Raw genomic sequence first — 72,089 nt, forward strand, 5'->3', positions numbered from 1 at the left:
TTCTTTGTGAGTTTCCTGCACTGGGCAGAGGGTGGGACTAGATGACCCTGGAGGTCCCTTCCAACTCTATGATTCTATATTAGAAGAAGAAGAAGATGAAGATATTGGATTTATATCCCGCCCTCCACTCCGAAGAGTCTCAGAGCAGCTCACAATCTCCTTTACCTTCCTCCCCCACAACAGACACCCTGTGAGGTGGGTGGGGCTGGAGAGGGCTCTCACAGCAGCTGCCCTTTCAAGGACAACCTCTGCCAGAGCTATGGCTGACCCAAGGCCATCCCAGCAGCTGCAAGTGGAGGAGTGGGGAATCAAACCCGGTTCTCCCAGATAAGGGTCCGCACACTTAACCACTACACCAAACTGGCTAGAATATGTCCAAGTGGTTGGATTCCCACATGGTATCCAATAACCATAGATAATATCCTATATTTAATCTGAGCTTGACTCTTAGTGTGTGGATCAAAAATCTGCACACTGGAGCTAGTGACAGGTGGGAGAAATAGTTCCATAAACCTGGGTGAACTTGCAGGTTTGCAATAAATGAATAAATATCCCCAAACAGTAAGAAATATTATGGAGATTTAAAATCTCCCCAAAATCAAGAATGCCAAGTGAACTCTCAAGTAACCTAATGAGGCCTCGGCATTCTGAGGTTGCCTAGCAACCTGGGCAGGGAGAAGGAAGAGAAAGCAGTAATAGAGGGGACCATAGAAATGAAAGAAAGCAGTCAAGAGGATGGGAAAGGAAGAAAAGGAGGTGAGGGTGGAAAGGAAATGGGAGCGAAAGCAGTGGGGGCACTGAGAAATTGCACTCAGTGTGGAGAAGATGATATTTTTCTTTCTCTGTGCGAAACTCATAAAACCTGTTTTATTCTGAATGTGAGCACTGAGATCCCATCTATATTATGTTCAGAAACCTATGTTCTCCCCCTCCCCCAAGGCAGAGATAGAGTTCCACTCTTCCCTCTCAAAATCCTGTTGAATTGTACACTGCATACTCAGCTGACCTTCGGTGTAATCATCAGTCTTAATTTGCTTTAATCGATTGGCGCTGATTATTCTGATAGAGAACTACTTAATGGGTGAGTGCCTAGGGGAGCGTTACTGTGGTGGGACAGAGTAGCAATTGATAATGAAAGAGAGAATAGAATGCCATTGAATATTTGCCTCTGTCCGGGTGGGAATCATAAGAACGTAAGAGAACACTGGGTCAAGAAAATGGCCCATCCAGTCCAACACTCTCGGTGATAACAGATGGGCAGTTTGGAATGGTTGGGAGGTGTCCCGAATTGGGTCAGTTCAAAAAAGAGCCATCCCAAAATTTCCACACACTCCTCAGCAAAGCACCTGCATTCCATCTGCCAGGCGGCTGAGTGCCTGCAGACGCAGAGGTACCTCAGAAGCTGGACCGCTCTTTCTTCCCCCAACAAGTGCTCAAGTGCTCCCAACAGTTTTTAAGGGGGGAAAGGTGGATGTGGCTTGAGGAGGCTTGGTGCTTTCACACAGTCAAGTTGCCTCGCATCCCCCCCTGCCGCTGCCAGACACCGACTGGGTGATTTGCTGTTGGCCCAGAAATTTCCTACACTTTGACAGTGGTAGTTTTTTGAGCTGGCCTGTGGAGGCCGGAGGATGGGGTGAATACGGGACAGGGACGCGCGGCAGATGTTTGTGTGCGGAAGGATTTTTTGGTTCAGTTTCAGAGCCATCTCTGAGTTGGCCCAAAGTGCTGACCTGTAATCACCCTCTGAGTCACACAGTAATAAAACCCAGGTACCATTTGGAGATCTGCCATTTGGAGGGCAAGAATTCAAGAATCCCAGAAACCCTCCCATTGCGCCCCCAGGCATCAAGAATCACTGCTCCAGACAGAGAGTTCCATCTAAACCCTGTGGCTAATAGCCACTGATGGGCTTCTACGCCATACTTCTATCCAATTCCTTCTTGGAGCTGTCTGCACTTCTAGCTGCCACCACTTCTTGAGGCAGCAAATTCCACCTTGAATTACTCTTTGGGTGATGAACCAGGAAGCAGTGGAGCTCCATGGGTATCAACGTCAAGTCTATCTTCAGTATTAGCGACTCTCCTTGTTTCCAGGATTAGTATTTTGTTGTGTCTTGCCTTTCGGTCCCTGAAATTACAACACGGCATGGCTACACGAGCTGAGGTGACCAGCAGGAAACCGCGGGTCACCTGACTGTAAGGGACAAATGCTAACCACCTATGTCCTAAGAAGATCTGTGGCACAAAGTTTAACGGGTCAGGATTGGACCTGACTGGGAAGTGGGTTGTTCCGGGTGAATGTATATAATGGGGGACCCGGCTCCGTCATGTTGTCTTTGTGATGTACTATGCAATAAAGCATGTTTGCTGCTGAATGTCTCCGAACACAGTACATTGCATATTTCTTGCAAAATTGGGAGTGTGACACTGGACAGATCCAGTGTCAAAACTGGTATACAGGTTCAGGTGGGTTAGCTATATACTATCATAATGACCGTAGCATGTGTACCTTTTGGCTCAGGCACGAGATTAATTCAAAAGCAGTTGTTACAATTTTTTTTAAAAATTGGATTTATATCCCGCCCTCCCCACCGAAGCAGGCTCAGGGCGGCTCACAACAGTAAAACCATTTACAGATATTAAACCTTAACCATGGGCGTTTTCGCACTGACCTTAATCAGCAGCGACGCCCCTCTTCACCGCGCAGGATCTGCGCGGATTTCGCACCAATTGCCGCGGAGCACCCGGAAGAGCCGGAAACTCCCGTGGCTTTTGCGGCGCAAATGAAAACTGGTTTTTGGCGGTTTCCATTTGCGCCGCAAAAGCCGCGGGACTTTCCGGCTCTTCCGGGTGCTCCGCGGCAATTGGTGCGAAATCCGCGCAGATCCTGCGCGGTGAAGAGGGTCGTTGCTGCCGATTAAGGTCAGTGTGAAAACGCCCTAAGAAAAACCTTAAACAATATAACAATTAAAACATCTTTAAAACAATTTGGTGCTAATAATACCTTCCAGTAATTTCAGTCTTCTTGAGTATCCTCGTATGCGGCTATCGATTAAAAGCAAGTTGAAATAAAGCTATCTTGCAAGCCTTGCAGAACTGAACCAATTCCCGCAAGGCTCTTTCTTCTTCCAGCAGTTGGTTCCACCAATAGGGGGCCACTATAGAGAAGGCTGTCTCCCGAGTGATCTTCAATCTTGCCTCTCTCGGCCCAGGGACCAATAACAGGTTCCGTGTCTCTGATCGGAGTACCCTCTGGGGAACATATGGGAAGAGACGGTCCCTAAGGTAGACAGGTCCTCGGCCATATAGGGCTTTAAAGGTAATAACCAGTACCTTGTAGCAAATCTGGTACACTATCGGCAGCGTTCTCACACTACAAAGCGTTCAACAGCAAATTCAAGTGTTCTCGCACTACAAAGCATTCTATAAAACAGCAAGAGATAGCCATGGCCTTGTGTGCCAGGCTCTTTCTCAGAGACAAAGCTAAGCATACATTTCTTAGGCACACTGGAAACAAGAAAACAATGGTGAGGGGACTTAACAATCAATCAGTATTGGATGACATGGAACAGATGACAATGAGATAAAAATGCTATAGTGCTGTGTGCAAATGCTTATTCAACTTAAAATACAATTCTAGCACCCTTCCAGAAGCTCAAAGCTTGTCACTATTGCTGTTATAATATGGGTTCCAATTTAACTTGGATTTAATGGATTAAACTATAGAGTTTTTTTGCAAATCCTAGAACAAAGCTTCAATTGGCATGACATTCCTTCTTGTTTTCAATAGAAGAGGTGTTGCGTGCCACTGCAATGCTGGTGTATCAACTCCATTCCCCCCAACTGCCCCCCACCCAGCCTTCGAGGTCCCAGAAGGCAATGAACTGGGTTGCAGGAGGTCTCCTGTCACTGAAGAAGAAGAAGAATTGCAGATTTATGCCCTGCCCATTTCCCTGAATCGGAGACTCAGAGTGGCTTACAATCTCCTATGTCTTCTCCCCCCACAACAGACACCCTGTGAGGTAGGTGGGGCTGAGAGGGCTCTCACAGCAGCTGCCCTTTCAAGGACAAGTTCTGCGATAGCAATGGCTAACCCAAGGCCACTCCAGCAGCTGCAAGTGGAGGAGTGGGGAATCAAACCCGGTTCTCCCAGAGAAGAGTCCACACACTTAACCACTACACCAAATTGGGTCTCTTCTGCCAACTCTAGGACTAGTACTTTGAGATGGCAGCTCTTGTATTCTAACAAATATTACATTTCCACTTGCCAGGAAAGTATCTTCAAAAGTTATAAGAGTTAGAGTCCACATTTTACTGTAACATCAGTTTGGGGGTATGAGATGTAATATCCCAAACAGGCCTGACTTCACATGCTCCATAATGGCAACGGCCTGACTCTCTGCTTCTCAGCTCAGTATTGCAATGCAATTTTGGCCTCTGGGCCTAGATGGCAATTATTGCAATAAAACATGTAATATCTTAGATTTCCGTGGATGTTTTATTAATGGTGCTGATTTTTGCTTTTCTTGTTTCAGGACCTTGCACTCTTAGGTATATTAACTGACTGCAGACAGGATAACTTAATCCACACATTATTTAAACTGATGCTAATGGATCTAAGCCAATTTGCTTCCATTGAAATCAATAAGCCTCTAATTAGTATTGTGGGTTGGCACAGCATTTAAACAGATGCCAAATTTAATGGATTTAATATGTCTGTACAACAAAGTGATCTTTCTTTCTTTCTTTCTTTCTTTCTTTCTTTCTTTCTTTCTTTCTTTCTTTCTTTCTTTCTTTCTTTCTTTCTTTCTTTCTTTCTTTCTTTCTTTCTTTCTTTCTTTCTTTCTTTCTTTCCTTCCTTCCTTCCTTCCTTCCTTCCTTCCTTCCTTCCTTCCTTCCTTTCTTTCTTTCTTTCTTTCTTTCTTTCTTTCTTTCTTTCTTTCTTTCTTTCTTTAAATGAGAGAAATGAAATATTTCCAGCCTAATGAATGGAGCTTTGACTCCCAAAAGCATTATATCCTGGAATTCTTTTTGGACTTTAAGATGCTATGGGACTTGAACTTTGCTCATACCCAATCTAACAATTCAGTTAGGAATAGATCAAAAAAGAGCCTTGTAAGCTCCTAGAAAATTGGCTACATCAGGGATGTGTGGCCTAATATGCAAAGGAGCTCCTGCTAGAATTCCACCCCTGACTTGAACCGACATGACTTCTCTTATGTTCTTAGTCTGCCAGGTCTCCCACTCTGACAAGAATCCGGAGACTTCCTGTCAAGCAGCTTCGGTCCCTCATCATCAATTGGTAGGGTGAAGGGGTAAATGGGGGGCGGGATTGGTGGTGCTCTGGAGCCATGACATCACTTCCCTTACAAACCTGGAAGTGGTGTCAGTGTGTTGGGTTTTAGTCTAAGATTTCACTGAAACTCGATGGATATCATTTCCAAGTTCACACCAAAAGTGATACAGCGGCATTGGAGTGATGCCAATTGACTTGCCCTCACCCCCGAAATGCCCCCGCTGGGTGCCGGCACTGGACTGGCAGCTCTAGGTATTTTTTATAGAAATCTGCTGATGTTAAAGGCGGGGCCTTAGTTTCCCCAGCTATCAGAAACAACCCAGGTAGTGCTAATCCAATTTCTTTCTTTTTTTTGTCCACACTTTCTTGCCTCAATTGGCAAGAAGGTAGTTTGGCCTTTGGGCTACAATTATTTCCAAACCTCAAGCTGCTTAACTAGCAGTAACCCCACCGAAGTTAACTGCTCTTCATATTCTAGAGCAGGAAGTTTCAGAACTGTGTCCTGGTCCCTCCGCTGTGACTGTTGACATGCATTGCCAATTAATTTCCATGACTGTGATAGATCTACTGACAAAGGCAGACCTTCTCATCAGATTTCAAGGTCTTTCCGCAGGAGGTCAGGCTGCAAGCATCAATCATCTAACACATTTTTTTGAAGTTATAACAAAACCCTTCCGATGGTAGTGAAGAAATGCTTGAGAGTTATCATCGAGAAAAGAGAAAGGTTGAAATGCTCGTGCCCCCCCACCCCACCCCCCAAAAAGAAAAAGAAATGATACTGTCTGGATTTCCTTGCCAAGGTAAGATTTGCATCCTGCAATATACATCTCAAGAAAGAAACTATCAACTTCCCAATGCGTGTGACTGAGATGGAAAGCCCCATAAAAATGTTGGTGTGTACACTCCGCCAAGTTACATAAGAACATAAGAGAAGCCATGTTGGATCAGGCCAACGGCCCATCAAGTCCAACACTCTGTGTCACACAGTGGCAAAAAATTTTATATACACACATACACTGTGGCTAATAGCCACTGATGGACCTGTGCTGTAGCCTTACGAAGTGCCCACTTTCTTCGGTACTTGCATTTTTGAAAATGTAACGTAGGATTCAGCCCAGATTTTTCTGTTTTGAATTTGAATAATGATTTATTGTGCTTCTGCTCCATCAAAACTAAAGACTGGAGGCTTTTCTTTTTATAGTGTTGTTGTGTACTGCATTTTGGTCCCTGAACTTCCGACACAGCGCTGCCTAGCATGCACAGGGGAACCGCGGGAAATCGCAGGTCACCTGACTAGGGAAAGACTTAACTGACCGCCTATTAAGATCTGTGGTGCAAACTTTAACTGTACAGGATTGGACTGGACTTAGGAGGGGGTTGCATATAAGCCTATTAAGACCGCCTATTAAGATCTGTTGTGCAAACTTTAACTGTACAGGATTGGACTGGACTTAGGAGGGGGTTGCATATAAGCCTATTAAGACCGCCTATTAAGATCTGTGGTGCAAACCTTAACTGTACAGGATTGGACTGGACTTAGGAGGGGGTTGCATATAAGCCTATTAAGACCGCCTATTAAGATCTGTGGTGCAAACTTTAACTGTACAGGATTGGACTGGACTTAGGAGGGGGTTGCATATAAGCCTATTAAGACCGCCTATTAAGATCTGTGGTGCAAACCTTAACTGTACAGGATTGGACTGGACTTAGGAGGGGGTTGCATATAAGTGGGGACCCGGCGCCGCCATGTGGGGTAGTAGTAATAAAGTATGTTTGCTGTTGAACGTCTTGGCTTGTGTGTAGTAATAATCAAGTATGTTTGCTATTGGACGTCTCCAAACCCAGTACTTTACAAGTGTGCATGCAAAGGTTCATGCACACACACACACACACAGAGAAAGAAACATCTGTTTACATTGCAAAGCTATTGTGCAGATGGATAAGATGAGCAACATCAAGAACTTTGCCCACCAAAGAAGAGCTACTGAAATGCTTCATAATCATCCATCGTTCTTGTCCAATGACCCCTCTTCCAAGCTTCGCTTAGAGGCCACCAGTTGGCACTTACAGCGAGTGGATTTTAATATATAAATTAACTCCTCTCCGAGAAGCACGTCACTTCAAGCTCTTACTGCCGTTGATCGCAGCCACCTATTTGTTCCAAAGAACTCCAGTGGGAATTTGAACATTAGCTTTCTTGCAACCTTTGCACTGCAGTTGCGGTTCCTTGAAATATTTCAATTAAAGGAAAAACCATGAGTTGCCATTATTTACTCTTTAATTGCAGGTCTCGTTATTTCTGTGGGGCCTCAGAGGCTTGAAATAATGAGCCTTGGGAAGAAATAATAAGCTTAGCTTCCTTTGAAAAGGTGTGTGTGTGTGGGGGGGGGGGGGTTGTAATGTTCAATCCCTAAGTGAACTGAGAAAATATTAGAACAGGTATTCCAGTGTGAATTAAAAGACTGGTATGTTCGAAAAAGAAACACTAACATATAAATCACATGATCTGCAAGTCAGTCACATAATCTGAGCCTCCCGATGTCAACCTTTTCTGCATGAAAATTTGCATGAGTCCAGTAATGACATGTGCCTAAGGATGGGCACAAACCAGCTGTCAAACAAAAGTTCATCACAAACTTTGGGTGGTTCACGGTTCGTGAAGCTGTGTTGGTGAACTGAAGAATCACCTTGAACTTCCACAAATTCCAATGCAGTTTGTGGTGGTTTGTGAAAAGCAGAAAACAGAGGTGAAGGGCAGAAAGCTCAACCGTTTGGTTCAAATGATTCAGAGCCATTTAAGCCCCTGCTTTCTGCTCCCCCAAAAAGCGATGGGGAGCAGAAAGCAGGGGCTTAAACCTTAAATGGCTCACAAACCAATATGAACCCTTTCTTTCTTTCTTTCTTTCTTTCTTTCTTTCTTTCTTTCTTTCTTTCTTTCTTTCTTTCTTTCTTTCTTTCTTTCTTTCTTTCTTTCTTTCTAGTATGTGGCTGTTGTTCCAGGATTCTAGTTCTTGCTATATATTTTAAAGTACTCTAGCAGGTGTTTGTCATCAAGCAGAACAGTTTTATTTAAGCTAGTCTTGTATGTATTCACATTGAGGTTTTTTTCTCTCTGAAGAATATGAGTTTGTGATGTCTGTTGACTGTTTCTGAGTGGTGAGTGCAATATGCATTTTATACCTTGTAATTTTTGTAATTTTTGTAATTATATTACTGTCTGGTTTTTACAATATGTATTGTCCTTAAGCTTGGAACAATACAAATTTGCTGGATGATTATTAACCCCCCCCCCCTTGAAGAAGGTCATTGAAATAGACCAGAAAACTAGCAAGCTCTGTTGAGGTGGTTTTCGCAATGTCTTTCTGTTGATTCCATATTTGAACTTTGAAAACTTATGGGCAGGCCTTGGATTCAGTGGGAGCTCACAGGAGCATAGCTCCTGAACCGTTCTGAGAGTTCCACCTCCTCCTTCTGAGAGTTCCACCTCCTTGTTCATTGAATAGTAGGTGCAGCTGCATAACAATCCCTGGATGAGCTCCACCACCTATTTTTTCTACAAAATGACCCCTGCTTATTTATTTATTTTTTATATATATTCCACCCTCCCCACCAAAGGCAGGCTCCGGGCAGATCACAGGTTAGGGTCAAAAAATGACCAAACAAGATAAAAACATCAATAATACATAAACCATAAAAACAACATTAAAGTATCAGTTAAAATAATATAACAGCAGATGCAAGTACAATGATTCATGAGGCAATTAGGTTTCGATGCTAGCAGTGTGACTGGATAGTCAATGTTTGATGTTCCAAGGGACCCCAATTGCCATAGCATGGTAGGAAGTCCAGAATAATGTTAAGTTCCAGTTTATGGGCCTAGTCTGTTGCTGTAAGTTGTCCTTATGGAAAAGCAAGGTGGAAGAGTGCCGTTTTACAGGCCCTCCGGAACTGTGGGAGCTCTGGCAGGGCCCTAACGTCCTCTGGCAACTCATTCCACCAGCTAGGTGCAGCCGCGGAAAAGGCCCTGGCTCTAGTTGACCGAAGCCCAACTTCCCTGACACTGGGGACTGTCAACAGGTTTTGAGACCCAAACCGGAGTGCTCACTGAGGCATATACGGGGAAAGGCGGTCCCTCAGGTTTGCAAGACCCTGGCCATATGGGCAATATCCATACTTTTCACACGAGCACTTTAATATATTGGGGGAGGAATCACATCTAGCATTGTATTGAAATTTGATAAACTTTATTGAATTTTCCATTAAAATATTGTATGATTGATTTTTTGTGTTACGTTACTTAGTTAATCTATACACGCTTTATTTGGGTCTTCTTCTCACCCGGAGGTTGAGAGCCCTATGCAAATGTCATTCTGTCCTTAATGGTACAAAAACCTCTATAACTGACCCGATAATGAAACCACACCCATATGTTAAATTAAGGTCCACTAAAGCAATAGCTACAAATCTTTCTCTCATTTGATGTTGCTGCTGCTGCTGCTGAGGTGGTGGTGGTGGTGGCTGAACTTGTAGATTGCCCAAACCCTGCTACTGCACTGCTCTGGGCGATGTACAACAATGATAAAAACATCAAACACAGGATTATAAATAATCTTAGTATCACATATCTAAAGCAATCAGATGGCAAATTCCTGTTATTTCCTAATTTCGGATTGCCAACCACTTTGCAGGGGGGGAGAGAGGGGCAGGGCAAGTACAGAGAGCAAAGGAGGGTGCCAACCAGGATGGGGACTGTCGCTGCCCTTAACCAAAAGCCTGGCAGAACACCTCTGCCCTACAGGCCCAGCGGAATTGCATAAGATTCTGCAGGGCCCTGATGGTGCTTGGCAGAGAGTTCCACAAGCTTGGGGCCAAGACCAAAAAGGCCCTGGCCCTGATCAAGGACAGCCAGACGTCTTTGGGACCAGGTACCACCGGCAAATTGCTATCCAAAGAGCATAATGGTCTCCCAGGGATGTACTGGAGGAGACAGTTCCATAGATACGCTTACATAGCACTGTGTTGTAGCCAGTTTGGTGTAGTGTTTAAGTGCGCGGACTGTTATCTGGGAGAACCGGGTTTGATTCTGCACTCCTCCACTTGCACCTGCTGGCATGGCCTTGGGTCAGCCATAGCTCTGGCAGAGGTTGTCCTTGAAAGGGCAGCTGCTGTGAGAGCCCTCAGTCCCACCCACCTCACAGAGTGTTTGTTGTGCGGGAGGAAGATAAAGGAGATTGTGAGCCACTCTGAGTGAAGGGTGGAATATAAATCCAATGGCGTCTTCTTCTTCTTCTTCTCCTTCTTCTCCTTCTTCTTCTTGTAGTTAGCATTGCCAACCTAAAAATGGGTCTGGAGTTCTCCTGGAATTGCAGCTATTCTCTAGACTACAAGATGCCGATTCCACCGGAGGAAACAGCAGCAGTGCAGGAAGCCTCTGTGACATCACAGCCCCACTAAGCTCCCTGGGCTCCCCAGGCACGACCACCCCAACTCCCTGGAATTCCCCAAGCCTGAGCTGGCAACTCTCGTTGCAATCAGGCCTCGTATAAAACAAAACATTGAGGCCAATTTGCACGTTTCTGCTCAGGTAAATCACCTGTGTGATAGTCTAGCACAGGGGTGGCCAAACTGCGGCTCGGGAGCTACAAGTGGTTCTTTCACACATATTGTGTGGCTCTTGAATCCCACCCCCCCATCAGCCAGCTTGGAGAAGGCATTTCTCTCTTTAAATCACTTCTCCAAGTCAAGCCAGCCACTGGTTTGGAGAATGCGTTTAAAATTAAAGCAGCTTTCTTTCTACCATCCATCCATCCATGCACCTATCCACGCACCTACCCACCCAGATATCTATCTATCTATCTATCTATCTATCTATCTATCTATCTATCTATCTATCTATCTATCTATCTATCTATCTATCTATCTATCTATCTATCTATCTATCTATCTATCTATCTATCTATCATCTGTCTGTCATCCATCCATCCATCCACCCATCCATCTCTCTCTCTCTCTCTCTCTCTATCCATCCATCCATCCATCATCTATCATCTATCGTCCGTCCGTCTGTCTGTCTGTCTAGCTGTCTGTCTTCCTCCCTTTCTTGGGTCTCTCAGACATTTAATGTTCATATATTGTGGTTGTCAAACATATAATATTTATTCTCTGTGGCTGTTACGTTAAGCAAGTTTGGCCACTCCTGGTCTAGCCTCATTGCCGATATATTCACAGGTTATAGGAAAACCCATTCTTTTCTGATGCATGATGCAAAACCTCTTTGGAATCAGACATTCATGGCATCATTGACAAAGCCCCATCATTTTTTTCCCCCCAGAACCTTTGTGGAGAGCGGAAACCAGTCAGGCTAAAGTCAGCCCTTTTTTGAAAGCCATGATTGATTTAGCAGTCACTTTGACCTCTTAAACCAAGCAGTGTCAGTTAGAGTCTGATCTGGTACAGATGTATTACTGCATTAATGTCATATCTGATGCAGGCTGACATGTTTGCATTTCAGAAGTTAAACAGTGTGGCAATTTTGCTGAAGCAAAAACGATTGAAATTCAGAGTAGGCTGGGACAAATGAAAAAAAAATGATCTGGCTAGCATTATTTGGTTAAAAAGCTTTCAAGAAAGGCTGAATGCCGAGATGGAAAGCAAGATGGTACACAGAATGGGGGAATCATTCACATTTTCATGTGAATAAGCCAGTTTGGTGTAGTGGTTAAGTGTGCGGACTCTTATCTGGGAGAACCAGGTTTGATTCCCCACTCCTCCACTTGCACCTGCTAGCATGGCCTTGGGTCAGCCATAGCTCTGGCAGAGGTTGTCCTTGAAAGGGCAGCTGCTGTGAGAGCCCTCTCAGCCCCACCCACCTCACAGGGTGTCTGTTGTGGGGGAGGAAGGTAAAGGAGATTGTGAGCCGCTCTGAGACTCTTCAGAGTGGAGAGCGGGATATAAATCTAATATCTTCTTCTTCTTCTTTACAAGGAGAAAATTAACAGGAATTAATTTCTCGGTGGACTTTCTTATGTCTCCATTTGGCCTTGAGATTGGATTAACAAATGTCTTAGCTGATTTCTAATTAGAATAATTTAAATATGACTACTATAGCCATACTTATGGCCACACACCAGTTATGTGGATGTATTGCTTCTAAGAACATAAGAACAGACACTGGAAACAAGGGAAGCAGCCTCCCTACACTCAAAGCCACCTCCTCCCATCTCCAAAGGAAGGTTCTAGAGGACAGAAAGGCAGACATCCCCAGATCTTTGACAAGGGCTTCTGAAAGTAACCCCATGGCAGCTTGGCAGGCACCCTAGCCACTCTAAAGAAGCAAACCCCTACTGGTGGAATCAGTTACCAGTAGGCTTCCCAACCCCCCTGCCCTGCTGGGGGACATCTGGATTAGCAGCCTAATCCCCCGCTCCCTAAAAATCTGATAGCGGGGGTGGGGGTGGGGGAGGTGGAACGGCATCGTGTCTCTTTCCCTGCCTGGCTTCAGGCTTCTCCCTTCCTCCAAGTCACAAAGACCCGCCCACCGCCGGCCTGCTATTCGCTCCAGTCCGGCCTCCCTTCGCGAGGTGCATGCTGGGACTTGCAGTCCTTGCATCCTCTCACGTCTGCTGAGCATTATTCTCTATGTGGACATTGATTCTCATAGGGTATAATGGGGAATTGATCTGGAGGTTTCGGGGGCTCTGGGGGAGCTGTTTTTTGAGGTAGAGGCACCAAATTCTCAGTATAGTATCTAATGACTCCCCCCAAAGTATCTCCCAAGCTTCAAAACAATTGGACCAGGGGGTCCCATTCTATGAGCCCCCCCAAAAGGTGCCCCTATCCTTCATTATTTCCTATGGAAGGAAGACTAGATAGATAGATAGATAGATAGATAGATAGATAGATAGATAGATAGATAGATAGATAGATAGATAGATAGATAGATAGATAAAGATATATAAATTTATTGTCATTGTTCTCAACAAAAGAGAGCAACGAAATGAGGTGCTCTTCCATTTAAAAAGGTGTGCGGTTCCTTTAAATGTGATGGCCAGAACTCCCTTTGGAGTTCAATTATGCATGTGACAACCTTGCTCTTGGCTCCACCCCAATGTCTACTGCTCCACCTCCAAAGTCCCCAGATATTTCTTGAATTGGACTTGGCAACCCTAAGCCGCCGCCGCCTCCACCATACACACACACACACCGGGGCTAAAAAAGTCCAGAGCACACCCATCAACTGGGATGTCTTTTTCTATACAGCAGGGATGGTCAATGGTAGCTCTCCAGATGTTTTTTGCCTACAACTCCCATCACCCCCAGCCAGCATGGCCAATAGCTGGGGCTGATGGGAGTTGTAGGCAAAAAACATCTGGAGAGCTACCGTTGGCCACCCCTGCTATACAGCAAGGGAAGGGAAACACATGTTGAGCTGACAGGGCCACTTCCAAGTTTCCAAAAAGCAAGTTCTGAAGGACTGAAAGACAGGCATTCAAGATTTTGGGCAGGTGCTCCCCAAAGTAACCCCATGGCACCATGACCAAAGCCCTTTCTGCACTCAGATTTGATCCAGATTTGTTGAGCACTTAATCGGCCTGCTACACATCCGCATCATGTAGATCCACATCACTGATTCTGCTTTTTTAAAATTTGCTTTCGCCTTTTGCCCAGGTTTACTTCTGTATATGCCTCGTCGTTCTTTGCACCTACTTTCTCCCTTGTGGCATGCAGAGGTGTTCACAATCAGATAGGGTGGGAGGGTAAAAATCCGTATCCTCAGCTGAGTCACCCAGTAGCTAAACCCCTCTGCTTGGTGTGAGCAGAGAGATGGGGTGACCCAGAACCTTGAGTCCACCTAAAACCCCAACCCCGACAAGGGAGAGGTATTCAGAAACAGGAATACGTTAATGTGCTCTGCTTTTAACAAGTTCCCTGCCTCTTTAATTGCAAACACCTAACATTGCTGTCAATATAGTTCCAGACCAGATCACAATTCAATCTTATTTCAGCTGGGGGGGGGGGGGAGAGTTATGTTGAAAATGTTTAGAATATTCTCTTCCATTTAGCAAGTTCACTGAAAAGGTCAATTCCTGCAGACTTTGCCACCTCAAAAAAAAAAAAGTTGTGAAGTCAGTTTTAGGTTAAAAAACCCAACAAACTAGTAATTTCTTGACAGAAAACTCTGTTGTGTGAAGGAAACATTGCCTAAGGTTTACTCACACACTCGGAGAGAAGAAGGTACTATTCCTACTCGAAATCTTGATTATTCAACATGGTTATGGAGTTTAGTTCCAATGTATGTCTTTCTAAAATGTTATTGCATTTAAAATGTCAGACAAAAAAATGGACCAAGTGAGAGAAAACGTTATTCACACTTTATAAGCTGAATCACAAAAACACTGCTAATTTGGGAATAAGTGTACTCACCTATTATCACAAACACACAGGAAGTAATGATGAGTATGTAGACAGAAGCCAGGAGAGATTCCTTCCTATTAGAGCAGACAGTGTCAAAGAGAGGGGGGCCAGCCAATATAGACTTTTGTACCGGCTGGTGGTGATTACTGGAAAACTAATTCAAAAAAGAGAAGAATTTATCAATGAATGACTGAAGGAGGAAAAACGAGTGTTGTATCAGATCAATATATCTCATTTATTATGACAAGCAAAGTACCATGTGAATTATTTATAAAATACATTTCTAGGAAACATCCATTCATCTATTTATAAAACGCACTCCCCTGTCCCTAGGTATCTCTATGTAGGAAAACACACACGCTCAAACGTTGTCTCTAGGCCACAATGAGATGCATTGTCATCAAATAAAATGTCTGACTATTGTCCCAGACTCCAAACATTTAGAACCTTGTCCTTTTAAAATATCATCTGAAAGACTTTATTTTAAAAATGCTATCTTGCAGTACCAGAAATCAAGAGATCTTGTGAAGGTCAGAGTCTTTTTTTTAAAATGAAGTTTAAACAGTGGCAGCCTCATCAACCGTTGCTCCACAAAACTGACTCAACACAAGTGGCTTCTGAATAAAATAAGTTCAGCACCTCTGAGAGAAGCAGAAAAAGTGCAATAACCTTTATTTATTCCCAGGGATTGGGAAATAAGGTTATTCGGAAAAGAGAAATCGAAACTATTTACTGATGTAACGCAGTCTTACTGGGCCCGTTCATTTCTAAGGATGCAGTTGAATTTTGGAGACTATAGAACAGGACTGGCCAATGGTAGCTCTCCAGATGCTGGCTGGGGCTGATGGGAGTTGTAGGCAAAAAAACATCTGGAGAGCTACTGTTGGCCACCCCTGATATAGAAAAGATAGCCAAGTTTGTATCCTTGAGGTGAATACTGGCCTAGTCTCAGGATTCTTACAGTGTAAATGTGAGCTCCCCGCAGAAACTGCAAATCTTTCATTAGTTTCCTTCAGAAACTGGGGCTTTGAAACAGATAGGCTGAGAACAGGCGGGCATTCTGAGGTGGCTGAGAGGCGTTCCAAATTAGGACAGCTCAAAAAGAGCTGTCCTGGAGCATCCAGACGGACCCCACCAAAGCAGCCCCATGTGGTCTGTGAGGCGGCTGGGTGCCTCCACATGGGAAGGTGCCCTAGAAGCTGGATTCCCTGTTTTTTCCCAGGGCTCTGATTGGTTTCATTAAAAAAAACCCAAATGGAACAGCTTGGGGCGGCTTGGCAGCTCCAGACCGCCAAGTCGCCTCCCGCGCCCTTCCCCTTCCAGACGACGTTGAGACGCCTGGCAGCCGGCCCAAAAATTTGCTACCAATTCCAAAGTGGTAGCTTTTTGAGCTGTGTGCAGCAGTCCAAAGGACGGGGTGAGTGCGGGATGGGAACGGCCAGCAGATGTTGCTGTCTGCAGGGATTTTTTGGGCCAACTTCAGAGACATCTCTGAAGTTGGCCCAAAGTGCAGGTCTGTAATCAGCTATACAGTCTCTTTCTCAAGTTAGGTCGCTATATCACCAAAGACAGGTTCTGAGACTTCCAAAGTCTCCCAAGACAGTTTCTCTCACAACTAACACTCTGGAGACACAAACTTTACCTCCACACATACATTAGTTTGTCATGTTTACACATGAAGCAAAGTCTAAGACAGAACCTCTCCAGTCTCTCTTTCTCTAAAGGTTCAGACCCTATCTGCCTAGGGTTGCCAAGGACCCTCCTGGCAATCGGAGGGGGATGGGGAGACATGAGGAGAAAGACAAAGGTCTAGGCCTCATTGCTGGTGTCTCACAGGAAGTGATGTCGGGGAGACACTTTGGTATTCGGGCAAAAACCCTATGGTAAAACTGACTTCTACCATACAGTTTTGGACCAAATGCCAGAGTATCTCTTGGACATCACTGGTGTGATGACATCACTTCCTGTGTGACACCATCAATTAGGCCTAGACCTTCTCTTTTCTCCTGGTAAGTCCCCCTGACAGCCAGCTGACCCTATATCTGCTTGAAAATGATGGAGTAACTGTTTTGTTTTTCATTCCCCCCTCCCCTGGCTCCCTTAGCCTTTCTAGGGATTCTGCTTGGTTCCAAGTGGTTGTGATCTCACATCAAACCGGATTGGTGTTTTTCAGAAAGGGATAGGATCTTTTCCTGTTTCTCTCCCCTAGTTTTGCTAGTCCCGAGGTCCGGGCAGGGTCCCCACTGGTTTTGCAGGCTCCTCCCCACTGCTAGCCAGATGTAAAGTAGGGGAAGCCCCACCTCAATAGCCACCACGTGCCTTTATACAGTATCTCAGTAGGCTTAGAAACTGCTCTAGTGGGTTGGTTGGCAATTCATGCATCATTTCCTTTCCAGTTTACCATGCTTACCTAGTTTTACTGCATAAAATATATACTATCAGTCACAAAATCCAATATCTGGAGTTCTCTAATCTGGCTCTAACTTGACCCTCAACCTTAAACACTCCCCTCCCCATTACACACCTCATGTACTTTCTCTGGGGTATACAGAAGGACAGACAAATGGCCCTTTAGTCCCTACCAAGCAAGGTGGCTGAGGTCTGAGCAGAACCCTTTCTGATTATGGAAAGTTCTCTACTGTTTTCTTCCATACCAATCAAGATATTAAGGCCTCCTTACCCTCCTGCTCTCCAATACGAAGAGGAACAGAGTCTCATCACCATTTTATTTGCTTCAATTATCATTTTTCGTTTGCCTGGATCATACAGCAAACACCACCATCCCATTATAAATGGTCAGCACTATTGCTATTTACACGGGGGAGTTAACGAGGTCTTTGCTCAAACATGACCTCAGCGAAACATCAATACTTTAGCACTGCATTACTTGCCATTCATTATTTTATTTTCCATTGAAAGTATCCACGAAAAGAGAACATTGTAAGAAAAAGCTATTTTAAAAAATATATGCAAATGGCAGGAGTTTTACGTTTCAGTGTGACTGCTGAACAAATCTTCAGGTCCCATAGAACTGATGCTCTGGGGTTCTTCATTATTATTTCGTTTTTAAGTCTGAGTAGACTTTTCTTAGATAAACTGAGTGCAGATTCTTCCTAAGCCCTTCTCACATTAGATGTGAGAAAACTGGATGAAGAAGCAAAAGAACAAAGAAGCCCTATACTCAGTTTTCCTCCCCTATTCTGGCTACAAGTGTGAGGCCCTTTACTTAGAAGAAGATGATGATATTGGATTTATATCCCACCCTATACGCTGAATCTCAGAGTCTCAAAGCAGTCACAATGCCTTTTACCTTCCCCCTCCCCGCAACATACACTCTGTGAGGTAAGTGGTCACAATCTCTTTTACCTCCCCCCCCCCACAACAGACATCCTGTGAGGTAGGTGGGGCTGAGAGAGCTCTTACAGCAGCTGCCCTTTCAAGGACAACTCCTACGAGAGTTATGGCTGACCCAAGACCATTCCAGCAGCTGCAAGTGGAGAAGTGGGGAATCTAACCCGGTTCTCCCAGATAAGGGTCCGCATACTTAACCACTACACCAAACTGGTTCTCACATCAAACTGGCTCTCAGCTGTAACTTGATGGCACTTTCCACCAGATATCATGGAATATACAGGGCGAAAAGAGGGGAACTGGGTGAGATTGAGTGAAAAATCTAACTGAATCCAGCCCACTGTGGGGGTTTTTTTAAGTCACCATGCTTTGATCTTTCTCTTTTTGCTGTGCTACAACAGTAAATGTCCTGACAGATCACCCAAAGTTGATGTTGACCTTGCAAATCAATACACGGCAGTAGAGTATATTTGAAGTACCCTTCAGAATTTAAATGAATTAAAGGATTCTCTTAGTATGAATGCATTCAGTCATAGATGGATTCATTGGACAATGATCGGTATAGAGACACTATTTGTTTCCCTCACAAAGCGTATAAAGGAATAAGTTGCAAATAACATTCTATTGTTGCTTTCAGAGGAACCGTTGTGAGAATGTGACCTTAGCAGAAAGTAGGTGGCATTTTTTTTCCAATTACCATCATGAGCAGTTTATCATCCCTCCCCCCTCACTGAATTGTCAAAAAAGGGTTTTGTATATGCCACTTATCTTTTATTGCTATGATGTTGTGCTCCAAAGCAATGTCCTTATTAAATACAAAAGCCCAAAGCAAAATAGGGATGGATATGAAATGCACGTTGTTAAATGCTGGGTTCAAGATGGAGGAGTTCAACCAGGAACACGCTTTATTACAGAACTACACACTAAGGCAAAATGGTGGGGCTGTGACCCTGCTTATAAACATGCAAACGCAACACCCCCCCCCCCGGAGTCCCGCACCAAATCACGTTGATCAAGTTTTGAGCCAAGACTGCTCACTGGCTTCTGTTCAAAGTTCAAATCTATCAAGTATTTTAAGCATTCTCGCGGTTACCCAGATGTGGGCGAAAGTTGCTGCAAAACATTAAATTCAGTACACGGCACCTATCTTCAGCAAAGGAAACTGTGGTAAAGAGTTGCAAAGGATGATACAAAGAGTTAATGTTTTCAGGAGGGGCCATGTGTCTTGTGGCAGGGATGTGGGAAAAGAAACTGGGTGTGGTGGTAGAGATGGTTGTTAGGATTGCTGCAGTTAGGGTTTCTCAGGCCATGTTTATATGTAAAAAAAACCAAAACCCTGTTGAGTTATTTAATGAGCAGATGGAATCAGTTGTTTGGGGAATGCTGAAATCTTCCTGAGTGTCCATTATTACACAATGCCATGAGGCAAACATGAACCCTGTGTGACTTTCTTGAGAGTTCTGCGAGTATCTCTTCCTCTTGACAGCTTCACAGCAACCTCCTTCACTCAGGCCGTTTTCCCACTGACCTTACTCCGGAGCGACATCCCTCTTCACCGCGCAGCGTCTGCGCGGATTTCCCACCAACTGCTGTGCACAACCAGGAAGAGCCGCGGCTTTTGCATCGCAGATGTAAACTGGTTTTTAGTGGTTTACATCTGCGACGCAAAAGCCGCGGCACTTGCTGGTTGTGCGTAGAAGTTGGTGGGAAATCCGCGCAGACGGTGCGCGATGAAGAGGGACGTCGCTCCGGAGTAAGGTCAGTGGGAAAACAGCCTCAGTAAGTTTGCCAGATTCCCAAGGTGGTTCTGCGCAGAGACCAGAATGATGAAAACAGGGTTGCACTCTCCCGTAACTTATTCATCAGGTCATCTTCTATGCAGGCACCGGGCCCATAGCTATGGACGTCCTGCCAAGACCACCTGACTTCCTGTCCAACTCAAGCCGTTAGACAGCCAGAGGGAGGAAGGATGGGTAGGAATGGGCAGCAGGTGTACTCTGGGCAGCAGCCGGCTCTCTCATCGTAAGCCCTGCTTTCCACCGCTTTGTGAAGGCTCTTACTACGAGTAGATTATTACTGAAACCAATTAAAGGTATCTGTAGCTAGATTTACTGCATGCCATAGCCATGCACAAACAAGCATACCAAAAGGCAACTTATTTTACCCAATCCTCTGTATCACGCTGGGCTTCCACTTCCACCACCTCCATCATTGCTGCTGAGCCTGGGTGAGGGCCAGAGAATGTGGCAATGTGCGGGCACATCCTGTCTCCTCTGCCTGGTGGCGACTTCACTTTGCTTCCCTTTCTGCTGTGCGCTCCTTCCCTATCCTTGGTTTTCAGGGCACAATGGTGCTCACTCACCCACCCCCTGACCACGGATATCCTGCCACTCCTCCACAACCGGCCAGCCAGAGCCTGATGCACCCTTCCTTCTAGCCCTCTTTCCTGGCAGCAGACAGGTCGTGGGGTCGGGGAGAGGCCTCCATGGACAGAAGGGCTCAGCTTTGTGACCAATGCTGCTGAACTATTTCTGGAAACCACTCTGTAAATAAATCATTCTTCTTTGTGGCTAAGATACGATTACTGCCTTGGTGACCTCCATATTCTACTTGTGCACCACAGAACTTACCTCAGAGAACAAAAACCCGAAAAGCTAGACAGCCACTACCTTTATATCACTGAGGGAAGGTTTATAGTTGTAAATAACCTGTTTCCCTCAAAATCACAGGAACCTGTGTGGTCCCATAACATTTTCACAGTAGTGAAACTCCCTGGATTGAAGTCTTTAAAGCTGAGTGTTATGTGAAATTTTCCACAGAAGATTTTTCTTCACCAGTACAAACTGAAAGTTTTCTCCTTACCCCGCATTTTCAGAACTCACTAAACCCGGGGATTCTGAAAATTGGGGGAGAGGGGGGGAGAGAGAGAAAGAAGGAAAAAACTTCTGGTTTGTGCTTGGTGAGGAAAAATCCACTGTGGAAAAAACAGGCTCAGGGTGGATCACAATATGAACTGAACAACAATAAAAAAACCCTACCATTTTGGTGTAGTGGTTAAGTGTGCGGACTCTTATCTGGGAGAACCGGGTTTGATTCCCCACTCCTCCACTTGCACCTGCTAGCATGGCCTTGGGTCAGCCATAGCCCTGGCAGAGGTTGTCCTTGAAAGGGCAGCTGCTGTGAGAGCCCTCTCCAGCCCCACCCACCTCACAGGGTGTCTGTTGTGGGGGAGGAAGGTAAAGGAGATTGTGAGCCGCTCTGAGACTCTTTGGAGTGGAGGGTGGGATATAAATCCAATATCTTCATCTACCTCACAGGGTGTCTGTTGTGGGGGAGGAAGGTAAAGGAGACTGTGAGCCGCTCTGAGACTCTTTGGAGTGGAGGGCGGGATATAAATCCAATATCTTCATCTACCTCACAGGGTGTCTGTTGTGGGGGAGGAAGGTAAAGGAGATTGTGAGCCGCTCTGAGACTCTTTGGAGTGGAGGGCGGGATATAAATCCAATATCTTCTTCTTCTTCTTCAGAAAGGAAAGGAAAGGAAAGGAAAGGAAAGGAAAGGAAAGGAATGGAAAGGAAAGGAAAGGAAAGGAAAGGAAAGGAAAGGAAAGGAAAGGAAAGGAAAGGAAAGGAAAGGAAAGGAAAGGAAAGGAAAGGAAAGGAAAGGAAAGGAAAGGAAAGGAAAGGAAAGGAAAGGAAAGGTCCCCTGTGCAAGCACCAGTCATTTCCGACTCTGGGGTGACGTTGCTTTCACAACGTTTTCATGGCAGATTTTTTACAGGGTGATTTTCCATTGCCTTCCCCCCCCCCCCCAGCAAGCTGGGTACTCATTTTACCGACCTCGGAAGGATGGAAGGCTGAGTCAACCTGGAGCCGGCTACCTGAACCAGCTTCCGCTGGAATCGAACTCAGGTTGTGAGCAGGGGGCTCAGACTGCAGTACTGCAGCTTTACCACTCTGCGCCAAGGGGCTCTTGATGATAAATACCATCCCAAATGGTAGTTAACTGTTAAAAATGGGATGACCACAAGAGAGAACTTTGAAGAAAAACTGAATCTAGAAAATGAAACCTGTAACACAAATACATCATTCTGGGCACTTAGACTATTTTAAACAGTTTTTAAGAGCTCAGATTCACACATGCCTCCTTTTTAAAAGCCTCTTCTCCTTGCTCCTCCCATTATTCTCCCTTCATGTGAGAACATTAGTCGCGGCTGAGAGTCCCTTGTGCAAGTCCTTCCTAGATCCAGAAGCCACCAAGCAAAATTCATAACAAGGATTTATTAGAGCAACGGGATGTTCATTGCACCAGCCATTTTCAATAAGAACTATGTGGTCCTTAGCTCTCAAGGACAGGTCAAAAATAAAGATCCACCATGCACAGTTTGTTTATACAGTTATACTGGAAATGAATTGAATCTCAGCATGTCTGTAAGAATGTAAGAAGCACTCTGCTATCTAGTGTCCGTCTAGTGCAGAATCCTGTTTCATGCAATGGCTGGACAGTTTCCCTGGAGGGCCAACAGAGAGTCCAAGGACTTCTGCTGCTGTTGCTTCCAAGCACTGTAGTTCAAAGGTTTTACTGCCTGAAATTCCTTTCAGTCATTATGGCTAGTAGCCTGTGATGGACTTATCCTTCATTAACATGTTTAATCCCATTTAGTTTTTCCACCTATGAAAAAAGAGGGGAGAACTGTAGCGGACAGCAGACATAGGCACTTCTAGAGGTAGTGCATATGAGTGACATCTAATGGAACTCCCAGTGAGGGAAAGCTAATGGAACTCACTCTGATTGGAGAACTACTTGTAACTGTCAAAAGAGAGTGGCAGTTAGACAGTTGGAGAAAGCAGTTACAGAGTGGAAGGAGTCGGAGAGTGGCTGAAAAAAGAGTGGTAGTCTTTATGATGCTCTCTAGTGTGTGACAAGAGACACCAAGCAGAGTCTGATTCAGAGCTTTGAATAATGGAAAATCTGCTGGAAGGCTGTTCCCAGGACAGTCTCTGTTTGTGCAAAACACAGAATCACGTCCTGAGAAGGAAAACAGTTTCCTGTATTAAGCTCAGTGTCCAAGGGGGAAAAGACTCGAAGTCTGGTAGATGAGGCTTTGGCAAAATGTTTTGAGGTGGCAGTGAAAGGCCTTCAAAAGGTGCCAAAGGCACAGGTTATTTATCTTCAGGGGAAGATAGTAACAATATCGCCAGAGAAAGAGGTCTAGGGGAGAGACTTTAGTCTTATAATCAAAAGTACAAAGCTGGGTAAGCTCAAGATTGTGTGATTAGAAAGTGAGCAAGTTAACTGGAAATCTAGAACAGCTATAAAAAGATAACCTTTAACATTGTGTATGCCTTTAGTGAAAGTTAAACTAACTGAAGGGTAACACTGTATATTGTGAAGTCAGTAACCTCAGGCATTGTTCTGTGTTCAGTTTTAACTGTCCACATATATCTTCTAAATCCCAAAGACTTATGTAAATATGCCATCCCATCCCTTCCCTGCCAGTCTGTTTAAATAAACCAAAACTTGTTTTAAATCGCTACCTGTGCCTACTGTGCCATTTTCTGAAAGGTAAATTTTGACACCTGAAGCAATGACAGGGTGGTAATTCCAGGGGAGTGCTTAGTAGAACAGTCACCCCTGTCACAGGAATATTCAAATTAAAAGTAATCAGAAATAGGAGGAGAAGGAATGTGGTCAATTATACTTCATTTGGCCTTCCTTTATGCAAGAAATTAGTTTGAATCATGCCAGAGGAAAAATATATATGAGATAGACTTTCAAAATTCAAATTAAAGAATTAAAATGTTGCTTTTGAATTGAGTTTGCTGTAGGTCTTTGCAGCATCTCTGTTTACTAAAATATCAGTTTATGGTTGGCCTTCTTTTATTTTCAAGGCAAACATTCCAATATCATGAAATTAACCAGAATTGGTTCTGAAACAATGTTAGAACAATCATATTGGAATATTGCTCAAAGGTCACAGAATACTTAAAAGCAAAATGAGGTCAATCTCTCTTTGTCTTATCAACTATCTGCCTATCTGATTCAATGAAAAATCAGTTTATTATCAGTAGATATTGAGATGTGGGGACAACAGCAATTGTCTATCTCCATCATAACTGCCCTTGGAAGGTTCTTAAAATGTATTAAACTGAACACTAATGGATAAAGAATTTGTCATAATGGATCCATGTCAATTGAATTGATAAACAGGATCTTCAAGATAGACACGGTTAAGAAATTTACTGGCCCCTGGCTTGGTGGTGAAAAATGCTGTCAAGTCACAGCTAACTTATGGTGACCCCATAGGATTTTCAAGGCAAAAGACGTTCAGAGGTGGCTTGCCATTGCCTGCCTCTGAATAGTGACCCTGGTATTCCTTGGAGGAATCCCATCCAAATATTGGCCAGGGCCAACCCAGCTTGGCTTCTGAGATCTGACAAAATCAGGCTATCTTGGGCTATCCTGGTCAGGGTGGCCCTTACTTTAGATCACTTTAAAGGGGAATTAAGCAACTCCATGCAGGTTAAATTTATTAAAATCTGCTAGTCATGATAGTCAAAGGGAAACTCCCAGGTTCTCGTGTGGTCAGCCTCAGCATACCATTTGCTTGGGACAAGCAAACAGAGACAATGGCCATCATCACCCTTGCTTATCAGTTTCCCGAAGCATCTGCCCGGCCACTGCCTGGAACAGAATTTTCGGTTCTTCAGACTTTTTGATCTGATCTTTCAAGGGCCCCTCTACCCCATTCTTCTGCCCTTCCTTCTGATCTTCTGAGTCCATTCTTCCTATGATTCCCAAAGTTGCTAACTTCTAGCTGACAACAAGTCTTAATAATGTATCCACCTGTGATCACCCATGCTGTCAAAACCCTGATTTGCATGGCATTTTTATTATTATTATTTTTTATACTGAGCTCTGTTGCCAAAGTCATTTGAAGGTAACATCTTGCAGTGAAATATTTAGAAGAAACCCGTTCATTTGAAGATGAAAACTGTGGAGACTTTGTATTTACATAACACGGCGCTCTGAAAACTCGGAAGGAGAACATTCTTAATGTGTTTAAGATGTAAATATCTCTCTCGCTAAGTGCTTTAGTTATGCCCTCTCCCTCCATCAGCGTTAATACCAGAAGATCAATTTGGCTTTCATCTGAAAACAGTAATGTCATTAGTGACATGGAAACAAGCTCGCTTTTCAGTTTGGAAGCTGGGTGAGACTCATCTATATCTGCTGTCAGAAAGAAGAAGCGAGGAGGAACTTCTAAATCCGAGGAAATAAATTCACTCTCAGGATGGTGCTATTAATCTACCCAGGAGAGATAACCAAGGTCCTGGGAAATACCACTCAAAAAGCCGAACGGCAGGGTTGTCTAGTAAATTCTTGACAGCAGAGCTATAAATGTATTGACTCCCACCAGAGTACATTCTGCTGGGCTTTCTGGATGCACAATTCACTCGGCATTGACAGCAGGGGGAAAAACCCACTCTGCACTTAGTGGAGTCGGATGAACACTTGGGTGACCCCTAAAGAAGCTACCGCTTGCCTTTTAACAGTTGCAAGGATTACACAGTTTGACATGCACGGCCAGAAAACTTTTAAAAGTATCTGGATAGTTGATCAAATCAACCACATGGCTAAATATTAGACCAAGATGGATAGCTCTGTTGGTTTGACGTCACCGTAGAAAAGATCATAAGAACATCAGAGAAGCCCTGTTGGATCAGGCCAATGGCCCTTCCAATCCAACACTTTATGGGCGTTTTCGCACTGACCTTACTCCGGAGCGACGTCCCTCTTCACCGCGCAGCGTCTGCGCGGATTTCGCACCAATTGCTCCGCAGAACCCGGAAGAGCCGCAAAGTCCCATGGCTTTTGCGTCGCAAATGTAAACTGGTTTTTGGCGGTTTACATTTGCGACGCAAAAGCCGCGGGACTTTGCGGCTCTTCCAGGTTTTGCGGAGCAATTGGTGCGAAATCCGCGCAGACGCTGCATGGTGAAGAGGGACGTTGCTCTGGAGTAAGGTCAGTGCAAAAACGCCCTATGTCACACAGTGGCCAAAAAACCCAGGTGCCATCAGGAGGTCCATCAGTGGGACCAGGACACTAGAAGTCCTCACACTGTTGTCCCTCCCAAGCACCAAGTATACAGAGCATCACTGCCCCAGACAACGAGTTCAATAACACCTCAAAGACAATCAGAATTTTTGGAATGGTGGAAGCTTACAGCAATCACTGCTCTGGTATCTAGATCCAGGTGGGCAGCTGTGTTGGTCTGAAGCAGTTGAACAAAGCAGGAGTCAAGCTTCACCTTTAGGACCAAGCAAGTTTTATTTAGAACGCAAGCTTTCATGCCACAGGAGGTGGTGGCGGCTACAAGCATAGCCAGCTTCAAGAGGGGGTTAGTTAAAAATATGGAGCAGAGGTCCATCAGTGGCTATTAGCCACAGTGTGTGTGTGTGTGTGTGTGTATAAATTTTTGGCCACTGTGTGATACAGAGTGTTGGACTGGATGGGCCATTGGCCTGATCCAACATGGCTTCTCTTATGTTCTTAAGCACACTTCATCAGATGAGGCGATCAGGTATACCTGGTACCCTTGTCTGATGAAGTGTACTTAGAGAGCACATGAAAGCTTGCGTTCTAAATAAAACTTGGTTGGTCTTAAAGGTGCAACTTGACTCCGGCTTTGCTCTGGTATCTGAAGAACTGAGCAGTGACTCACAAAAACTCCTACCCTTTCGCAAATTTTGCCAGAAGAAGAATAGAAGGAGAATTGCAGATTTATACCCCGCCCTTCTCTCTGAATCAGAGACTCAGAGCGGCTTACAATCTCTTATACCTTCTCCCCTCATGACAGACACCCTGGGAGGTGGGTGGGTCTGGAGAGGGCCCTCACAGCAGCTGCCCTTTTAAGGACAACCTCTGCCAGAGCTATGGCTGACCCAAGGCCATTCCAGCAGGTGCAAGTGGAGGAGTGGGGAATCGAACCTGGTTCTCCCAGATAAGAGTCCACACACTTAACCACTACACTAAACTGGCTCTCTGTTAGCCTCTAAGATGCAACTGTACTCTTGCTTTTTTCTATTGTTACAAACACAGCTACCCATCTTGGTCTATACATTTAGCTACTGGATTCTTGCTCTTTTTTTGTGGCTAAATATGTTCATTGGGGGGAATGTGAAGAAGAATATCAACTACCACGCACAAAAAATCAACAGTATACAGCAATCGCTATTAGATTGATTTTGGAATATGTCAGGTTGTAGGCCTGGTTCCTACTTTGCTAGGGGTACTAGTCTCCAGCAGTGTTCCCTCTAAGCAGAGTTAGTGTGAGCTAGCTCACAGTCTTTTATCCTCCAGCTCACACATTTTTGTCTTAGCTCAGGAAGGATGGCTCCAGAGCAAATGAATCTATACAGTAGCTCACAACTTACACTCTCCTTTATCTTCCTCCTGCACAACAGACACCCTGTGAGGTAGGTGGGGCTGAGAGAGCTCTCATAGAAGCCGCCTTTTCAAGTACAGTTCTGTGAGATCTTTGGCTGACCCAAGGCCATTCCAGAAGTTGCAAGTGGAGGAGTGAAGAGTCAAACCTGGTTATCCAAGCTAAGAGTCCATGCACTTATCAACTACACCAAACCAGCTCTATAAACATTTTCCCTGTCACTGATCTATATTTCCTCTCTGGAGTCAGCCAGATGGCCAGCAGCCACTAATAATTATTTTCTTAAAGATGCTCATATCAAATAACTGCAGCCATAAACAGTTATATCTTAATTGGAGTCAGTGAGCTTAGAAGAGTATAATTCTGCATAGGATACATGCCACTGCAAACACCAGGACTGATTTCTCACTAGGCTTGTTACGGGTTTGGAGTTATTTTGCTCCCAGCGTTTCGGTCTGATTTCACACAAGCTGCCACGGGGCTGCGACTTGCCCCGTCTCTTTCCTGTGGCAAGTGAGATCCTCTGAAAACCAGTTTTTGCTTGCCGTGGGAAAGAGGCAGGGCGGTCGCACTTGTGCATAATTGGACAGAAGCGCCGGGGAGAAAAGGGCTTCGAAACCAGAACAAGCCTTGTGAGAAATCAGTGCAGATTTAAGTTTGAGATGTCATACTTGCCATGCATGTGCTCTAGTGAGCCGCTTCCCTTTAACAAAGAGCTACTACTTCCCTATAACAAAGAGCTCTCTTTGAACATTATCTGTTGTGTCACAGGCAACCCACCAACCAAGGAAATGGCGGATTGCAGTGCTCATATGACGTTAAAGGTTTGGCAGGTCTGACATGGTACTTCTTGGTTGTTTTCAGCCTTAAGCATACCCTAATTGAGAGCCAGTTTGGTGTAGTGGTTAACTGCACGGACTCTTATCTGGGAGAACCGGGTTTGATTCCCCACTACTCCACTTGCCGCTGCTAGAATGGCCTTGGGTCAACCATAGCTCTGGCAGAGGTTGTCCTTGAAAGGGCAGCTGCTGTGAGAGCCCTCTCAGCCCCACCTACCTCGCAGGGTGTCTATTGTGGGGGAGGAAGTTAAAAGAGATTGTGAGCCAGAGCCACTCTGAGATTCAGGGTGGAGGGTGGAATATAAATCCAATGTCGTCTTCTTCTTCTTCCTCTTCCGTGATCTAAATAGAGCACCACATATAACAAAGGGCGTTTTCCCACAGAGCTTACCACGGAGCGATGTCCCTCCTCACCGCGCAGCGTCTGCTCGGATTTCCCACCAACTGCTCCGTGGAATCAGGAAGTGCCGGATCTTTTGCGTCTCAAATGGAAATCGCTAAAACCCTAGTTTACGTTAGCGACACAAAAGGTCCGGCACTTCCTGATTCCGTGGAGCAGTTGGTGGGAAATGCGAGCAGACGCTGCGCGGTGAGGAGGGACTTCACTCCTCGGTAAGCTGTGTGGGAAATCACCCAAAGTGTCAAAGCCTCAATGTGCTTGTAGTAGTGTGTGTGTGTGTGTATATATATATATATATATATATATATATATATATATATATATATATATATATATATATATATATATATATATATATATATATATATATATATATATATATATATATATATATATTTGGCCACTCCGTGACACAGAGTGTTGGATTGGATGGGTCATTGGCCTGATCCAACATGGCTTCTCTTACGTTCTTATGTTCTCAGTACTAAGAGCTACTACAATTGCCCATGTTTGAAGGCCCCACTTCCAACCCTTTCTTTGATCCAAATCTAAAGCACCACTAAGCTCGTCCTGCCAAGTGGCCCTGGTCTGTTCTATTCCACAGTTCTCTCTGGTTGGTTGCCCTTTCTGCCTTGCTCACAACATCAAGGAAAGCAGCTGAGCTACGGCAAACAAGGAAGGAAAACATAATGGCAGCATCTGTTTTATTTATCTCTCCGTCTCTGGCTGCTCCAGAAAAAAGGGGAGAATTGCATGGTGGGTATAGTTTGTCCTTGCTGGGAACAGGAGGCAAGAAAGCAGGGGGGGAAACACAGCTTATTGCTGCTACAGGCACACAAAGGCATTTGTACCTGCAGTGCTTGATTTGGAAGTGTTTGGGCATGTACTGGACATTAGGGGACTTGTGATCCGGGAATCTAAGCAAGGGGGGAGGCGGGTTACACAGTGCATTTTTCCTGTCTGGTCTAGCTTTACAAGCTCATTGTCTGAAAGCCTGAAGATTGTTGTGTGGCATTCAACAGAAATAAATCTTTTTCTTTTTGCACTTTCAATAATTGTGCTTCATCTTACAATACACCTACGGTCCTACTGAACATGTGCACGCGGGAGGGACATACGCACAACGGAAGACCTGCACATATGCAAGCAGAGCCTCACTGAATGTTTTTTGTGGGTTTTTTTTTTTGGTGTGTGTGTGTGTGTTTTAACCATAGCACCTCAACTGTGGAAGAGACAAGCAGCTTTTTCAAACTCAAGGACATTTGCCTTTGCGAGATCGAGAAGCAAATGGACTTCATTTGCACTAGCTGGTGGCCACTGCCAACATGCGCATTTCCAAAGGCAAACGGAGAAGGGGTGGGCCAGGGATGGAAGGCTCACTGCCGTTAGAGTGACACACCAACATTATTGCCTTCGTTCCCATTAATCAAAGGATTTGGACTAGATATCCTGCTGTGAAGCAGTTCCTTTTTAAATTGTTCCATTAGCACCACTGCAGCTCACTGCCTTATTTTCTTTTCTTTTTTTTACAGTCAGAAGGTAACAATTGCCACTGATACCTCCATAGCCTATGGATGTAAAATTATTTTTTGGGGGAAATGACTTTCTGTAATGACTTTCTAATAGCAGCAGGTGCTCTGGCCTGAATTGCCCAGGCTAGCACCATCTCAACAGATCTCGGAAGCGAAGCAGGGTCTAACCCTGGTCAACATTTGGATGGGAGACCACCAGGGGTCGTTTTGTAGAAAAATAGGTGCTGGAGCTCATTAGCATAACTCATTTGCATATGCTGCTCTCCCACCAGCCAAAAGCAACCCGATGCAAGGAAGGAGAGCCCCAGGCAAGTGAGGCCTGCTTGGGCTGGCTGGATCTCAGCAGGCCTCGCTCACCTGGGGCTCTCCTTGGCCGGTCCCCCCGTCACAGTCAAAAGGCCAGCAACCACCCACTGCCCAGAATAAGAAGTAGAAAAAGGGTAGCTTGGGCTTCTCCAGTTAATGAGGACTGCTGGGGTTGTGGCAAGAAGAAGACTGCAGATTTGTACCCCGCCCTTCTCTCTGAATCAGAGACTCAGAGCAGCTTACAATCTCCTAAATCTCCCCCCCACACACACACACACAAAAGACACCCTGTGAGATGGGTGGGTCTGAGAGGGCTCTCACAGCAGCTGGCTTTCAAGGACAACTCATATGAAAGCTATGGCTAACCCAAGGCCATTCCAGAAGCTGTAAGTGAAGGAGTGGGGAATCAAACCCAGTTCTCCCAGATAAGAGTCCTCACACTTAACCACTACACCAAACTGGCAAAGCTCCTGGTGGCTGGCTGCCCACTCTCCTTATCCAAGGGATCGTTATGCAGCTGCATCTACTATTCAGTGGGCAAGGTAGATGGAGAGGAAGAGGGGGATCCCTCAGAAAGGTTCAGGAGCTGTGCTCCTGTGAGCGGCTGCTGAATTCAAGGCCTGTAGACCACCAAGGAAGTCCAAGGTCATGATGCAGAGGCAGGCAATGGCAAACCCCCTCTAAATGTCTCTTTCCCTGGAAACCCCACAGGATAACTATAAGTCAGCTGTGACTTGACAGCCTACCCCACTTTAAAAAAAAAAGAATAGCTGCAGATAATTCAAAAGTAGTAGAGACAAACTGGTTTCAGGACATTTTGTTGTGTCAAAAGGGAAGATGTACATAACATCAAGCCAGCTTGGGCTGTCCAGCCACAGTTTTTATAAGCTTTTGACTGTTACTAATTTTCAGGAATTGCTCAGGAATTTTCCCATGAGAACATAAGGAGAGCTCTGCTGGAAGAGCCCAGTGGTCCATCTAGTCTGGCGTATTGCTTCCAACAGCAGGTAACAAGTGGTTTTGCAGCGTCAACAGAGTACAGAGAAGAAGGCCTCTTCTGAAGTTGTCTCCTAGCCAGAGATAGAATTCTAGCAGGAGCTCCTTTGCATATCAGGCCACACACCCCTGATGTAGCCAGTCTTCCAAGAGCTTACAAAAAAGAACCTTGTAAGCTCTTGGAGGATTGGCTACATCAGGGGTGTGTGGCCTAATATGCAAAGGAGCTCCTGCTAGAATTCCACCCCTGCTCCTAGCACTAGTATTCGGAAATTTGCTACCTCTAAACATGGAGTTTCCCCTTTGGCCACCATTTCTGCTCCTGGTCTAAAGTTGAGTCACAACGAGTGATGGCCAAAAGTGTAGGATGTGAGCTTTCCGAAAGGAATCTTCTCAGTTCAGGAATCACTTACCCCATTTGAAGCCAAGCCCAAACCCTTTCAAAATTCGAACCTGGTATCAATACATCATTGCAATTGTCCTTTTTTCATTTTTTTTCCACCCCAAACTACCAAGAGTGAGTGGATTCAAGGCCTTGTTGTGAGGCTTCAGTTATACCTTTGGTGATGTCTTCAGTTGAAAAAGTGTGTTGTGTTTGACAGTAATTAAAGTTTCTAAGATACAGCAGCCCCATAAAGAGCATATTGCAATAATCCAACAGAGACATTGGGTGTTTTGACACTGACAGTTTGTGACTCTCTATCACAGCATTAGAAACTCACCTTTTACAGTACCGAACATTCTCACAGCTGTTTTGCATCATTGCTGCCCGAAGCATCTACATTTGTTTCGGTGAGATGAGTTCTGGCGCTGCTCCTGCAACATTTTTCACAAAACTAGTTTTGATCCGGTCATTTCTCCACAAGCGTTTCAAACTTGTATTGTAGAAGTTTTCATGTGTTTTAAAAGACTCCTCCAAAAGCCACAAGGTGCAGTAGTTTGCGTGAGAACTGACAGCACTTGAATTTTTTACATATCATTGCTTGCCTCATCTTGTAATTTAAATTTGTATTGTTTTTGCAGTGTTGACACGATTTCCAAACAATCGTATACATTTGACTAAGCACAGGTATTCCGGCTGCCCTCTGATCAGAGACCCCGCTTCCAAATTGAAATGCATTCAGCAGGAAATATAGAAGTTTGGCTATGCAAAATGAGCAGACCAAATCCACCAATGTAAAAGGAAAATAATTAAAGCAGACCGGTGGCAGGTGATTTGAAGACTCTAAAACTCTGGATCAAACTGAATGTAAAAACACCAATTAGAGAAGCATAGATCAACATGGGAACATTAGCTGAGTGCAAAAGGTGTTTGCTCACCATATGAAGATGGTTAAAAAAAACAACACCTGTCTGCAACCATCCCAATTACACTTCATCAAGAAGAATTCCTAAGCTCTCTATACCAGTGGTGTCAAACATGCGGCCTGGGGGCTGAATTAGGCCACTGGAGGGTTCCTATCAGGCCTTTAAGCAACTGGCTCTTGTCTGCTTCCTTCTCCCTTTCTCTTGCTTCCATCTGCATCTCAACTTGCTTTGCAGGGCTTGCTCAATTGCACAGGAGCTACAGAGAAAAACCTTGATTTTCTCCATTGGTGGAGGCTTCCCCTCCCTCGGGTCCCTTGGGGAGGGAGGGAAAGAGCCAGAGCTTCCTTTATCCAGTTCCCAGGAACCCATGGGAGAAATACAAAGAAAGCACCTTTAAGACCAACAAGTGGTAATGGCAGATGATTCAGCAAAAAATTTCTAAGATCTTGGGATATGAATTCAAGAAAGTTGCAGAGACTTTTCTGTTGGGATTACAAATGGAAAAATTTCCAAAAGAAGATAGAACTGTAATTTGGTACTTGCTTTCAGCTGCTAGGACATTATATGCGCAGTTGTGGAAGCAAGAAAAAAATACTAGAGAAATGGGATTGGATTACAAAAGTTATGACATGGAGTGAAATGGACAAATTAACAAGAACATTAAGAGACTATGATTTAGAAGTTTTTAAGATGGAGTGGGAAAAGTTTAGAAGATAGGTAGAAAAAGAGCGGAAAATAAAAGGACATTGGACAATTTTTGATAATGATTAAGTTTTAAAAAGAAGAAGAACATAAATTTTTGTTTTAATAGTTAAGGGTACCTTTAAATATTTGCATTTTAAGTAAATAACACCGGCGGGGGTCAAGTAACAGGGGAGGGGAGGGGAGAAAGTAATATATGGGGTAGATAAAAGAAGTTATTAAAGATGTAAGAAATAGATTTATTACCATATGTTACCAATAAAATTGTTTTAATCAAGACCAACGAGTGGTAATGTTTTAAGCATGTTTTATTTTACGGTGGTTTTTTTTTTTAAATCTTTAGTCATGTTGGTCTGTGTCCTTCTCAAAGTTTGAATCTCTGCTAGGTAATCTTAAATAGGTACCTGACCCAGCCTGACAAGGTCTCATTTATGTCAGATCTGGCCCTCATAACAAATGAGTTTGACACCCCTGCTCTAGACCATCTAAGTCCATCCCTCTTCCTTCATACTGAAGCACCCCAGCGAAAAGTGATGCCTTCTCAAGCCGGCTCCCAGGACATAGGGGTGGCTCTGGGATAGGACAGAGATGGCAGGCAGATGTGCACATGGAGATGTGCTTTTTAGATCCACCTACCTGCTGTCCCCGGGGCGGGTTTAACAGCCCATCTGTAAGCAGCCAATTATTGGCAAATTCCTGCAAATGATGGCTTGGTAGACCCAAACACCGGTTACCAGAAAAAATAAAGTCCTATCAGTAAGCCACTTTGGTGTAGTGGTGAAGTGTGCGGACTCTTATCTGGGAGAACCGGGTTTGATTCCCCGCTCCTCCCCTTGCACCTGCTGGAATGGCCTTGGGTCAGCCATAGCTCTGGCAGAGGTTGTCCTTGAAAGGGCAGCTGCTGTGAGAGCCCTCTCAGTCCCATTCACCTCACAGGGTGTCTGTTGTGGGGGAGGACGATAAAGGAAATGGTGAGCCACTCTGAGACTCTGAAATTCGGAGTGGAGGGTGGGATATAAATCCAATATCTTCTTCTTCTTCAGTAGGATAAGTAAGATATTAGTTACTCGGCAATCCGACTAATGCAAGAAGAGCAGGATAAAAGCAACTGGAGGTCATAAAGAATCCTTCATATAGCTCATGCTAGGAAACCATCATAACAGCCTTTATTGTACAAATGCTTATGTCTTCCAAGCAAAAAGAAGAAGACGAATACATTAACTGTTGAAGTCCATCCTATGGTTCGATAACACAGCAGCTTCAGGGGGAGAAAATCAAGACAACTGGAAGCAAAGAGCGTGAAGTACTGTCAAGCTTCTTGAAGCAGAAATTATATATTAGATATTAAATGGAAGGGAACTCAGAATCCCTACGAGTTGTTTTCCCACCACTCTCATTATTTCTTCCTCCATCACTTCTTCTAATGAATCTCCCCAGTGTTATGTCCATAATCCTACAATGCTTATCAGTGCAAGAACCCAGTTCTGCTGTCACTGGGCTGCAATCACATACGCTAAATAATGCACTTTCGATCCCCTTCCAGTCCACTTTCCAACTGGATTTTACTGTGTGAATCAGCAAAACCAGGACTTTTTTTGTAGCAGGAACTCCTTTGAATGTTAGGCCACACACCCTTGATATAGCCAGTCCTCTTGGAGTTTACAGTAGGCCCTGTACTAAGAGCCCTTTAAGCTCTTGAAGGATTGGCTACATCAGGGGTGTGTGGCCTAATATGCAAAGGAGTTCCTGCTACAAAAAAAGCCCTGAGCAAAACCCAGTTGGAAAGTCCACTGAGGCTGCGATCCCACACACTAAATAATGCACTTTCAATCCACTTTTGATGCACTTCCCAACTGGATCTTACTGCGTGAACTGGCAAAATCCAGTTGAAAAGTGCATTAGAAGTGGATTGAAAGTGCATTATTAAGCGTGTGAGATCGCTGCCTGAAATTGGATTGAAAGCGCATTATGTAGTGTGCGTGATCGCAGCCTTGGGTTGGATCTCACCATCCACAAGCCCAGGGACTGTAACACTTCACTGGTACAAGAGGCAACAAAGGGTGATCTCATACCCTTTTCCCTATCCACCACAGCCCCCTGACCACTGCCCCTATCATTACCTGCAAGTCTCTCAACCCCAGAAATAAATTTTCCTGGGATGGAAATGGCTTCAGCAGGAAGTGAAAGACCTGGGACCAACAGTGCTTTCCAGTGGCGGTTTGTGGGATCCAAGCCATTGCTTCTCTTGGCAACAGCTACTGGGAGGAAAAAACAACAGAAGATTTAATGACCTCCTCTTTTATCCAGGGAGTTATCCTATTTAATCTTCTGAATGAGCACTGGAGGGAAAGCTGGAAGACAACAGGTGATTGGCCAAAGTTGTTCACATGACTGTGTGGAAAGGTAACTGAATCCCTCCCACTCAAAATCCAACATAATTGCCACTATGATACATCCATAAATAAGTGGCCCAGGCTCTGCTAGCTGAGTGTAGGGTTGCCAACTCTGGGTTGGGAAATATCTGGAGAATTTTTAGGGGCGGAGCCTGAATTTGAGAAGGGGAGTGACCTCAGCAAGCTCTAATGCTATAGTGTCGATCTTCCAAAGCTGCCATTTTCTCTAGGGAAAAAGAGTATGCATGGGATAGAGAAGGTAGAGAAAGAAGTACTTTTCTCCCTTCCTCACAATCCAAGAACTCATGGACACTCAATGAAATTTTTGAGCAGTCAGGTAAGAACAGATAAAAGGAAGTATTTCTTCACCCAAAGAGGAATTAACACATGGAATTCACTGCCAGCTACACGCATAGACATCTTCAAGAGGGGATTGGATAAACATATGGAGTGGAGGTCCATCCGTGGGTATTAGCCACAGGGTATAGACAGTGGTGGGATTCAAATAAATTAACAACAGGTTCTATGTCCTAATGACCATTTTAACTATACCAAAAGGTATAGTTAAAATACTGCAATAAGAACAGTAAAAGAGGTAAAGACAACTAGATTATGTTTAAAGAAAGATTTATAATATTAAATACCTGACAGTTATTGAAGATATTTCCATATTGCTGTTTGATTGGCATCCTCACCTGCAATTTTCTTTGCTTTTATCCGAGCATCATCAGCTGTGTGATTTACCCTTAACCATCTTTGCACTGTAGGAGTAGGTTATCAGAGGGATTCCTCTTCTGAACACCAAGGTGCTATTATGGTTAATGGCCTTTGGAAAATGGTTGGCCCCATTTTCTGAAGTCCACCTAGATCTTCATTGCATCTAGCTTGTCTGTTTAGTGAACTTCCCACACTCATCCCCCAATACATAATTTACTGCTATGCCCTTCCTTATCCCTGTCTATCAAAAGTCATTTGAATCCAGCAGCACCTTAGAAACCAACAAGATTTTTTAAGGTATAAGCTTTTAAGAATCCAAGCTCCCTTAATGTTGGGGAAAGCAGTAGCCCACGGGCAGAGCAATTGCTAGTGAGGTATCAGTCATAAAGGGGTCACACAGAGCAGAGAAAAATGTTACAGTCCCCTTTTCCTGAACCTGCCAATTCTCTTTGTACCCTGTCAACTTGGATGGAAAGCCAGAAACAACCAACACTTGAAGGGAGGGGACTGAGCAGAAGGGAAAATAGCCAATTAGAGACAGTAAAGAGGGTCTTAAGCACAGCGGGGAACAGCCACTTCAGACGGAAGTGGGCTTAGTGTGGGGGCCTTATATGGTACACACTGGTTTATGGGTTCTCATTCATAGTCTTTCCAGGTAACTGGAAAGCTACCTGGCAAACTCTTCAATTTCCAAATTAAAAAATTATGCATGTGTGTATAGGTGTGTGTGTTAGAAGAAGAAGATGATGATATTGGATTTATATCCCGCCCTCCACTCCGAAGAGTCTCAGAGCGGCTCACAATCTCCTTTACCTTCCTCCCCCCCCACAACAGACACCCTGTGAGGTGGGTGGGGCTGGAGAGGGCTCTCACAGCAGCTGCCCTTTCAAGGACAACCTCTGCCAGAGCTATAGCTGACCCAAGGCCATGCTAGCAGGTGCAAGTGGAGGAGTGGGGAATCAAACCCGGTTCTCCCAGATCAGAATCCACACACTTAACCACTACACCAAACTGGCTCTACACCACTCAGAGTCACAGAGTGGCTCACAATCTCCTTTACCCTCCTCCCCCACAACAGACACCCTGTGAGGTGGGTGGGGCTGGAGAGTGCTCTCACAGCAGCTGCCCTTTCAAGGACAGAGTCTCAGAGCAGCTCATCTCCTTTCCCTTCCTCCCCCACAACAGACACCTCGTGAGGTGGGTGGGGCTGGAGAGGGCTCTCACAGCAGCTGCCCTTCAAGGACAACCTCTGCCAGAGCTATGGCTGACCCAAGGCCATTCCAGCAGGTGCAAGTGAAGGAGTGGGGAATCAAACCCGGTTCTCCCAGATAAGAGTCCGCACACTTAACCACTACACCAAACCAGCTCTCTCACTACACCAAACCAGCTCACTTAACCACTATACCAAACACACACCGACACACACACACATACTTCAGTGATAAGAAGCTGGTACTGAGTGTCCCCAGTTTATTTTCCCCTCCCTCATACCTAGGATGCCAGACAGTCTGCTTCTTGGATTCTGATCTCTTCTGGGAGATTTGAAAGCAAATTACATTCTCATTTTGAGCCACGGAGGGCGGTCGTCGCCAAGTCCTTGCAAAGCTCGTTGTGCCTCCCCCGCGCTCTGCGGCTGATTCCTCCCGGGGGAGCGAGGGCGGGGCAGGACGGCGAGAGAGCCACCAAGTCACACACACCCCACCGCCGGGCAGGCACGAAGAAAGGAGCGGGAGAGGCCCACGTGGGATGACCCCTGTCTCCATCCATCCCACCCACCGATCCCGCAACCAGTCGCCTTCTCTTCGGACAGCAGCAGCCTCTTCTGTTTTGCACTGCACGCACAGGCGCCTGAGGCTGCCGTTTGGCCGCACGAACAACCTGTGGGAGGATCAGAGGAGCGTGTGAAGGGGGCACGCGTGAATTCCCTCTGCCCGGCGGAGACGAAAGTGGCTCTGAGAAGGGCCGCCTTAGGACTGCCGTGGGCCCCTCCTGCCACAATAATACCGATATTAATAATCATAATATAAACATATGCTTAAAATTAAATTAAAATTCAAACGCTTTAACATTTTTTTTCCTTTTAAAGGAAACATTTAACAGATTTTCGCGGACTCTAAAATTGCTTTCTTTTGTGATGTGAGATAAAAGCATTCTCTTCGGCCCTGAAAGTTCACCCCCCCTCCTCTAATTTGAAAAGAAATCAAGCCCTTCTCGTGGGCCCTGGGCTGGCGGCGCCTGCAGGCTGTGCCTCCTAAGGGAGCAATCGCCCCCCTGCCCCGGTCCTCCTGAGGCGGTCTCCCCTCAAGCAGAGCCTTCGCTTCCGCTGCTGCAGCAGCAAGGCCTGGCACGATGTGGGGAGGCTCTCCAAGCATCCTTCGCTGCCCCGGGGGGCAAGATCTGTCCCTTTCCGTCTGGCGGAGGAGGCGAGAAGGAAGCGGGAAGCAAGCTGCTTGTTCCCTTTCTCTGGCGGCAATAGAGACGAGGCGACCCTTCAGATGCCCAGTCCGCCGGGGAAGCAGATCGGGCTGCTGGAGGAGGCGAATGACATCGACGGCCTTTTTGTGTTGGCGGCGTAGAAGGTCCTGGATGGACCCGGCACTGTTCACCCCCCGACCCCACCCCACCCCACAATGGAAGTGGCATAAAGCCGTCAAACCCTGGCCGGTCCGGTGGAAACTCAGCCCTGGCTTGGATCAAAGCGCTGAAAGCGGAAGGCGGGGGACGCAAATCTCGCTGGATTCTGAGCGGGTTTACTTGGGCAAACGGTCAGCTAGGCTTTCCTTCAGGGACAGCGGGACTCGCCGGCATCGTCGCCTGCGCTGGAGCTCAGCAGGGGCCGTGGCTGCTGGAGAGGGAAGGCGAAACTGAGGAGGAGGAGAGGCCGCGTCTCCCGCTCTGGGCTTGGAAACTGACCCTTCGTGGGACGACCGACTGCAGCTGGAGCTGCGGGACCGGCTGGGCCAAGCGGCGCTTCTGCGCTTTCTGCTCCGCCCCCAAGCTTGCGCGCCCAAACCGACAAACTCCGCCTCCTCCTCCCAGGGAGGCAAATGGAGCGAAAGCAGCCTAGCAGCTACCGCTGCAAGCTGCACGCTCTAGATAAAAATTAACACCAGGCGCCGGCCAACAACCGGCTCTGCCGAACCAATAAGACCTTAGGTAATGGTTCGACAGAACCGGTGCGAACCGGCTGAATCCCACCACTGGGTATAGATGGAACTCTGTCTTGGGCAATGATGCTCTGTAGTCTTGGTCCCTACGGGGGGGGGGGGCAACAGTGGGAAGATTTCTAGTGCCCTGACCCCACCAGTGGACCTCCTGATGGCACCTGCTTTTTTTTTGGCCACTGTGTGACAGAGTGTTGGACTGAATGGTCCACTGGCCTGATCCAACATGGCTTCTCTTATGTTCTTGTGCAAGTGTCACATTTCAGTCAAGAAAGAGTTAAACCGTTGTTTCAGTAATGTTAGCTAGTTAGCTTAGAACCAATTAGCTGTTATGTAAAACTTTTCCACCAGAGAAGGGGAGGTGTTCTTCCTGATGAAAAGGGTTTGAGAATGACTGCTGGGTGATCAAGATATTGAGGATATCTTGTGGTTTGTCACATATACAGGAGGTGGAATTTTGGGGGAGTAAACCTTCTCTCCTATGTTCTCTATGGAGACTAAAACAAGACTATGAAGAAGACAAAATGGAGTTAGAACTAGGAAAGAGCAATTAAGCTGTTGGTTCACATACCAACCCATCCTGTGGCAAACTATGTGGATGTTATAATCTCTTGAGAAACCATGCCCTCTGTTTAAACTAAAAGGCCAGAATGTTACCCAGATTTATGGCACCCTCATGACAGCAGTCTGCTTTTTATCACCCTCCACTCCAGTGTTTTTTCAATAAACACAGATCCCTATTTGTGATTCTTTTAATCTGCTAAAAACTTTCCCATGATTCCACGCTGCCCACTTATATTAAGAATTGCTGCTTCCATTCCCACTTGTCTGATGAAGTCTGCTTAAGAGCATACGAAAGCTGACCTTCTGAATAAAACTTAGCTGGTCTTAAAGGTGCGCTTGTCTACTGCTGTGTTCTGTTGCTTCAGACCAACACGGCTGCCGACTGGGATCTAGTTTATTCCATGTAACCCTTCCCTGATTTTCTTTAGCAAACTTTTTTATTAGCAACTAATCACACACACACACATCTGTGCTTGCTTTATTTTTGACTGCACAACATTTCTCTGCTTAGTTGGTCTTAAAGGTGCACTTGTCTACTGCTGTGTTCTGTTGCTTCAGACCAACATGGCTGCCGACTGGGGTCTAGTTTATTCCAAAAAGATTGGACCAGGAGGACCAATTCGATGAGCCCCAAAAGTAGGTTCCCCATTTTATGAAGTCCCTTGAAATGTGATTGCCAGAACTCCCTTCAGAGTTCAGTTACGCTTGCCACACCCTTGCTCCTGGCTCCACCCCCCGAGGTCCCCAGATAGTTCCTGAGTAGGACCTGGCAACTCTACTTGTAATACCGGGAGATCTTCAAGTGCATTGGGTGCAGGAGAATATGGGCAGGGTGTCATGGGTGCTGGGGACCCTGCGGAAGAAGCCGAGCCTGCAGGAGAAACTGTGCCCCTGCCCCCTGCGGGAGAAGACCCAGGCCCCCCTGCTTTGCCCTCTCGGGTGGCTCGGGTGCGTGACCGCCTTTGCCAGGACCTTAGGGATCGAAGGAGAGCGGCACGCTCACGAGCAGGACACTCCCTGAGCCCTGAGTTTTGAAAGGATCTTGGCTCTTCTAGGAGTAAGGGTGCGTGAGTCTTAGCAGGATCCTGGCCGCCCTCTGAGTCAGCACTTAGCCCAAATGAGCAACAGACAGCAGAGGGCTATATAGCTGTGGGCTTTGGGAGAAGGCTTTGTGGAAGCAACTAGTCACTTACCTGACATTCTAGCATCCACTTCGGCTTCGGACTTTGGCTTCTGGACCCCCTGACTTTGGCTTGACTTCTGGAACCCCTGACTTTGGCTTCTGAACCCCCTGACCTGCGATACCTGGACTGTGATTTGGCTTTGGCGCATCAGACCCTCTTTGCTCACCAGCTACCGGCCTTGGACTGCCCCTGGGCTTTGCCTGCCCCAGCCCGTGACACAGGGCTGCATTAGGACTTTCAAGGGCCCAAGGCACTTTTGCCTTTGTGGGTGCCTCCCGCCATAATAATAGCAATAGTAAAGATTACTTTTACAAAACTTGAAATACTTCAACATTTTCTGCTTTTTTTTCCCCTAGTGTCAGCAAAATTTAATACATTTTCACAATCCCTAAACATTTAATTTTTTTTAAGGGGGAAAAAAATGAAAATGTTTCCTTGGACCCGAAAAGTTCACTTTTTTTTCTTCTTCTGCTTTTAAAAGGAATTAAAGCATTTTTGTGGGCTCCTGTATTGTCAAGAGCCCCGTGGCGCAGAGTGGTGAAGCTGCAGTACTGCAGTCGGAGCCCTCTGCTCATGACCTGAGTTCGATCCCAGCTGAAGATGGTTCAGGCAGTGGCTCCAGGTTGATTCAGCCTTCCATCCCTCCGAGGTTGGTGAAATGAGCACCCAGCTTGCTGGGGTGGGGGAAGCGTAGATGACTGGGGAAGGCAACCCGTAAAAAGTCTGCCGTGAAAACGTTGTGAAAGCAACATCATCCCAGAGTCGAAAATGACTGGTGCTTGCAGAGGGGACTACCTTTAACTTTTTAAATACATTGTGGGCCCTAAGCACTGTGCCTACCTCACCTAATAGATAAGTCAGCCCTGAGTATGGTCTTTATATTCTTACACTTGTTGATATCTTTTGACAAAAATAAATTTGTGGCTAAAGTTTTATTTAAAATCTATTTATATTGTTCCTGGACGGGGTCATAAGTGGGTGCTAGGACAGAGAAGAGCAGAGGTAAGATCCTAGTCTGCTCCAATGGAAACCATAGAGTACAACCAGGGGTCGTTTCATAGAAAAAGAGGTGCCAGAGCTCATTAGCACAACTCATTTGCATATGCCACACACCCCCTGACATCACTGGAGGGTGGATTAAATGATATCCGCTCAGCATCTATCTTGAAATGCTTCATGAATTAGAATTGTCATAATAAAACCTTACTCCCATCATACTTCTAAAATTACTTTTTCCTATGTGGCCGCAGTGGCCTGAATGAGGATTTCCATCTGTCTGCTTTAGAGGCTTTGGAGCTCCGCTCCTGTGAGCTCCTGCCAAAACGAGGCCTAGTACACCTAATAGGAAGGGTTTCCATATGAGGGTTTATTTTCCAATGAATTCGAGCCCCAGGATCTCATTCTCTAGAAACGAAAGACTTCACAGATTATTACAAGGAGGAGAAAGAAAGAAAAAGGAGTCTGCTCCAAGAACTTTTATAATCTAAATTTAGACAGAGAGGAAACAAACAGAGGCTGGGGCAAGGGGAGCGCAAGATGATTCTGTGCAGATGCGGTTACGCAAATGAAGGCCTGTTCGTACTTATCACTGCCAATTAGATGAGGGGGAAAAAATCTGCTGGAAATGGTTCCCTGCCAAATCTGATTTTTCTGCTGGAATATTTTCCTCCATTCACACGCAAACATTGTGATTCTGTTTGCCTCTTTGCATAATGGTTGATCTATTTTTTTTTTTATTATTATATCCAGGAAGAAAGGATATGTGCAAATTAAGAACATGTGCAGCTAATTACCGGAATTTATTCATGTTCATTATTATTTGGAGTGGCAATTTGTTTTCAAATGCACGACGTTGAATACAAACACCTTGCTACATCGATGCTGCTTGAGCTTTGAATGCCCCATAGCACAATGACAATTGTGCTGCCCTGGAAATCAACCTAATTCGTTGCTAATTATTATCTCTTTTTTCCCCTCCCTTTCTTAAATGGATGTTTATTCTTCCTGATACTTCTGTATTCAGGAGATACCTATTCCATCAGGAACACCAAAAAGAAAAGCAATCAGACAATGCTGAGATATGCATGTAATTATGTCTGGCTTTTGAAATGTTCCATTGAAGAAGGCAATTTGCGGTTGTGAAAGAAGCAAGAGGGCAATTACACGAAGAGGGGGCTAATCCTGGAACCTAACAACGCGGTCCTAATCAGAGTTACATCCTTCTTAGTAACTTAGAATCATAGAGCTGGAAGGGACCTCCAGGGTCATCTAGTCCAACACCCCTGCACAATGCAGGAAACTCACAAATACCTCCCCCTAAATTCAGAAGAAGAAGAAGATGATATTGGATTTATATCCCGCCCTCCACTCTGAAGAGTCTCAGAGCGGCTCACAATCTCCTTTACCTTCCTCCCCCACAACAGACACCCTGTGAGGTGGGTGGGGCTGAGAGGGCTCTCACAGAAGCTGCCCTTTCAAGGACAACCTCTGCCAGAGCTATGGCTGACCCAAGGCCATGCTAGCAGGTGCAAGTGGAGGAGCGGGGAATCAAACCCGGTTCTCCCAGATAAGAGTCCGCACACTTAACCACTACACCAAATTCACAGGATCTTCATCCCTGTCAGACGGCCATCTAGCCTCTGTTTAAAAACCTCCAAGGAAGGAGAGCCCACCACCTCTCAAGGAAGCTTGTCCTACTGAGGAATCACTCTATCGGTTATGAAGTTCTTCCTAATGTTGAGCCAAAACCTCTTTTGGTTTAATTTCAACCCATTGGTTCTAGTCCTACCTTCTGGGGCCACAGAAAGCAATTCCACACCATCCTCTAGATGACAGCCCTTCAAGTACTTGAAGATGGTGATCCTATCACCTCTCAGCCGCCTCCTTTCCGGGCTAAACATCCCCAGCTCCTTTAACCTTTCCTCATAGTACTTGGTCTCCAGACCTCTCATCATCTTCGTTGCCCTCCACTGGACCCCTTCCAGCTAGTCTATATCTGTCTTAAAATGTGGTGCCCAAAACCGAACACAGTACTCCAGGTGAGGTCTTACCACAGCAAAGCACTACCATCACTTCACGTGATCCAGACACTATACCTCTGTTGATAAAGCCCAAAATTGCATTTGCCTTTTTTTTTTTTTTAAACCAATGGGTTTAGAACAGAGCAACTTTGCTTAGGATTGCCCAGTATGTTGGCAACTTGGAATCAATGCATGAAAGCCAGCCATTTCTGTAGTGCCAGAAGTGGAAATCCATGGAGTTGTATGGCATGAGACAGCATGGTGTAGTGTCAGAGGAGGAGCCGGAAGACCAGGGGTCGTTTTGTAGAAAAATAGGTGGTGAAGCTCATTAGTATAACTCATTAGCATATGCCCCTCCCCAGCCAAAAGCAACCCAATGCAAGAAAGGAGAGCCCTGGGTGGGTGAGGCCTGCTTTGGCTGGCTTGAGATCCATGTGTGGGTCAAAAGGCCAGCAAGCCACCCACTGCCCAAAGTCACTTAAGAAGTGGAGAAAGGGCTGTATGGGCTTCTCCAGGGGTTCGTGAGGGCTGCTGGGGGTGTGGCAAAGCCCCTGGTGGCTGGCTGGCTGCCCGCTCTCCTAATCCAGGGATTGTTAAGCATCTCCACCTAATATTCAATGGACAAGGTAGGTAGGGAGGAAGAGGGGAAACCATCAGAAAGGTTCAGGTGTTGCCCTCCTCTGAACTCCTGCTGAATCTGAGGCTTGCAGAAGACCAAGGTTCAAATCCCTGTTTTCAGGACTATTTTTGTAGCAGGAACTTCTTTGCATATTAGGCCACCCCCCTGATGTAGCCAATCCCCCCAATTCTGGGGCCTCCACCCTGCCACCATGGAACTCGCGGGTAGAGGAGCCCCACCCCTGAAAAGCACCAGCGCAATGCAACACGTTTGGTGCGATGACATCACCCCAAAGTGCCATTATCACACCAGGCACATTGCAGGTGGACGCTCTAGCTTTTGGAGAAACAACTCTAACCATAGAGGGTTTTTTTCCCAAAATACTAGAGCATCTCCCCACCACACACACAACATGCCAGGAACAACAACATCACTTTTGGGTAACGTTATCAAGCCATGCAAGCAAAGTGCATGCAAAGAAGGTTCCCCCACCAGGAGCCAGCTAAAACCTGTCAACCCTACCTCAGTCTCTCTAGAATTTGACTCCCCCAACTCTATGTTCCCAACTAGCTGTGTGGGGTGTGTGGGAACTGGGCCATCCCATTGTTTTTCCTGCTAGATCCAATTAGCATTTCTTAAGAGATGTGTCTAGAAAGCCACGTGCTCATCTCCTTTCCTTTCCTACTTGTTTGCAGGCCTCAGATTCAGCAGGAGCTCACAGGAGCACAGCTCCTGAACCTTTCTGAGGGTCCCCTCTCCTCCTCCCCACCCTGTCCATTGAACAGTAGGTGCAGCTGCATAACAATCCCTGGATTAGGAGAACAGACAGACAGACCCACCAGGGGCTTTGTCATAGCCCCAGCAGCCCTCATTAACCCCTGGAGAAGCCCACACCACCCTTTTTGCACTTCTTATGTGATTTTGGGTGGTGGATGGCTTGCTGGCCTTTTGATTGGAGGGGGGGCAGGAGAGCCCCAGATGAGAGAGGCCTGCTTGGACTGAGAGGCCTCGCTCGTCTGGGGCTCTCCTTTCTTGCATCGGGTTGCTTTTGGGTGGTGGGGGGCAGCATATGCTAATGAGTTATGCTAATGAGCTCCACCACCTAATTTTCTACAAAATGATCCCTGCCTGTTCTTTTGTTTACAACAAGGAAAGCTTTTGCTGCTTGCCAACCCTCCAGGAGACAATGAATCCCCCCACAGTGTTTTGATAAGAGAAGCCCTCCCTCCTACCCTCCCTCAGTCACGTCCGCCAATGAGACCACTCGCTCTTCTCAGTTGTATTGCGAATCTGTAAAAAACAGACTCTCAAAAGCCCATCTGATCGTCTTCAAAGGCCTGTCTTCAATAGCGTTCAGACCCACCGAGTGCTGTCATTATAAGGAGGCTGAGTTATATAGAACTATCAGTAGACGGGGCAAAACTTTTTCACTCAGTCGAAACTTGAGCTCGGCAGGAATTCGTGCTTACACACAGAGCCCCGACGCTTCAAGAGAAGTAGCACAGCTCAGTTGGGATAACGTTTTTTGCCTCGTAATGTTCAAAGTACCTCTATATCATTTCTTTTACTTCCTTTACTTCCTTTCTTTCCTTTTTACCCCATCCTCATGTTCTGACATTTGAAATTCCTGTCATTCTGGAAGGAATGGCAGTTCTCTGCACACAAACGAAAAAAAGGACGGAGAAGGTTTCTGTGCTGTTCATCTTGGACCTGCCATGAACAAAGTTCTTTATCCGGAATCGATAAGAGGCATCTACAGGATCCAGCTGAGGATTCTGTGTCAGTAAAAACACGTTTCTGCTCGCAGATTCAGTCTTCCACCCAAGCAAAAGACTGCTAAGTGGATAGGGCAGCCATTTTAGGAGTCTTTCGTTCAGGCGCTGATCTGGTCTACAGTGTATTGTATGCTCTCAGATCCTGATGGAAAGATGGGTAGATGGGTGTGTGAGTGGATGGGTGAATGGATGAATGCAGGGGTCATTGCATAGAAAAGAGGTGCTGGAGCTCATTAGCACAACTCATTTGCATATGCCATACACCCCTGACATAACCGGAAGGTGTCCTAAATTATATCAGCTCAGCATCTACCTTAAAATCCTTTTTGAATTATAATTGCCATCATAAAACCTTATTGCCCTCATGCTTTTTAAATCACTTTCTCCTATGCGGCCACAGTGGCATGATGCAGATTTCCATCTGTCTGCTTTATACATTTTGGTTATTTTCCCATTTTGGGAGGCTGGAAAATATTAGGTTTGTGAAACCTTAAGAGTTCAGCAAAATTCTCACAGGGAGTTTGAACAATGGGGCCCAGAAGCAAGTATTTGGAGGGGAGGGGGTAAGAAAGAAAGAACACAGTAAAATTTAGAGGTTCTGGAGCTCCGCTGCTGTGAACTCCTGCACAAAATGAGGCATGGATGAATGGATGGATAGATAGATAGATGATAGATAGATAGATAGATGATAGATAGATAGATAGATAGATAGATAGATAGATAGATAGATAGATAGATAGATAGATAGATAGATAGGGATGGATGGATGGATGGATGGATGGATGGATGGATGGATGGATGGATGGATGGATGACAGACAGACAGACAGACAGACAGACAGATAGATAGATAGGGATGGATGGATGGATGGATGACAGACAGACAGACAGACAGACAGACAGACAGACAGACAGACAGACAGACAGACAGACAGACAGACAGACAGATAGATAGATAGATAGATAGATAGATAGATAGATAGATAGATAGATAGATAGATAGATAGATAGATAGATAGATAGATAGATAGATAGATTCATCACACTTCTATTATTTTGACAAGTGTGTAAAACCGAATTGTTCAGGAGGGCATTATTGCAGAAGGAGTAGAGCTCTGCTGTGACGGATCAGCTTGGGAGATGGCCTCGACTGTTAGAGCAAAACATTATCACATTTTGTAATTGGCTTACTGATTGACTGAACAGTTGTATCCTCCTTGTAATCTGCTTTGCGTGAGTCCCAGTGAGGAAGGCAAAGTAGAAATACAAATAAATGCATAAGTAGAAATAGACTGCACAAGTAGGCAGCTGTGTTCAGAAGGAAACAAGCTGCTGTTCCTTCCTACAGATTAGGGACTTGTGTTACTGCTAGTCTTTGTTACAAGGTTTTGAGGATTGTTTCAACTGTTGCCAGCAGTGCAATATGGGACTGATGTCAATATGATTCAGACAATGTGTGAGGCTAGACAATATGGCCAGAGCCATGGAGAGTCACCATAGGTCCCTGGACAAAGATTCCTTAACCCTTCCCCCCTCCCAATTAGACCCTGTTTGGCTGTTACCACACACCTACAATGATGAAATACTTGCATGCCTATCCATCTGTCCATTTGTGACAGGTGTAACTCCAGGCTAATCTTTCCCTTAATTCAACACTTTCCGTCTTTAATTCTCGCATTTCTGTTTGAAACATTATACTAATATCCATTGCCATATCTGCCTTCTTAGAAATGTGAACAATGGATCTCTTTATTTCCTCCAACTGTACGGACATTGAAGTTATTTTGTCTAAGATCCCTTTCCCCATGGATTCAGGCACTTTGTCCAATGCTTGCATGTCCAACGCCATTTTAGGTCCCCACGGGCCGATTTATCGCCAGTATTTCCAGGAACAAAATAGTGTTTTAGCAACTGAGACTTTGTTGTAGAGCTTTTCATTTCGTGCTCATTGCATTTGCCCATCTCAGTTTATGAAAGAGAGTCTTTACATGTAAGAACGGTCGGTAGGAGGGTGGGTTAAGGAGAGAGCCTTGGGCTTGAGCATCTGCCATGTTCAACGTTATAGTTACATGTTACATCGTCCAAAAAATACCACTGTCATGGAATGAAGTGATTATTGGGACTGTCCTGAAAGAAGCCCCGTGGTGTAGAGTGTTAAAGCTGCAGCACTGGAGTCCTAAGCTCTGCTCATGACCTGAGTTCGATCCCTGGTGGAAGCTGGGTTTTCAGGTAGCCAGTTTGAGATTGACTCAGCCTTCCCTCTTTCCGAGGTCGGTCAAATGAGTACCCAGCTTGCTGGGGGGGAAGTGTAGATAACTGGGGAAGGCAATGGCAAACCACCCTGTAAAAAGTCTGCCATGAAAACATTCTGTAAGCAACGTCACCCCAGAGTCGGAAATGACTGGTGATTGTGCAGGGGACCTTTACTTTCCTTTCCTAAAAGAAGGCAAAGATTTGGAAAATCCATTGCCATAAAGGCCTACTGCGTTATTGAATTGTGACACAAAAATTCTGTCTAAAATCTTAGCCAATCATTTGCAGTCCATTATACTAAACTTTTACAAGAGCCCCAGGGTGCAGAGTGGTAAAGTTGCAGTACTGTAGTCCTAAATTCTGCTCACGACCTGATTTCGATCCCCGGTGGAAGCTGGGCTGCAGGTAGCCGGCTAGAGGTTGACTCAGCCTTCCATCCTTCTGAGGTCGGTCATATGAGTACCCAGCTTGCTGGGGGGAAAGTGTAGAAGACTGGGGAAGGCAATGGCAAACCAGCCCATAAAAAGTCTGCTGTGAAAACGTGAAAGCAACGTCATCCCAGAGTCGGAAACGACTGGTGCTTACACAGGGGACTATACTTTTTTATACTAAACTACATTAATTGAGATCAAACAGGCTTTATGCCTAAATGTTCCGTCATGGATAATATCTTAAGCGTGCTCTCTTTCTGTAAACACACACAAAATGAATTCAGCACTTTTAATAATAGCTTATCTCCAGATAGGTGATCCTATCCTTCACTATTTCCAAATGGAGGGAAGGCATTTAAAAGGTGATCAGTGCCTTTAAACGTGATAGCCAAAACTCCCTTTGGAGTTCAATCAATGCTTGCTACACCCTTGCTTTTGGCCCCACCTCCAAAGTCCCCAGGTATTTCCTGTGTTGGACCTGACAAGCCTACATCAGTTGAATGTGTCCTTGCCTTAGTTTGAGTGTGCTCTGCATGTGGAAGACAATTGTGGATGTCAGAAATTCATTATTTGAAGTTTTGAGTTTTAATTCTTCTTTTTAAAAACTCTCCTTGAACTGTATTCATTACTATGTTGTATTTTAACTGTTGTGACTTGCCCTGAGCCTGCTTTTGGGGAGGGAGGGATACATGTAGAGATGGATGGATGGATGGATGGATGGATGGATGGATGGATGGATGGATGGATGGATGGACGTACAGAGAGAGAGAGAGATGAGATAGGTAGGTAGGTAGGTAGGTAGGTAGGTAGATAGATAGATAGATAGATAGATAGATAGATAGATAGATAGATAGATAGATAGATAGATAGATAGATAGATAGACAGACAGACAGACAGACAGACAGACAGACAGACAGACAGACAGAAGTCATTTGCATAGTAGGTCACACCCCATGACATCACCATTGTTTCACACAGGACTTTTTGTAGAAAAGGCGCAGCAGGAGCTCATTTGCACATTAGGCCACACCCCTTGATGCAAAACCAGCCGGAACTACATTCCTGTGTGTTCCTGCTCAAAAAAAGCCCTGGATAGATAGACAGATATGTATATATGTGTGTGTCTTTTGTACAGACCATGTGGCTGGCTTTAGGGGCCCTCCGGTTGCCATGGACCCCTAACATTTTGCCCCCCATTCTTCCCCTCTGAGCATTCTCAAATGTGGATGAAGGGTGGGATTAATGTTCCCAGGTCTTCCAGCTATGGATTACAAAGTGCTAATGTTTTTTGCATACTAAATCCAAATGCTTCCCAATGATGCATCCCTGCTCGTATGCCCATCGCTCTCTTTCTCATTCCTCTACAAATGTTGCCTGCCGCCACCTTCTTAGCTGGATCCTTTAAAATGTCCAATTCTTAACACAACACAATGTACTTTTAACAGCTTTTATACTGCATTTCCAATTCTCCGGCTTTATGAAAATCAATACAATTATACTTAAGACATGAAATAAAATCTCTCGGAATCAATACTAGTAACACAGAATTGAAAACCTCTGCCTCACAATATTTCCTCGCTCTCTTCTCCTGTTGAGCATTAGCTGGATTCGGCCAGATTTAGAATGTCAGGAGTCTCATAGCTCTTCAGTGGTGAAAGGAAAACAGTATGTATTTCCAGAGCCCCAGAGCCCGGCTCACTTCCGCGAGTTTGACATGAGCGATTCCTAATGCGAGCTTCCCCAAGGTATGGGCATCAATCTGATACACAAGTAGTTCCTTTTTATCACAGCAACAGTTCAAAAGTTCCCTTAGAAATTCTAGAGCACCCAAGCTGTTTTCTTAGTTGAAGATAATACGTAAACAGGTTTCTCCAAAGTAGCCCCTTAATATGATATTAAGGGGCTACATTGGAGAAATCTGTTTACGTACTAGCTACAATTTTATTTTAGAGTGGGGGGGGCAACATTAAAAAATGGCGCCCCCTTCTGGGCCCATATAATAGAATGGACTCCATACCCAGTTTGGTGCCCTCCCTCGGTCAGCGCCTGGGGCAAGCACCCCCCTCTGCCCCGCCTAGATCTGGCCCTGTTAATATCTATATTAACGGCCCTACAGAGTACCGGATTCGCTTCAAGGTGTTCGTCCTGACTTTGAAGGCCTTATGTGGCCCGGGACCAACATAACTGCGGGAATGTCTCTTCCCATATATGCCTCGGAGGTCGCTTTGTTTGACCTCCCAAGATCTTCTGACTGTCCCTGGCCCAAGAGATGCCCGTCTTGCCTCTACCAGGGCCAGGTCTTTCTCAGTCCTGGCCCAAGCTGGTGGAATCAGCTCCCTATGGAGATCCGGGCTCTCTCTGGCTTGCTAGTCTTTCATAGGGCCTGCAAAACGGAGCTGTTCTGCCAGGTTTTTGGGTGAGGCGGCAGGCATCCATTCATTAGATCGGTTGGCCTCCCCTGCTGAACTATCCTGCTGCGCTGTGTTGCTGCATCGTATTGTTATGCCATCTGATCCTGCTGAACTATTCTGTTAGACAGTATATTGGAATTGGTTTTACTGTTATGCTGTTTTATTATGTTGATTTTATTGTGATTTTATTATTCATGTTGTGCTCCGCTCTGAGCCCCTATGGGGAACGGACGGAATATAAATAAACAGATGATGATGATGATGATGATGATGATGATGATGATGATGATGATGATGATGATGATGATGATGATAATAATAATAATAATAATAATCTGTAAATCTATCTGTAGCTATTAGTTTCCGTAAATTCCATACCCAGGCATGTCTGATCAAAAGGCCAGCCTCCAGATGGGACCTCGGGACCCCCTGGAGTTACAACTCAACTCCAGACTACAGCAACTACAGACTCGGTTCTTCTAGAAGCGGGCCCTATGGCATTGCACCCCACTGAGGTCCCTGTCCTGACCGAGCTCCATCCCCAAATCTTCAGGAGATTTCCAACCTGGATCTGGCCACCTTCCACCCCACCAGTGGCTAGGAGGGACTAGCACCCCTAGATCAGAAGCAGCCAGGAAGGGAAAACCCCACTCTCTCCCTGTGCATGCATGCAACATTTCAAGCAACATCAACCTCTGATTAACTCTGAATGTGCTGATTATCTCCTAATTGCACGTGGCTGCATGTAGAAAGTGCCTTGATTAGGTTTAGCGTTCCATTTCCCCTTTGGTATGTGATTAGCACTATCCCGTCGGACATGGCGCTTGAACTGTACGCATTTGCACTATTCCCATACAAACAGATCAAGATGGGTAGCCGCAGGGGTGGAATTCTAGCAGGAGCTCCTTTGCATATTAGGCCACGCACCCTGATGCTACATCAGGGTGCGTGGCCTAATATGCAAAAGAGCTCCTGCTAGAATTCCACCCCCCCCCCCGGTAGCCGTGTTAGTCCGTCTGTAGCAATAGATCAGAGCAAGAGTCTAGTAGCACAAAGACTAATCCAGGGGTAGGGAATGTTGGCTCTCCAGATGTTTTTGCCTACAACTCCCATCAGCCCCAGCCATTGGCCATGATGGCTGGGGCTGATGGGAGTTGTAGGCAAAAACATCTGGAGAGCCAATGTTCCCTACCCCTGGACTAACCAAATCTGTGGCAAGGTATGAACTTTTATGAGTCATGGGTATCTGAAGAACTGAGCACTGGGTTGTTACCGACCCATGGGGTGATGTCGCATCATGATACTTTCTTGGCAGACTTTTCGTTATAGGTGGTTTGCCATTGCCTTCCCTTGTCTTCTACACTTTACCCCCAGCAAGCTGGGTACTCATTTTACTGACCATGGAAGGCTGAGTCAACCTTGAGCCAGCTACCTGAACCCAGCTTCCGCCGGGATCAAACTCGTGCCGTGAGCAGTGTTCCCTCTAAGCCGAGTTAGTGTCAGCTAGCTCACTTTTTTGCCATCCAGCTCACACATTTTTTTTTTGGCTTAGCTCAGGAAAAATGGCCCCAGAGCAAACCAATGGATGCAGCAGCTCACAGCTTGAATGCCAGCAGCTCACAAAGTAGAATTTTTGCTCACAAGACTCCACGACTTAGAGGGAACATTGGTCATGAGCAGAACTTGGACTGCAGCGTTGCCGCTTACCACTCTGCGCCACGGCCAAGTATTCGCTCTCCCTGTGATGGAAATGGGACAGAGGGAGAAAAAATAATAATTCCGAGTGCATGCCTTCATTCTTCTAGCTTGCAAGCCATTCCTCTCACCGGCTCTGTCAAACGCTTGTAAGAAACAAGACCCAGCATCAGAGGCCTTTAATCATTCACAGATGTACCCTTCAGTTCTGAAAATGGAGGGATCGGCTTCAATTCTCCTAACCATACCCATTTTCTTTCTTTCTTTCCGTCTCCGTCTCTCTCTCTCTCACACACACGCGCGCGCGCAGGATATGGCTTGATCAAAAGGAATTTTTTGCTCTCTATCTCTAATTCCTTTGTAACTTTGAGCCAGTCACCTGAGGCTGAATTCTGTATAATCACATTCCACTAATTGCCTATGTGCTTCTTACTGGCGAGAACTATGTATTTCTTTAATGTTGCATCTGTTCCATCAGAAATTATTATATTCTCTAGCTCATTCTCCCTCCTCCCGCCTTCATTCAGTTTTCTCATATGGGTGAACACTGAAAACAAGGTAAAAATGTCATTGCTTCAGCTATATGGGAGAGCCAGTTTGGTGTAGTGGTTAAGTGTGCAGACTCTTAATTGGGAGAACCGGGTTTCATTCCCCACTCCTCCACTTGCAACTGCTGGAATGGCCTTGGGTCAGCCATAACTCTGGCAGAGGTTGTCCTTGAAAGGGCAGCTGCTGTGAGAACCCTCTCCAGCCCCACCCACCTCACAGGGTGTCTGTTGTGGGGGAGGAAAGTAAAGGAGATTGTGAGCCGCTCTGAGACTCTTCGGAGTGGAGGGCGGGATATAAATCCAATATCATCATATATCTGTAAAATACTGGCCCTGGCATTTAAACCTTTACCGATATACCTAGAAGCCAAATATATACCCACACGAGTTACCAGGGTTGGCTCTCGACTGTCTGGCATTCTAGACAAGGCTAACTTCTGCCCCCCCCCCCTCACACACACACACACTGATAACATCACTGGGTCACATGGGGGACACCCAATTTGGCACCCTCAGAAGGCTGGCACCCTAGGCAGTCACCTAGTTTGCCTAGTGGCTGGGCCAGCCCTGAAAGTTACCCTAGCACAGGGCCCCCCAATATGGTGTCCTTGAGTGCTATGGTGCCCACTGAAAGTTTTGATGGTGCCCCCCAAACATTTTCAGAAAATGGGCGGGACCAGGTGGGGCATTCTCCCAGAAAAGCTTCTAAGTGGCCACTGGAGATTTTGTTCCCTGTGCAGTTTTTTTTTTTTAAGTGTTGCTTTGGTAGCAGCTGCCACCACAGCACAAGGGTCTCCACTGCATGGCTGAAAGGAAGCGGAGGCAGCCCTTTTGTGAGCGCTGCCTCTCCAGTGGCAGCCATTTTGTGGCAGCCATCTCGTTAGGGTTGCCAGTCCCTTTTAAGCCCTGCTTTCTGATTCATCCACGGACAACCACAAACTGCATGAACCACTCCAAAAGTCCATGGAAGTTTGTGATGGTAGACTCGTTACGAACTTCTGTTCACGAACCATGAACAGGGCAAAATTCAAGATGGATTTTGCTTCATGGTTTGGTTTGTGCCCATCCCTACCACCCAGATGCATCCCTGAATACTGGGGAAAGGGAGTGAAGAAATATAGCTCAGCTGTACTCTGGCTTTCTCCCCTTGTTAAGCCCTATGTGTCAAAGCACTTTTCAGTCAACACAGTTCTCATGACAGGACTGTAAACCAAAAATGCAGGTCACACAGGATTCTTGGGATCCTCCAGAACTTTTTGATGGGCAGAAGGATTTTCTCCCACCTTTCCCATCCTGGTGCAGTCTGAAACGTCGCCCTTGAAGCCCAGAAGAGAGGAGAAGAAGTCATGGTCGTGCATTAAGCCAACACTGGCTACCTGTTGTGTTCCGAGTTCGTTTAGGTGTTGGTATTGACCTTTAAAGCCCTTTATGGTCAGGGACCTGCCTATCTACGGGACCGCCTTTCTCCATATATTCCCCAGAGAGCACTGCGTTCAGGGGCAAAAAACTTACTGTCCGCCCCCGGACCAAAAGAAGCCAGGTTATGTGCGACAAGATCTAGGGCTTTTTCAGTGGCAGCACCAGAACTTTGGAACACTCTTTTGGAAGCCATAAGGGCCCTGCGGGATCTGTCTGCATTCCGCAGGGCCTGTAAGACCGAATTGTTTAAGCAGGCCTTCGATGTTTAACTGAAAGAGGGCTGCCACCGGACATCACATAGAATGCTGGTGACCGCTGTTCGAAAATTCAAAGCCGCCTATATTGTACTGATGCAGCACCAGTGGTCTGACCTAGCCTCAGATCGCAAAGCATGGAGGCACACCATCCACCAGGCTGTCTCTTCCTTTGAGAACGCACGCATAGCTGGTCTTGAGGACAAAAGGAGATTGAGGAAGAATCGCACTGCTACAGCACCAACCCCAAATCAGACTTTTCCCTGCAGCCACTGTGGCCGGACCTGCCTGTCCCGCATTGGTCTTGTCAGCCACCAGCGAGCCTGCGGCAGACATGGACTACTGCACCCTTCTTAAATCTTCGTTCGCGAAGTCAAGCCGAGAGAGAGAGCACCACAGAATGATTTTTAAAAATTGAAATATGTAAATTATGGTTTTATATGTTTTATTGGTTTAATTGTATTGACATGATGTTGTGAGCCGCCCTGAGTCCGCTTGCAGAAAGGGCGGGATATAAGTCGAATGTAATAAAAAAATAAACATACAACACAATTTAAAAATGCAGGTTAAAAAAAAATGGTAAAGCACCAGTTGTTTCTGGCTCTGGGGTGACATCGCATCACGCCGTTTTCACGGCAGACTTTTTACAGGATGGTTTGCCATTGCCTTCCCCAGAAAGCTAGGTACTCATTTGACCAACCTCGGAAGGATGGAAGGCTGAGTCAACCTTGAGCCATCTACCTGAATCCAGCTTCCACCCAGTTTGAACTCAGGTAGTGAGCAGAGAGCTTGGACTGCAGTACTGCAGCTTCCCACTCTGCGCCACAGGGCTCCTAAAAATGCAGATACCAAACCCAAAAGGCAACAGGAAAAACAAGCTACCTTTATCCACTCACCCCCCCAGTGAATAAAATGAGCTAATAAACATTTCCGTCAAATGATTCCCCATTATCAAATTAGGTGGTAAAAAGGATTTTACCCCTCCTTTAGTGTTTCCTAAATAAATGTGCTATTAAACTCGGGAGGTCAGGTGTCATGGAGGTAAATTGCCTAATGCAGAAGTAAACAATTAATTGCTACCTGCTTTAATTAAATTACAGGCATTCGGGCCAATATGCTACCACAGCTATTAGTAATAATGGCAGTTCTGTTCCGTCAGCAGGGAGCCATCAGGTGCTCTTGCTGAGAAGTGTGAAAGGTGAAGAATGGTTGGGGGGTGATGTACAAAGCAATAGGGTTTATAGCCTCCCTGTGGTTTCCAGAGCCCTCCCTTTCTTATCACAGCATCAGAAACCGCAATTGCTAAAAGAAGCAGGTTCCAATCAAGGCTGGTTCCCGGTTTTGAAGATGAGGTCCACCACACCAGTCTTGGGTAAGGTGACCCGTGTCCACACCACGCTACGTTTGCTGCCTTCTCTTATTCGTATGTGCACACTGAACTTAGTAAGGAAAGGTCCCCTGTGCAAGCACCAGTCGTTTCCAACTCTGGGGTGACGTTGCTTTCACAACGTTTTCACGCTAGACTTTTTACGAGGTGATTTGCCATTGCCTTCCCCAGTCATTTACACTTCCCCCCCAGCAAGCTGGGGACTCATTTTACTGACCTCAGAAGGATGGAAGGCTGAGCCAACCTTGGGCCAGCTACCTGGATCCAGCTTCCGCCAGAATCGAACTCAGGTCATGAGCAGAGAGTTTAGACCGCAGTACTGCAGTACTGCTGCTTTACCACTCTGCGCCACGGGGTCGCTTACATTGAACTTAAGGGTTCTATAATATAGTGGGTTCCTCGCAATGATGAGGCGAGGTGGTAGTGATCATGGCTCTTTTCTTAGATACAGCATAGTGTAGTGCTGCACTCAAAGACTGAAGACTGGGCCAAAGGGGGCAATTATATATTGGAGGCCCTCCCCCCGCTTCAGGTTCGTCAGAAAGCAGGGGGAGGGGAGGGAAATGTCTGCTGGGTACTCATGATTCCCTATGGAGACTTATTCCCATAGAAAATAATGGATAATTGATGTGTTTTGAGGCAGAGGCACCATATTTTCCATATAGCATCCAGTGGCTCTCCCTGACATACTCCCCAAGTTTCAAAAAGATTGGTCCAGAGGGTCCAATTCTATGAGACCCCAGAGAAGGTGCCCCTATCCTTCATTATTTCCTATGGAAGGAAGGCATTTAAAAAGGAGTGCGGTCCCTTGAAATGTGATGGCGAAAACTCCCTTTGGAGTTCAATGATGCTTGTCACAGCCTTGCTCCTGGCTCCACCCTAAAGTCTCCTGGCTCCACCCCCAAAGTCCCCAGATATTGGCAACCCAAGTCCCCAAGCTCAGTCCTCAAGGCTCCAATAAGCCAGGGAAGAACTCCATATATTAGTCACAATTCCGATCACATATACAACAGGTTCAGAACCAGCACTCCCAAGAAGGCAGCAGAATGTGGCTCTGTAACACTTCTTCAAATACCAGCATCGCCAATGGGGATAAAAAGAGTTTGAAAAACACCTATGGTACTTTGCTTCCCAGGTGCCCCTGCTCTAAGAAATTGAAGGTAGCTTCAGAGACCTCTACAACAGTAGTTTCAGGGGTCTGTGTGTTAAAAATGGGAGGGGGACAAAGATGGTTGAGGATCTGGAAATCAAGTCCTCCTTGAAGCAACTTGGTACATTTGGCCCACAGAAGATGAGGAGATACCTTATCATACTCTTCAAATACCTGATGGGTTGTCATATGGAAGAGGACTAAAAAACCTGTTCTCTGCTGCTCCAGAGGGCAGGACTAGACTTGATGAACTTCTATTACGGGAGACTAGTTTTGGCTAAATGTTAGAAGCTTCCAAAGAATAAGATTGGTCCATCAATGGTGTGTGTGTCTCCATCGCTGAAGGTTTTCAACTATAGCTTGGGTCCGAGTTCTAAACTGATTTCCCACTCTCCTTGTTCCGGTCTCATTGCTCCTTTTCCCTGTGGGGCTGCTGCAGAATTTCACACAAGCTGCCCCAAGCCGGTGAGTTGCCCTGCCCCTTTTCAAGTTCCCTCCGCAGCAGACAGAAACCGGTTTTCAGAGGATCCTGCCTGCTGCAGAGGGAACTGAAGAGTGGTGAGGCAACTCGCTGGCCCGGGGCAGCATGTGTGAAATCCGGCATTAGCCCCATGGAAAAGAGGATAGTGAAAGCACTGCAAGGCTAGTGGGAAATCGGCCCTAGTTTTGGATTTCCTGCATTGGTCCATTAGTTAGTCTTATGTGGCCCCTCCCAACTTTAGGACTTATTGACCTTCCTGGAGCCTCCACTATTTGTTAATGCTAGCCCCTGGAGCCGGCCCTGGAACCACTTATGGATCAGACATCCTACACCAATCAAATTAAACTTGCACTGGGGCTATAGCTCTGTGGCAGAGCCCAGAGAGGAGGCAGCTGAGAGGTGATAGGATCACCATCTTCAAAGACTTGAAAGGCTGTCCTCTAGAGGATGGTGTGGAATTGTTTTCTGTGGCCCCAGAAGGTAGGACCAGAACCAATGGGTTGAAATTAAATCAAAAGAGTTTCCAGCTCAACATTAGGAAGAACTTGCTGACGGTTAGAGCCGTTCCTCAGTGGAACAGGCTTCCTCGAGAGGTGGTGGGCTCTCCTTCCTTGGAGGTTTTGAAACAGAGGTTAGATCAGGGCTGGCCAAACTTGCGAAACGTAAGTGCCACTTAGAATAAATGTTAGATGTTGGAAGGAAGGAAGGAAGGAAGGAAGGAAGGAAGGAAGGAAGGAAGGAAGGAAGGAAGGAAGGAAGGAAGGAAGGAAGGAAGATCAAAGAGATGGGGGAGGGAAGAAGAGTTAGAAAGAGAGTTAAATGCGTTTTCCAAGCCACTGGATGGCTTGGCTTGGAGAAGTAATTTAAAGAGACAAATGTCATCTCCAAGTTGGCCAATGAGGTGGTGGGGGCTTCAAGAGCCACACAATATGTGTGAAAGAGCCACAGTTTGACCAACCTGGGCTAGATGGTCATCTGACAGCAGTGCTAATCCTGTGGTTTTAGGAGGGCGGGGTATTTGTGAATTTCCTGCATTATGCAGAGGGTTGGTCAAGGTGACCCTGGGGTCTCTTCCAACTTTTGACTCTATGAAGGCGGTCCCAGGCTCAGTCCCTGGCATCTCAATGAAATTGCTGAGCAGTCAGGTTAGAACTGATAAAAAGAAGTACTTCTTCACTCGAAGGGTGATTAACACGTGGAATTCACTGCCACAGGCGGTGGTGGTGGCTACAAGCATAGACAACTTCAAGAGAGGATTGGATAAGCATGTGGAGCAGTGGTTATTAGCCAGAGCTTATCGTTGGAACTCTCTGTGTGGGGCAGTGATGCTCTGTATTCTTGGTGCTTGGGGGGGGGGGCACAGAGGAAGGGCTTCTAGTGTCCTGGCCCCCCTGGGGGACCTCCTGATAGCACTTGGTGTTTTTGGCTACTGTGTGACACAGAGTGTTGGACTGGATGGGCCATTGGCCTGATTCAACATGGCTTCTCTTATGTTCATCTGCCAGACGCTGCCAGATAGATCGATGATCAAACTCAATACAAGATAGCTTCCCGTGTTCACAAATATTGCCGAAACCGAAGGGCACAATTCATATCACTCTTCTCTCTCTCTCTCTCTCTCTTTTTTCTAAAGTACCCTTAAACATTGAAGTGCAGCAGCAAAGTGACATTTGCAGTTAATGATCTAGAGATTAAATTACCGGGGGGTGGGGGGAGGTGAGATTTGTTCAACTGACTTAATAGCAGCCTGCTCAATTGGACAAAGACAAGCTGAGATTGGGGATCAACCCCCCCCCCCCCCCCGTGCGAAGCTATATTACATCCCCCTGCAGACAGTAAAGTATCTCTTGCTGTGCCAAGTTATTGATCTTGTTTTCCTCCGAGATCCCTGGCAAGTCAAACTCCAGCTTCCTCAAAAAAACATATAGCTACGCCGGAGCATCGCGAGGGCTTAGAGCTAACAAGGAAATGTACCCTCCGCCTACCAAAGAAGAGAAACAAAAACCTATTAGTAGTCCAAATATGTGCTCTGCTCACATTGCTTTTCGATGATCTAAGGACCGCCTGTCTGCAGTTATAGTCGGCTTGATAAAGTAGTGAGTTTAGAAACAAGGGGGAAAAGAGTCAAGATCTGTTAATCTGATCCAAGCCTTGAGTGACTGAAAGCAGTTGGATTCAGGTTTTCGCTCCTGGAAGGGTGGAGGGGGATGTGATAGCCATCTTCAAGTATTCAAAGGGTTGTCATATAGAGGATGGAATTGTTTTCTGTTACCCCAGAAGGTCCAGCCGCAACCAATGGATTTTAATCAAATCAGATGAGTTTTTTTGGCTAAGCATTAGGGAGAGGGCGTTCCTCCGTGGCAGAACATCTGCTTGGCATGCTGAAGGTTCCAGGTTCATGGAATGATAGAGTTGGAAGGGACCTCCAGGGAAATCTAGTCCAACCAGGGTCTATCTAGGTTCAACCCCTGGCACCTCTAGTTGAAAGAATAAGGTTGGAGTTGAGATGAAAGACCTCAACCTGAGATCTTGGTGAGCCACTGTCCATCTGAGCAGACAATACTGATGGACCGAGGGTCTGATTCAGTATAAGGCAGCTTCATGTGTTCAAGAACATCCTGACATTTAGAGCAGTTCCTCAGTGGAACAGGCTTCCTTGAGAAATGGTGGCCTCTTCTTCTTTGGACATTTTCAAGCAGAGGCTAGATGGCCATCTGACAGCAATACTGATTCTGTAAACTTAGTTCATGAGAGGCAAGGCAGGAACGAATGAGACAGTGCTCGACATCTGTGGCCCTCTTTTACACACCTAGAGTTATGTCAGTTGCCACTTTGGGGTCATGAAGGAGTTTTCCTCTGGGCCAGATTGGGCCAAAGATCATGGACAGTTTTTTGCCTTCCTCTGGGTCAGTGGGGGAGGGGAAGATAGTTGTGAATTTCCTGCATCATGCAGGAAGTTGGACTGGATGACCCTTGAGGTCCCTTTTGATGTTTCTATTCCCACAATTTCCCACTTCTACTGTAGGGTTTTATAACTCCTGACTACGAATGGGAACGGCTGTAAGTGTCAAGCATGCAGTTTCAATGACGAGTCAAGTGGATACAAAACTACGTTTATTGATAGACTGATACGCTTTCTTAAGACAGGTTCTTGAGAGTGATACAGATAGTACATTGATACAGTTCTTTTAAGGCACACTTCAAAGGGTTCCCAAAGGTGGGGGCTAGGAATGCTGTCTAACACATAAACTATCATAAATGTCTACATTCTCACAATGTTATCAGTATCTTGTCCTTGCTTTCCCCCAGATGTTTCACACTCCCAACCAGGAATGCATGGGAAGGTGCAAATACTTTTTATCTTTGTTAGCCTCGTTTCTTTCTACTCAACTTCACAGCAATAAGCAGGAAAGGGGGAGGGGTAAGAATAACAGAGTCAAACTACTTCAGTCCTCCATGATACTTCACAGACCAGTTTTATGGAGGGCCATTAAACTATTAATTAACATTGGAATTTTACCATGCTTGACAGTAAGTGGGGCCGGGCCACAGCTGCCAGGAAGTTTGGGCCGAGATGACTGTCTGGCCCGCCCCTGAGTCGGTCAGCAACATGGGAGAGATCAGACTCTCCACTAGCTCCAGCGTGTCTTCTCTGCAGATGCTGAACAAAAGCTGTTTCTTCTTTTGCTCATTCATGATGTCGTGGTAGAGGAGGCAGAAGTTTAGCCTCTTCTCCTATCTCTCCCACCACTCTGGGTGAGTGGGATTGAACTCCGGAAGGTGCCCGTGAGGCCCTGGCGCAGCAGCCTGGTCGGAGTTGGGCCTTGGAGGAGCTGTCGCTGGTGTGGATGTGCTGGATTCTGCAGCAGTGCTCATCTTCGGTTCCTGGTGTGGTGACCTTCTTCAGCGATGGCTGTGCAATGCACGGAGTGGGAAGCGGCTGTTGCGCAGTGCGGTGCCTGTTGCTGAATCGGCTACCAGGATCCCATCCTCGTCACCACTATAATGTAGTGGGTTCAGAGCATGGAGATGAGATATCAGTGATAACAGCTGTTTATTAGAGACAGCATGGTATAGGGCTGCACTAACAAGTCTGGCTGCCCGGCCGATATACAACTCTGGTTTCCTGCATTAGCATGTCATTGGGCCATTCAAACTGGCCGGGGCCCTATGATTGGTGCAGGGCAGCAGGTATCAGGATCCTGCTGCCCATTATTCCTAGTTCCCCAAGCTCCTTCTTCCGGCTCCAATGAGCTAAATAGGAATACCCAGATCCTTGGTACAATTCAACATACGTAACAACTTCCTTACCATGCTGTTCCTGGTGGATACTTCGTTCTGCAGGCTGCAGTAGGACCATGGAAGAGGGAAAGTCCTGTTCAGCTGATAAAAATACCTTCCGTCATCAGATATAAATACTGGATCCAACCTTTCCATTTGACTCATAGCAAAAATTGGGGGACAATGAGTCTGGTAAAGGCACAATGATGACCATGTTAGTTAGGTACTAAGCAAGTCGTAAAGGTATGCTGAAGTACAAATGACTCGTCATGGCAACCCCTTAAAGAGGTTTCCAAGGCAAGAGATGAGCAGAGGTAGCTCCCTTTTCATAGCAACTCCAGTCTTCCTTAGTGGTCTCCAGGACTTTTTTCTGTTGCTTTTTTGGTAGCAGGAACTCTTTTGCATATTGGGTCACACCCTCTGATGTAGGTAAAGGTAGTCCCCTGTGCAAGCACCGAGTCGTTACCGACCCACATCACAATGTTTTCTTGGCAGACTTTTATGAGGTGGTTTGCCATTGCCTTCCCCAGTTATCTACACTTTACCCTCAGCAAGCTGGGTACTCGCTTTACCTCAGAAGGATGGAAGGCTCAGAAGGATGGAAGGCTGAGTCAGCCTTGAGCTGGCTACCTGAATCCAGCTACCTCCAGGATTGAACTCAGGTCGTGAGCAGAGCTTAAACTGCAGTACTGCAACTTTACCACTCTGTGATACAAAGCTCCTAGGAATGAGTGTAGATGGAGGCATTTATAGGATTCTGGAATCTAAGTGTTTCTGCAACAAGGAGCCCGAGGGACTAAGCATCTCTGAGGGCACATGAAGCCCAGAGTATGGCGAAACGAGTCATGAGATTCTTAAGCAGTAAATGAAACCTATTATGTCTGCAGAGCTGTCGAAGGGCTCCATTAAGTCAAACTTATATCCCATTGGTTTTAATGGGAATGACTGACACATTTGTTGACTTCTGCCATTGAAATTAGTGGGAAGTAACTTTGGCTGCATCCGTGCCAATATGGTGTGGAACGCCTTCCGTCTCCCTCGGCGGCTGCGAATTTCCTCACATCCTTGTGACTGATGCTGTGCGCACAGAGCGGCCAATGTAGACACATACTAAAAATTCATGGAGTCTACTTTAACCGAGTTGTGTTAAAATTTTAATAGCTAATTAGAATTTAATTGTCTAATTAAAGCTGATTCAGTATTTGCGTGCTCCTTCGTGAAAGACTGATTCATCTGCCTTATAAAGCTCCCCGTAGATGGCTGGCCAATATGGGGAATCCGAGTGTCTCATATCTAAAATAATTGTTCCTTATTAAAAGTTTATTATTGACAGGACTGGAAAATGACATATTCCCCAACAGTAACTTGGTCGGTTTTTTAAGCATCAGTAAGAAAACAGCCCCGTGGTGCAGAGTGGTAAAGCTGCAGTACTGCAGTCCAAGCTCTCTGCTCACGACCTGAGTTCGATCCTGGCAGAAGCTGGGTTTCAGGTAGCCGGCTCACGGTTGACTCAGCTTTCCGGCCTTCCGAGGTCGGTAAATGAGTCCCCGGCTTGCTGGGGGGAAAGTGTAGGTGACTGGGGAAGGCAATGACAAACCACCCAGTAAAAAGTCTGCTGTGAAAACATCACGATGTCACCCCAGAGTCAGCAATGATCGGTGATTGTACAGGGGACTACGTTTATCTTTTAAGACAATATTAATGGAAGCAACAAGCTTCCATGGCAGAATGTGGATTCAAACCCAGGGCTCTGAGATTCTAGTGTGACACGTGAACCACTACTCCACACTGGCTCCTAAGATTTCCACAGCAGAGGACCATACTTACAGATGCATAGAACTGAATAATAACCCATGCACTACAGTTTCTTTTAAAGAATCCAGTGCTCCCCCCCCCCCCCCGCCGCCAAAGATAAATAGCTCCTGTCAATCTACATAATCTGTTAATGAGGTGTTATTCAAACAACTTCCATCAATGTGCATGGCATACTGGAAGATGTTTCCCTCCCCAGAGACACTTACACCAGCCCTCTCTAGACAATATTGTGTGCACTGAAAATGTTCGTAGAAGTCACAAGCATGCCGGCTCTGCCCTCTACCAATGCATGTTCAGGAGCTCATAAGCATGGAGTCTGTGTATGAGAAGTGTACAGGTGTAACTCCCTACCTTTGATTGCGTACCTTTAAAAAAAAAACAGGATTCCAGATCATGGGGAGGAATCAGTGCACATGGAGTTCATGCTCACAAGCTAGTGATCCTTCTGGGCAAGGCCAGTACATGGACATTTGCACGTGTCAATTTCAATCTACATAGGGTCACGTGTGGGGGGGTACTCTAAACATCTGAATGAGGAAGATAAATGAGGAATGGGGGGGAGATGAAGATGGGAATGACACATACTCAGGGCGTTTTTGCACTGACCTTACTAAGGAGCGACGTCCCTCTTCACCGCGCAGCGTCTGCGCGGATTTCGCACTGATTGCTCCGCAGAACCTGGAGGAGCCGCAAAGTCCCGCGGCTTTTGCGTCGCAAATGTAAACCGCCAAAAACCAGTTTACATTTGCAACACAAAAGCCGTGGGACTTTGCTGCTCTTCCGGGTTCTGCAGAGCAATTAGTGCGAAATCCGCGCAGACGCGGCGCGGTGAAGAGGGACGTCGCTCCCGAGTAAGGTCAGTGCGAAAACGCTCTCAATTTACTGTGTTCTGGTTCCATATAGTGGAATATCTCACAAAATATAATATTTTCCCCCAAAAACCATTTGCATCATGATATGCTCTATTTCTAACATGGGGGTTCAGTTAGAAAACATTTGAGCTATGATTGTCTTTGCTTTAAGAATTTGCTAAGAGGTATATTGCAGCTTGAAGAAGCTCTTTGCTAAGATGTCTATTACAGTTTGAATATGCTCTCTACCAAGAGATTTATTGCAGCTTGAAGACGACTCTGCTAAGAGGTCTTTTATAGCTTGAAAAAGCTTTTGCGAAACAAGGGTATTAGTACAACCTTGTCCCTTTCCTCTTTGAAAATCTGGCTGCATCCATTGAGAGACATTCATCATTTGGAATATCACACCAGGATTACATGGAAAAGCTGGACAATTTGACCATATAAAGGAAAAGAACTCTTGGTGTAAATGCTTCCTTTTGTTCAAAAGACTGAGTGTTATGGTTGTTTTGATGAAAGCAATATATGTGGTTTAAATACAATTATTTATATATGAATGGTTTTTCTTGTTATGTAATTTGATATAGACGCTGGTTCACGTGGGGCTTTTTGCTTTTTGTTTCCTTGTTCTATTTCTAACATGTTCAGGGCTCACTTTCTCTCCTCTGGTCTGAATACAAAAAGCTGTGAGCTCTAAATAGTTGAGTTTGATTAACTGGATTCCTTAATACAATATTGGGACAGTTCTTTGTACATTCCAACACTAGAAGAAAGAGCCCCGTGACGCAGAGTGGTAAAGCCGCAGTACTGCAGTCAGAGCCCTCTGCTCGCAACCTGAGTTTGATCCCAGCGGAAACTGGTTCAGGTAGCCGGCTCCAGGTTGACTCAGCCTTCCATCCTTCCGAGGTCGGCAAAGTGAGTACCTATCTTGCTGGGGGAAAAGTGTAGAAGACTGGGGAAGGCAATGGCAAACCACCCCGTAAAAAGTCTGCCGTGAAAACGTTGTGAAAGCAATGTCACCGCAGAGTCGAAAATGACTGGTGCTTGCACAGGGGACTACCTTTACCTTTACAGTAGAAGAAGAAGGCAAAAGAAGAAGGGGATGGCAAAAGATGAGATGGCTGGAAAGCATTGCTGATGTAACTACCACGAACTTGAGCAGACTTCGGAGGATGGTAGAAGACAGGAGGGCCTGGCATGACTTTGTCCATGGGGGTCGCAAAGAGTCGGACACAGCAACGAACAGTAGAATCTGTCAATATAAGGTATTTTCACTGGATGCTCTTCGCTATAATGGTATGACTGCTGCTTGGTACTCTATTTTATGGATTACTCTTTCTTTTTCTTATTTTTTTTTTAATTGTTAATTATATCCTCACTAAGGCTAAGGCTCAGAGTGGTAAAGCTACACCAAACTGGCTCTCCACACCAAACTGGCTCTCCACACCAAACTGGCTCTCCACACCAAACTGGCTCCATTGCATTTGCCCATCCCAGTTTGTGAAAGAGAGTCTTTACACGTAAAAACGGTCGGTAGGAGGGTGGGTTAAGGAGAGAGCTTTGGGCTTGAGCATCTGCCATGTTCAACGTTATAGTTATGTCTTACATCGTCCAAAAATGCCACCGTCATGGAACGAAGTGATTATTGGGACTGTCCTGAAAGAAGCCCCGTGGCGCAGTGTGTTAAAGCTGCAGTACTGGAGTCCTAAGTTCTGCTCATGACCTGAGTTTGATCCCTGGTGGAAGCTGGGTTTTCAGGTAGCCAGTTCGAGGTTGACTCAGCCTTCCCTCCTTCCGAGGTTGGTCAAATGAGTACCCAGCTTGCTGGGGGGGGAAGTGTAGATGACTGGGGAAGGCAATGGCAAACCACCCCGTAAAAAGTCTGCCGTGAAAATGTTGTGAAAGCAATGTCACCTCAGGGTTGGAAATGACTGGTGCTCGCACAGGGGACTACCTTTACCTTTAAGGCTGTATTATTTGAGGTGCTTGATTACAGTGTTCTTTATTGTAAACTGAAAATGTGTTAATAAAAATCTGATTTTTATAAAAAAAAAGGAGATGGGAATAACGGGGGCATGGGAAACTATGTGTTTCATTCAGTTCCAAACATTTAGGCCCAATTTAGGCATGCAGAAGTATGAGACAGGAAGAAGCGGCAGCGTATGGTAGAATGGGCTGCATCGCATTAGATTTCAGGTTCATATCTTGGAATGCTCCCCCACATTAAAAAACAACAACAACAACAACCTTGCAAACAGAAAACCAGCACAGCAAGCAAACAGAAGTGGTAGGTGTCAGGCAATGTTCAATTGAAGTCAGTTATGTTTTTTAATTATACTTAATCCATGCTTACTAACCCCCATGCCTAATAAAATGCTAACCTACTAATACTTGTGCCCTGCAAAGGAAGGAGGGGTGGGAAAGGAGGTTGCCAGAACACCAAAAGGCAGTCCAGCCTTTGAAGTGCAGAATACCAGGCTAGCCGCCCTGGCGCCTCCCGAGCGAGAGCAAGGACACCACCGAGAGGGAGGATGTAACTATCCCTAGCGAAAGATAAGCGGCGTGTGAAAGTAGCAATTGCGGGGACGACTGTAGATTTATTATGAGAAGTAATTTATAGCCCTAGTCTTCGAAGTATGTTCATAAATACCAATGGCTCAGACTACACGTTATCAGTTTCAATAGTTCTATGTAGAGAGTAACATTGTTGTAATCAATAAATGAAACTTAGTCTCTTAACCAAGTCACCTTTGATAATTTTGGGGACTTCAATGAACCCTTTGCTGACAGTAGGAAATATAGCTGTGTGGTGCTAGTTTTCTATTTTCATGATTTTTTAAACAAAAAAAAATTGAAAAGGAACAGGGCTCTTTAGCTTGGAGAAACATCGACTGCGGGGTGACATGATAGAGGTTTACAAGATTATGCGTGGGATGCAGAAGGTAGAGAAAGAAGTACTTTTCTCCCTTTCTCACAATACAAAAACTTGTGGGCATTCAATGAAATTGCTGAGCAGTTGGGTTAGAATGGATAAAAGGAGGTACTTCTTCACCCAAAGGGTGATTAACATGTGGAATTCACTGCCACAGGAGGTGGTGGTGGCTACAGGCATAGCCAGCTTCAAGTGGGGGTTTATATATATAAATTATTGGCCACTGTGTGACACAGAGTGTTGGACTGGATGGGCCGTTGGCCTGATCCAACATGGCTTCTCTTCTGTTCTTATTCAAAGCTAAGTTTTCCACTTGTCAGCTCCCTCCTGGCAATTGGCGGTGATGGGCAGGTCTTCCCTGGAGAAAGAGAAGGGCCCAGGCCGGCTGGGGAAGGGAAGAAAGACTGGGAGAGAGTTCACCATTGTATCCTATGGGCCCATAGGATACAATGGAGAGATCATGCTGTGGCTGCAACATGACCCCAGAGAATGGGTTTAAAGTTTAAATCCCTCCTCTAGGTTTGCACCGCAGCTGTGGCCTGACCTCTCCATTGTATCCTATGGGCCCACAGGATAAAATGGAGAGCTCTTCAGCTGGAGAAGGGAGGGAGTTGCATTTCAATGCCTCCCACCTCCCTCCCCCAGTCGTAACGAACCACAAATCCCCAAACCATGAATTGTTCAGGGATCTGCATTTTTTGATGGTTCGTTGTCCGTTTGGTTCATGAAATCAGATGAACCACGAAATGAAAAGAACCATCTTTTTTCTCTGGTTCGTGCCCATCTCTACAACAGAAACATGATGACCCATTAGGGAGCCCATGTGGTGGTGGAAAGTGTCGGCCAGCTTATGGCAACCCAGTTAGGTTTTCAAAGCAGGAGACGTTCAGAGGTGGTTTGCCATTGCCTGCTTCCGTGTTGCTCCTCTGGTACTCTTTGGTACTAGACTCTCATCCAAATGCTAACCAGAGCCAGGGGTGGAATTCTAGGAGGAGCTCCTTTGCATCTTAGGCCACACACCCCTGATGTAGCCAATCCTCAAAGAGCTTACAGGACCCTTTCTTGGAGGATTGGCTACACCAGGAGATGTGTGGCCTAATATGCAAAGGAGCTCCTCCTAGAATTCCACCCCTGACCAGAGCTGATCCTGTTTAACTTCCAAGATCTCATGAGATTGGGCCATTCAGGTCAGGCCATAGGAAGCCCATGCGTTGATTCAGTTCTGACACCATCGGTCTCATAAAAAGGCTTTCATTGACATCCTTGGGGTTTCTCTGTAGGAGGACTTTCCCACAGATATGGTGAAACCTCTTGACATTCAGGGCTTAGTACTGTGATCAGGGCCTTTTTTTGTAGCAGGAACTCCTTCGCATATTAGGCCACACCTCCCTGATGTAGCCAATCCTCCTGGAGCTTCCGGTAGGCCCTGTACGAAGAGCCCTGTAAGCTCTTGGAGGATCGGCTACATCAGGGAGGTGTGGCCTAATATGCAAAGGAGTTCCTGCTACACAAAAAGCCCCGACTGTGGCTTTCCATCTGCTTACAACGGTACACGTAAAATATTTATCCCATTATGTAAGCTTTAACGTCAGCTATTCAAAAAAGCTGAGCTCGACATACAGCTCCCAAATTACTGCGGTGCATTAGAACACAAGTAGAGAGAAGAAAATTGTTTTTATCTGAACTCTGTGGCCACTGGCACTTCCCCTGTAAGAGTTCATCTGTCAAGAGAAAGGGGGGGGGGGAATGACTGGAGTGAATTTTATAAAATAAATATTGACCTTTTGCCAACAACAACAAAAGACAGAGTGCTAACCTAATACTCGTGGGTAGCAAATACTCCCTGAATTGTGAATTACTATAATGTGGTCTTTTATTGCAGGCAAGATGACATGGAGCTTGCAACTTATTTTATTTGTACCAAGAGGCATATGAATATATTTTTTTTATTTTAAAGAAGATCCCTAATTGTCTTATCTACTAATGTTAGAGCAGTGGAGAAGTACAGCCCAATGTTGCCAAATCTCAGAAGCTAAGCAAAGTCGGGACTTGGAGGCACCCAGCAGGAACTCATTTGCATATTAGGCCACACCCCTGATGCCAAGCCAGCCAGAACTGTGTTCCTGTGCGTTCCTGCTCAAAAAAAAAAACCCTGGATGCACCAAGGAAAACTCTGCAGGAGAAAAACAAAGCTAGAGTCAAGGGGCACCTTTAAGACCAACGACGTTTTATTCAAGATATGAGCCTTCATAAAACTTTGTTGGTCTTAATGGTGCCTCTGGGCTCTAACTTTGTTCTAGTGCTTCAGACCAGGGGTAGCCGATATTGCTTAATTTAAGAGCCACATAAAATACATGTCAGATGTTTGAGAGCCGCAGGAGAAGGAAGGAAGGCAAATGATGGAGGGGTGTGTGAAAACAAAGGAACTTTAAATGCATCCTCCAAACCGTCGGCTAGCTTGGCTTGGATAAACGATTTAAAGAGATAAACGCCTTCCCAAGTCAACTGAGGTGGGGGGGGGGTTTGCTTTGAGAGCCACAGGAAATGTGTGAGAGCCACATGGGGCTCCCAAGTTGCAATTTGGCCCCCCTCTTCTTCAGACCAACATGGCTGTCCACCTGGGTCTCTCTGCGGAGAAGGAATGGCAAACCACCTCTGCTTTTCACTTGCCTTGAAAGACGCTTACGGGAGTCGCCATTAATTGGTTGCAATCTGACAGCACTTACGCACGTATTTATTTTCCAAACCATATATTACTGTAATTTCTTGCTTGAAAATAATGAACATTTCTATTGCTTAATCCCCCACCCATCCACCCCCAGCTTTCAGGGCAGGTTTCTCCAATACTGCCACACATGAGCCCAGTGTCAAGTCCCCGACAGTTCAATGATCACTGACAGTCCATTGCAAGAATAGCTGTGTATTGATACAAGACAGCTCAGAGCAAGATGGCTCTTGCATAAACTGGCTTTGGCGGGCAATTGCCCCCTACTTATACCTTATGTTAAAACCCTTATACATTCAAACTCAAGGTGAGAAGCAAGCCATCCCTCCCTCCAAAGTTCAGTTCCCATGCTCCTTGAAGGTGCAACACATAGGCAGAGACAGTCAATAACCTTGACTGTCTCTGAGATCAGGCTGGAAAAAATACTTG

Source organism: Heteronotia binoei, chromosome 7 (genome assembly GCF_032191835.1).
Source record: "Heteronotia binoei isolate CCM8104 ecotype False Entrance Well chromosome 7, APGP_CSIRO_Hbin_v1, whole genome shotgun sequence".
Lineage (NCBI taxonomy): Eukaryota > Metazoa > Chordata > Lepidosauria > Squamata > Gekkonidae > Heteronotia > Heteronotia binoei.